This window comes from Cibotium barometz, chromosome 17 (genome assembly GCF_041138505.1).
Source record: "Cibotium barometz isolate CiBa-2024 chromosome 17, ASM4113850v1, whole genome shotgun sequence".
In the NCBI taxonomy this organism is placed as follows: Eukaryota; Viridiplantae; Streptophyta; class Polypodiopsida; order Cyatheales; family Cibotiaceae; genus Cibotium; species Cibotium barometz.
The window spans coordinates 35,518,519-35,590,607 of record NC_141062.1 but is presented as its reverse complement, the minus strand read 5'-3'; the positions used below and the strand labels follow the sequence as shown (position 1 = coordinate 35,590,607).

General features: G+C 43.0%; 1 protein-coding gene and 1 pseudogene across 1 annotated transcript; one reads left to right on the top strand and one right to left on the bottom strand.

Moving 5' to 3' along the window:
* Positions 1–5,678: 5,678 nt before the first annotated feature.
* On the bottom strand, positions 5,679–7,312 carry LOC147629931 (adenosylhomocysteinase 1 pseudogene; annotated as a pseudogene).
* A 10,097-nt stretch (positions 7,313–17,409) lies between these two features.
* LOC147629930 (protein ANTAGONIST OF LIKE HETEROCHROMATIN PROTEIN 1-like) lies at positions 17,410–65,172 on the top strand. The gene is made up of 2 exons (XM_086811462.1): positions 17,410–17,767; positions 63,719–65,172. The coding sequence occupies exons 1-2, from the start codon at positions 17,605–17,607 to the stop codon at positions 64,765–64,767; spliced, it is 1,212 nt and encodes a 403-aa protein (XP_086667588.1). The 5' UTR covers positions 17,410–17,604; the 3' UTR covers positions 64,768–65,172.
* Positions 65,173–72,089: the final 6,917 nt, after the last annotated feature.

The following is a 72,089-nucleotide window of genomic DNA, read 5'->3' as shown; positions in this document are numbered from 1 at the left end:
GAGATAATAATTATTTTATGACAAATACCCAAATCATAAATGATCTAGATTCCTATTATGAGTAATGATTATTCATTAAATTTGTAAAGCCTTTAATTCTCTTCAATAACTCTTATTTTTTTGGCAAACATCCGTTAGTCAAAGATTCAAGTCTAATAATCTAGAATCTCAAAATTTTATTTTTTGCTAGTTATCTATAGAACCACAAAATGCAATTCAAGTATGAGGAGGAAAATGATAGTATTGACTTGGACCAAGGCATCCAAAAAGTTAAATAGGTCGAGATTCATGATACCATTATCTTGATAATTAAACTATAGATGTGCGACCACGGACATTTTGACACTAATTCTCTGTCATGTACTTTGGTCAGATGGGAGCTATGGTCATGTTCTATTGTGATGGTTACCGAGACGACGTGACGTTTTGTTTTAGTGTCTTGTTGTCGCCCACTACATTGGGAACAGGATGCATCAGTGTTCCTACAATTGTTTCTTTGACCAATTTTCTTGTAGGTATTGGATTGGAGATGCAATAGAAGTGGTGATCATGTTCTTCTCAATGAGCTTTGCAATGCTAGGAAGCCAAGGTGCTTTCCCTCTTGGAATGCATGCTTCTTAGTGCTTTGCAAGAGTGCATTTGCAACATTGGCCATCACTGTGCTACATCTTACAAGGTTAATGTGCACTTGAATCTTTTGCCAACTAGTCAGCTAGCATGCTTTGACTTCACTAGGGTGGTTCAAGGCAAGAAATCCAAGGATTTCTCATCAAACCTCTTACAGGAAAAAAAAGTACTTTAATGTATTGATTATTGAATGCCACTAAACGGTTTAAAAATTGAAAGTTGCTTACTCCAACTAGGTGATGCCTCCAATCAGAAAATTTTACATTCCGCCAACTCAACCAGCAATCCATGGGTATCAATATTTCCATCAACAACCTTACCATTACCTCGTCGTGCTCTTGTATAGCTGTATTATGCTAGTGCATTATCCTCAGTTGTTGCATGATGCCATCGTCTACATACAATCTTGTTACATGATGCCATCTTCTACATAGAATCTTGTGCTAATCTTAAAAATCATTGACATAATATTGCTTGTGTGCATGTGTAGGCTCTGCTCCCAATGAAAGAGACATAACTATACAGTTTGGACTACCCTCCTCCACTTAGCACCCACCTCATCAACCACCATGAATTTGGCACTAGAAATCATGTTCGAGATGGAAGACGTTGCATGGGAGCAAGATGTTGGTGGATGCCCGGCACACATCAAGGTATAGGAGTGGGTGTTAACCCATTTTAAGGCTTAACAAGAGCTACTACCATTATTCTACATAGGGGAGTTATTAAGGTAGACACACCAAAAGGTCATACATTTACGATATGAAGTAATGGTGTCCAAATCTTCAACTTGGACGGGTGCCGTAATGGTCCAACGGAATACTTATGGTGATTTAGGATGAAGTCCCAAGTGATGTACTTTATGGATATATTATGAGAGTAGTCATTGTAATATAGCATTAGGCCTCTTATGAGCCTAAGGTGCATGACCGGCCATAGTTTAAGTGAGAGTGAACACTTATGGCCATGTATATAAGTGAAAATATCTCATAATACAAAGGACTCTCCCATTGTGCAATAGAATCTTGCTCTTGCTAATCTCTCTCTAATACATGCTAGTCTGTGTGTGAGTGAAGTGAGGTGAGAGGAGGGACGAGTACACGTAGTGCAATGCGATGGTGTGACAATGCTTGCAGGAGGGAGGCGCAGTGGAATTGCTTCTCAAGGAGTTGTGGAGCTTGGAGACCTCAAGGGTTACAAGCTCGGCCAATGGAAAGATCCCCCCACGACAGTTGCGGTTCACCAGGTAATCTTCTTGTTGGATATGTTGTTTCAATGGGGGTTTGGGTGAGCATGGCACTGCTACAGGGAAGCCATCCCTTGGCTTTTTCCACTATTGGCTCTCTAATCTACACAAACCCATTGCCCATTGTCTTGATTAGTGGTTTCCTATGAAAAAGATGTGGTTAATATGGAGATTTGTGTGCGATTTTGTGAGAAATAGCTCTCTTTTTTGTTTTTTGAAAGAATGATTTTTTTGGGCTTTTTGTTAGTTTTAATATAGTTTTTAGTGTTTGTTAAGTGTGCACATAGAGTTTGTTACGTTCACTTTACATCCATTGCATCATCAAACAATGCAAGGGATTGCAATTTTGTGATTTTTAGCTCACTTTAGAGTCAAACCAAGAGCTAGAATCATTTATTTTTATTTGATTTGTGTGTTTTTTGTATGATTTGTATGCATTAGAGTATTAGAAAGTATTAGGGGTAGCTTAATCTCTCAAAATATTTCTTAAAACATTAAAAAACTCTTGGAATTGACTAATCTTCATTCACTAATGGACTAGTTTCCAAGAGGGAAAAAACTCTTAAATATGTTGTTTGGAATCCATTTCGATCATGTAAGAGGTCTAAATTAGTGTTCTTGAGTGTTTTGAGAGCAGCTAGATACATCAAAACATCTAATTGCATCAACTTCTTCACCAATTAGAGAATTTTTACTCTTTGGCCTAATTTGCATAAAGAGAAGAGGCTAAAATTAAGAGTTTAATTAATATCTAATTATGGATTTATTTACGCATTAGTTGATGCACATAGCTTAGCAATTTCATGCTCTATCCATTGATGTGCTCGATGGTATGAATTAAGTAGTGATTAGTTCTTCCATAACTCATTAAGGCTAATGAGCATTGAATGAAAGATGCCCCTTAGTTGGCAAATGGCCGCTTTTGGGAGTCATACCTTTTTGGAAAATCCCTATATCTCCTCAATTTAAAATAAAAAATATATTCCTTCTACACAAAGAAACTTGAATTCCCCCCTAGACTAAAAAAAAAACCTATGAAATACCTGTTTCATGACGAAGACTCCCTAACTTTCACGGCATGAAAAGGTCTGAATGGCTGACAAATTTATGAGTATGGGTGAAAATACATCTTGTGGCAAAAGACTCATTGATTTGGCTCACACAACTATGCAAGCGATGGGTATTGACTCTTCTAAGATGTAGTGTGGCAAAAGAGGTCAACAAAGTGTGTACCAAAAGCATCCACTATGTGCGGATCCAAGCGAGATCTTGGATGAAGATAGTCATTGGCTAGAGTATGTGACTGTGATAATAGACCGTCCCACAGGGTAGAACGTGAAATGCAAAGAGTGTGGAGACAAGTACATGTGTGGAGACTAAAATGCCCAAAACAATGTGGTCAATTCGCACAACTACTCCTGGTAGCAAAGTAACTTGTTTCAGGCGATTGCCAAGACGGAATGGCAAATGTGGCTCTCAAATTATTGATGTGGGGTTGGACAGAAAAAATGGAGTTTCGGCTCCATGTTTTGGGGTCATAGAAAGTGTCTTGGTGGAGTTGTTGGAGGGTATGTGTGGTTCTGTAATTTATCTTCGACACACTCTTGGGATATTGACGAGGACCATGTGATAGGCGCACTAGAACTGGTGCCCAGGGTCTGGCCTCCTGTGGAAGAAGGTACCAATTTGGATTGTCTCATGAGGTGCTTGAAAGAAATGGATTCATTTTGCAAAAAATGATTGTTGTTCCGCAAAGCACATAGAATAATACGATTGCAAATGGTACAGTGGCTAGTGCTTTTCGTCCACGGTTTCGTGAGGATGGAAAAATTGTGAGATGGAGGACAAGGTTAACAAAATAATTTAATGAGTACGTTGATAAGGGTCGAAACTTGGACGGACAGGTAATCCCAGAGGCCATTGTTGTATGCAATGAGTCTCATATCTTTTACGTAAGCACTGATGGATCTAGAGCGTTGGGAGTGAACTACTCCATGACGATCAACAACTTTCCAAGATGCACATGTGTAGATTTTCAAAAAAGAGAGAGTAAGCGCTCTATATACATTCCATGCAAGCATATGTACTTTGTTACTTTGCAGGTCCTTGGTTTGGATGTGACTGCTCATGAGTTTATTTACCAAGCCACTCTAACAAAAATTGAGTTGTTTCAAGCACTTGGAGGCACGCAATCAAATGTCGCACACCTTGAAAGAGCACGGTTGAATGTGGTTTTTTTTCATTGGATGTTTATGCCTTTTTGGGGTCTGCAGAACATGGGATTGTTATAATGTTTTGTGTAGTTACAATGTTTTCTCTACCTTTACTTGTGTATTCGTGGTTTAGGCAATTTTGGGATCTTCGAGTTGATTTGTGGTTATGTAAGAATGGTCACTTATATATGCACTCTAATATAGACAGGTTTTGTGTATTGGTAGTTCATGCAATTTTGCTATCTTTCGATTGGCTTATGGTGAGGCGTGAATGGAAAATTATGTTAGTGCATATGTCTTACACTCATTGGATTGGCAAAAAATAATGCACTATTTTCTAATTACATTTGTGTTTTAAAATTTTATCTAGAAAATTTTAAAATTTTTGGGGTTTATTGCCAAGTTTGGCTCTAATTTTCACCTCACTCAGAGAAGGTTGCTCAGAGAATGGGATTGCCCAAGAGGTTTACCCTTGGGCTTGTACATCAATGTGGGATTATTTCCTTTGCTGATGTGGCTTCATGTTGGACTTTGCTCTTGCTTGGCTACTCATTCTCACTCCCTACAGTTTCCTTTGCTTAATGGCACCACATTTCTCAACACCCCTCCTTGTGCCATTTTCTTAGGCTACTACAAGGTGGTCAGATGCGAGTTTTTACAAGATATTTTCATCCCCCCTTATTTTTTTAACTTGGTTGGGTGACTCAGAGACTCTTTGGCTTGGTTACTCTCTAGCTCAGAGGTTATTTTAGAGAAGGTCAAGTTATGTTCACTCCCCTAGGGTACTACTTTGGCTACTCTTTGGTGGTCGAGTGTTTTACATTTTCATCAGTCCCCTAGGGTACTACTTTGGCTACTCTTTGGTGGTCGAGTGTTTTACATTTTCATCACTTCCCCTAGGTGCTCTTTGGCTACTCTTATGTGGTCAAATATACTAAAAACATGTATATCAATTTGCCTACTCATTTGGTGGCTTTTACAACATTTGATTTAGGTTAGGGTAGTGGTTGGTAGCTCCTTTGTTGCTCAGTGTTACTGCTTGCTTGAGATCTCTTTGCTTTTGCTTGATAAAAATCCCTTATTTCTTCCTTCATTCTTCATGTCAATATCGTGTCCTTCTTTACATTGTTGAATGCTTTCGGGCTCTTGGTCTTTGCTCTTTGGCTTAACTCTTGGCTCTTTGCCAGAGTGACCCTCTATGGGGAGTTCTCTACCCACTTAGAGGGGAGCCAAAGTAAACAGTGAAGGCAGGGTGAAGTGGTTACCTATACACACCGGTTTGTTGGGAGGAGACACGGAGGTGAGCATTGCGTTGATTGTTACTTCCCAATAGTAGGCGGGAATGGGGCAGCTAGTTTAGGTCTTCTTCATGCTAGTGGCTTCATGTTGACGGCGGTGTTACTATGTTGCCGACATGTGCCAGATGGTGCCTTGCAGTTGTACAGGCTTCCAGGTTCGTGTGCTGGATGGTGCCTTATAGTTACATTCCTCCAAGTTGGCGCATGGTGGGTGTAATGATGCCTTAAAGTTTCCATGAGAATTACTTGCATTTGGGCCATTTTTTGGGTTGATGGGCCGGCCTCTTAGTCTCTTTATTGGGCTTGGAGATTTACTAACAACTTTGTAAGAAATTTGCTTGGTGAGATTGTCAATCGTGCCGATAGGAGCATGACGACAAGGATGGCAGGTGGTGGTGTTAAAGAAGAGGTGGTGGTCGCCGGTGATGACTCATGTTGCAATAAACCGGCGACCACCACCTCTTCTTCAACACCACCTGCCATCCACTTGCTTGGGAAGAACATACACTTGTTTGGCATACTTGTTGTTGCGAGACTTTCTTTCCTTCCACACCCCAATTTCCAATAGGTAATGGCATTGTTTTTCATCTTTTTCATGTGGATAAGGTTCTTTGACCAGTAATCATGACAAAGATGTCAGTAGTCTTGACAACATCATTGCTCGAGAATCAAGACAAAAAGTCCTTCCATTACTAAGCACATTTGGGATCCATCTTAGTAACAACCACGTGCCCCTACAACTTTCATAGTAGTAGCACAACTCTTGCCAGCATCACCATAGCCACAAACAATAACCACTATACCAGCCATCATGACGTAAGTAGCCCTCATGATTCCATCAGGAAAAGAGTGACGACGTCTATAGAGGTTATCAAACTTACTCTTGGTCACATGAGGCATGCACATTAATGGCAGGACAGATCCATTAGCCTGCATTTGGTAGAGGTAGTACACCGCATCAGACTCATCAACAAGTCTATTCTTCACCTTGCAATACTTCTTGGGATCTTGCTTAATGTCCTCTAGGATGATGGAAAAGAACAATTTGAAACTCCGAGTTGTCAAGTGAAGCAAGATTTGGTAGGGTACCAACTTTGGCAAAAGCTTCTTTTGCCTTTGTACCCTTATGGATGAGGAGAGTGGCTTCACCACCATCACCAACATATAAAATTTGGGCCACCATCTAATCCTATTCAACGGCTCTCTTAGTGCACCACGAGTATTCTTGTAAGGTTTCTCCCTTCAAGGTAGAGATAGAAACACTACCACGAGCAATGGTGGCAGTAGAATGGTCCTAGGTAGAGAAGATGGCAAGATCACCACTAGTAGGTAGAGTAGAATGGCAATAGAATATTCATAGGTAGAGAATATGGCAAGATCACCACTAGGGAACCTCAACACCAAGCGCAGTTAGGGTTTCAATTAGAACAACAACAGTTTAAAATGTCAGGTGCAGAGATCTAGTGATACGGGCTCCCTTTAAAGGATGAGAGAGACCAAACTCAACATAGTGAGACATGAGACCAAGCCCCGAGAGAGAGACAAGCTACAGGATCAAAAGGTGAAAGGGCTGCCCAATCTAAGGGTTGAAGCCAATGAGGAGAGGATTGGTAGAGCATGGGTGATTGTCGAGAAGGTGATGGTGGCAAATTATTGAACTAGGTAGTGCGGGGCCAAGCAGGGCAGTGCACAAGGGATGGGGCTATAGACAATGTAGGAGGTAAGGGCGCCTACGTGGCACAAGAGGGGGATTTTTTTATTTTTATTTATGTTCTCTCTCTCTCTCTCTTTCTCTCTCTCTCTCACACACACACACACCATATAGGTGATCCTCTCTCTACACACAAATGTTGCACCTCTTTAATCGTCTCATTGATCTTACTTCCAGGATCACGATCTAACCTCACTGATCTCATATCTTCAATCATCGATTCTTGGATCGTGGGCGATGTGACTCTTGGACAATTCCATTTTTCAAATGATTCAAAATCTTTAATCCGATTCTTGGATAGTGGGCGATCCAACTCCAGTGATCTCACATGGTGAATTGTTGATCCTACTTCTCAAATAGCAATTCAACCTAGTTGGTTGCACATCTATCAATCCTACTTCTTAAATTGTGATTCAACTTTACAAATCACTAGACCCCTTAAATCATCTTGTGACCTACCAGTCGAGCAGGGACGAAAGTAAGCCTTAGTGATCCGACGGTGCTAAGTGGAAGGGCCGTCGCTCAACGGATAAAAGTTACTCTAGGGATAACAGGCTGATCTTCCCCAAGAGTTCACATAAAATTATCAATACTATGTTTTATCCGTGGTGTACTAATTGGATTAAAAAAAACGGGTATTCCAAAATAGTTCTCTAGTGAAATATTTCAATCTAAGTCTCAACCTGAACAGAAAAAACTTACAGATTATTTTTTGAACATCTTATCAGTCGTTCATTCCTTATGGAGTACTAATCATTACCATCTTTGTATCCATCCCTTTAAATGATTCAAATGGAGTAGGTGGTAGCTACACGATCCTTTGCCCCTCCCCCACCCCACTCCTGCGAATAATCGAAAAAGGGAGGGGTGACTTTAGAACAACAATGGAGCAAGTGAACTTTAGAGTTTTTTTTTAAAAAAATATTATAATAAACATGTTTTTGTATTTTTTATGTTTTTTTATCATTCTTAGTGAAGGAGTGAATGTACACTTGAGAGAGGAGGGTTACGTTACATATGTACATATGAGTAAGGGTGGTACATGTGTTGAGTGGCCAAGGGCAAATAATCTTAGATGCCATTGTGGCTAGATTCACTAGCATACTTGATTGAGTTGTGTCATTCCAATCCCAGCTTGCGAGTTGGTGTGGCATGGCATACCAACACATAGATGTTGTGGGGTTGTGGTAATTCTTTTGAGCCCTGGGGCTGCTCAACAGTGGCACAAAAGTGTGTGCATGGTTCTCTTTTAGCGCTTGTAACAAGATATTGGATGGTGAAGATGAGGACCAAGAATATGAACCTCTCCCAGCCAACATCACGGACTAGATTCACATTCTTCCAACCATGGATACTTTTCACACAAGCTTGGGACAAGGTTTGCACTATTGGATGGTGCAAAAATCACATCCATGTTCATGCTCGAGCATGAGCATTGAGACAAAATCACCAATAGAACCAACTCGCCTTGAGTTAGAGTTTCCCCAAAAATGCCAATTGCTTGGTCCACCTTAGTTAATATTGGGGCTAGCAATAACATGTTGTCTTAGGAGACATGGATCTCATTAGGCCACCCACCCCTCGCACCATCTATTAGCAACCATTACCGCAGTAAATAATTCCCAATCTATGACTATCGATTGTTTTAAAGCAGAGTTTCTAATGGGAAGAGAGCATCATGGATCATGACAGCCACAGATTACATCGTCAACAATTGGCAAGAGAACCGCAACGCTTAAACTCCCCTTTAGGATGGTTATTGTCCTTGAAGGATGAGGGCACCCCAAAATTTTCAACATCCCAAGCCTTATACCACCACCTCAAGTAACCTCTAACACTAAACAACCCTCTCGCCTCACCGTGTTGGCAGCCATCCCTTCACACCATTATGGAGATCTAGAACCTTATCGAAGGAAGACGAAGACCACCTCCCAACCCTTCAGGGAGGCAACCAAGAATACAAGAAGACATGGTACCCGAGTACCCAATCTGGCCAAGGAAGCTACCACGCCCATGCAAGGACCTATTGGTAGCCACCATTTGGCCCAAATCTAACCGTGGAGAGCAGAGATCTGCTAAGTGGATGCCTCAACAAGCAACAAAGTTTTACCCAAACCTCAAGCCCCATTGCATCCTTGTTTCAAGCTTGAACGTCAAATCCAAGTGGGTGTGAACACCCAAAACCATATCTCTAATGCCGACTCCAAAGCTTAGGAATGGGGAGTAGTGGCTTCCACCTCAACTCGTGTGCAAACACCACCTTCAAAAAAGTCAAAAGAGCTAGTGGACCCCCCGAGTAGCAAGAGGAAACACTTTGCTTATGTATAATGGCCCTACCCATCCTTATTCCCATTGAAGAAGATATCAATCAACACGGTGTGAGCTTCTGTGTGTTACATGCTTTGCAAATATTGACTAAAGGTCGAGTGGTTGTGTCTAACTTGTTGGCAAGAATGCCTCACTCCATGGGATGAGTCTTCCCTATTTTTAAGCTTATTTTTAAGGTTTGGTTACCCTTGTATATATGAATGTGATTGGTTTTCCAATTGTGAAATGGCCTTATGTCTCTCATATATGGCCTTGGTTTCCCAATCGTGAAATGGCCTTATGTCTCTCATATATAAATGTGATTGGTTACCCTTGCATATATAAATGTGATTGGTTTCCCAATTGTGAAATGGCCTTATGTCTCTCATATATGACCTTCCAAGGATCATGATGTATGACCCTCTTCTCTGAAAATCTATCACCACAAATATGTGGTTTCCCAATCCTGAAACAGCCTTACGTCTCTCATATAAGGCCTTCCGAGGAGGTTGTGTGTTGGAATGAAGTCATCACTTATCACATTGGATAAAATATTCTAGTGATTGTGATGACCCATGGAAGGCCAAATTTCATCTCCCTGACATTAAGTCTTCCTTTATTTCCCCTAGCAATGTAGACTCTAGTCAGATTGGTATGGACCATAGTTGATAGATTTAGCAAGCAAGCATACTTTGTACCTTGCAAGAAGACCTTGTCTCCCCCTCAAGCTGCTAAGCTATTCATTAAGACTATCTTTCCTCACCATGGCTTTCCCAAAGTCATTCTCTCTGACCGAGATGGCCGCTTTTGCAATTATTTTTGGGTTACTCTATTCAAGAACTTAGGTCAATGGTTGCCCGCCCATAGTTTTATTTAATTAAATTGCTATAATTTGAATGTAAATAGTCAAGCTTGGAGACCAAGTTACTTTTTGATATTAATAACCCAAAGTGGAATGTATCAAGCTATCTTGAGCACTTGCTTTTTGCTAATATATAAATACATGCATGGAAAGCATGCTCACTCATGCATGGGGGAGATGTAACCCATTCTTTTGCTGTGCATATCTTGCTCTTTATGCTCTTTTTGTTTATTTGCCAAGTTTATGCTATGGTTATGGAGGTTAATTCACAACAGCTCTCATTAAGCAATCGACCACTATATGAGGGCCTTAGCATCTAAAGTAGGCTAAGAGAGCTCGCCTTGGTGCATTTGATATCTCTCTGATGCCGTTTACATTAAGGTGGTCAATTAGCATCAAATGTCTAGGATGAACCATGTAGTGTTCATCTCTTGTTGGTGGGCTTCGAACCGGTCTAGATACTTGACATAGAAGCTAGGTGTATTTGGAGGTTCATCAATGACTAGCTTGGTCTTGACTAGCCTCATCATAGTGGTTCGTGGTGGGGCACGTTGAGGAGGTAATAGTGGAGGTGGAATCTCTATGCCCCTATAAGGATTCCTAAATAACAATTGGGTTCCTTCTTGGGTAAGGTGTTTCTACACTGGGAGGTGGCGTTGGCAAAGTTAATGGTTGCGGGGGTGCTAGGAATGCCAGCAGAGTCAGTCTCATCATTCATTAGTGGGCGTGGTAGTAGTTGGTGGATTCATGATTTTCATATCTTTTGTAATTCCCACACCATTTATGTGGTCTTGCTCCGAGGACTAGGCATTTATGGGCTCTGTCATTGCTTCTTACAAAGTGTGGGATTGTTGATCATTTGATCATTGATGACTGCCCTCTCGATCTAGCAAATGTGAATCCTTTAATGAGTACATCGTAGTCAGTGTGTCATCCCTGACGTCTTCTTCGAATGATGAGAAACAAGTCTCATTGAAGATTGCGAGACAAGGGCCCAAGCCAAGCAATTGCAAGATCAAGCAACCCTATCCATAACTTCTTCTACATCAGAAACCCCTAAAAACAAAAAAGAGAAAAGAAAGAGTAGGGAAGACAGAAGCAGTGCCAAATGAGCCTACAATAGAACCACTCGAATCCATAACTTTTCAAAGTTCTGAGGTGGTAAAAATAAGACCAAAGAGAAAGACCCTAGGGACCTACCAGGTTATTTTGAGATTGAGGATATTCCATATATTTTCACTTAAATTACCTTAGAAGAAAAGCAGGGAGTGGGAAACCCCAATGAACCAATTCTCATCGACAAAATAAAAGGGCTCAGGAAAAAATCCCAAGCACCACTCTATTGTTTAACATGGTTTCACCCTCCTCGGCCTACTATCGTAAGGTGCTTTACCATCTTACCCATGTGAACGACACTTATCTATTATAAGACGATGTTGGAAGATATAAAGTGGCCTTACCAAGTGCTTATTGTCAAATAGGGAAAGTCTACAAAATTAATGTACATAGTTGCTTAAGACTAGTAGAGTAGAGGCCGGAATATTTTTAAGTTTGGCCAGCCTAGTTTGAAAAACTAGTCACTTGTATATAATTCATTTTTTAAAATAAACAAGACACAATCATTCCCTTACTTGTGAGATCTTCTTCTTCCGTCTTCTCGCTTGTTGTATGCTTTGAATTCATGCTTGCTTAATGGTTTCATACTTGAGTAGGTTTGATTATAGACTTCCCTCTATGATTAGCTTTTTCTTCCCATGCTTTTTATGAGAGAGAACTGTCGTGAAGGATCATCTCTTCTTGTCTCCATCTAGGCATTGAGAGCTTTTCCTTCACCCCTTTGGAAGGAGTATTCCGATGTGACAATGAAGGATGTGATGGATGAGCTAGTGCACCCACATGAGAAGTTGCATTTACGGCTTAAAGGCAAGACCCAATGACGTATGCTTTGGTAAGGTGAGGTAAGCTCTTGACTTGACTATATTTGGCACCATTGTCAAGGACTAGCCTAGGGTTTTGTTTTTCATCCATTCCAAGCTATTCGGATCATCCAATATTGCTTGATGTTAATTAGAAGGTTTAAGATTTTAAAAATATAATTTTAGAGACTTAGATGTATTTGTTTGTTGATTTTGATTTTGATTTAAAGTTTATTTTGTATTAGGGCATTCTATGTTCATCTATTATAGGACAGTACCTTGATTTTTTAGTGATTTACATAAATTTAGAGCTCAAAAGGTGTAGATTTCATTGCTTTGATCCAAGAATTACCTTAGCAATTGCGATTAGGAGTGGAATCCACTCTAAAAACATGAGAATTGAGCTCCATTAGGTTAAATTAGAGTGAAGTTGCCAATTTTTATTCATGCATTATATATTTTTTCATAATTTATTTATGCATTGTTGAATTGATAGAGTAGAAGCATGCAAAATCATTAAAAAAATACTTAATTAATTGTATCACAATCCTTAATGGCATCATGCTCTATGTGGTGCGGGAAGCTTCGTTACACACAATTCCGTGCACATAATTGTATCTTATGGACAAGAGTGCACCCAACACTCATGGATGCATCCCATTAATTGTATACCATATTTATGTAACTAGCCATGCCTCTCAAAATATAGGGAGTCTTGACCCACACGATTCCACCTTTAACAACAAACATTGAGTTTGCATGGGTTGCGTGGATAGAAAGGGTCGAGACACTATAATGGGAATGCAAGCGTGTATCGTGTACAAGAAGGAGAAGAACCAAGAAATAATGGGCATCCAAGTGTGTAATGTGTACAAAAATGTATACAGGATTAAGGGAGAGTGGCCCTCCCTCCACGTGGGCAAAGGAGGGGGCCCTATTTCAAAATGGCCACTCCTCCTTCAAGCGTGAGGAGGAGCCAAATCTCACATCTTCCAAAGCAATTTTGAATTTGAATCTAAGAAGATCTCATCTCACATCTTTCAATGAAATCTTTGTATACATGCTTACATACCTATAGATACACACACTTATATATATTATGTATGTATGTGTATCTATAGGTATGTAAGCATGTATATATAAATAGTGTACATGTGTGTGTGTGTGTGTGCGTGAGAGAGAGAGAGAGAGAGAGAGAGAGAGAGAGAGAGAGAGAGAGATATTACATGAAAGATGCATTTATTTGAGAGTGAGTACACCTCACCACTCATCCCTACCATTAAAATTTAATCTAAAATTTAATTAATTAAAATTATATATATGTGTAAATCTATTTAAGTGTGTGTGTGTGTGTGTGAGAGAGAGAGAGAGAGAGAGAGAGAGAGAGAGAGAGAGAGAGAGAGAGAGAGTTTCTATGTGAGAGAGTGTGCCTGAAGAGAGAGAGTGTATGTGTGTGTGTGTGCATGAGAGAGAGAGAGAGAGTGCGTGAAGAGAGAGAGAGTGTGTGTGTGTACATGAGAGTTTCTATGTGAGAGAGTGTGCGTGAAGAGAGAGAGAGAGTGTGTGTGTGTGTGTGAGAGAGAGAGAGAGAGAGAGGCTGAGAATTTCTATGTAAGAGATAGTTTGTGTGGGAGGAGATAGTGTGTGTTTTCATTAGTGTATGTGCGGTGTGTACATGTGTGTGTGTGTGTGTGTGTGAGAGAGAGAGAGAGAGAGAGAGAGAGAGAGACGACAGATAATTTCTACGTAGGAGATAGTTTGTGTGGGAGGAAGAGTGTGCGTTTAGATTAGTGTATGTGCGGTGTGTACATGTGTGTGTGTGTGTGTGTGTGTGTGAGAGAGAGAGAGAGAGAGAGAGAGAGAGAGAGTATATGCATGCATGTGTGTACATCTGCATCTATGTGTAGAATGTGCTTGAGAGAGAGTGTGAGATGGGGCAGACCTAGAGAGAGAGAGAGAGAGAGATGTAATGAGGGAGGGTGAAAAGAGAGAGAAAGAGAATAAAAAGTATCTTTTAATAAAATATAAATTAAATAGAAAATATATATGTATATGTGTGTGTGTTTTTATTTACATTTATATATACATACATACATATGTATGTATATATATATACATATATATGTTTGTGTGTGTGTGTGTGTGTGTGTGTTTAGATGTGTGTATGATATATCTATCTATATATTTAAAAGTGACCACAACTTATCACCCATCTCCGCACATTAAAATTTATTCAAAATTAATTAAATTATGTCGATGTTTGTATTTATATTTTTAAATACATGTATATATGTACAAGTATATGTGTCTATATATAGGTTTATGTATCTAAAACATAATATTGTAGGGAAAAATAGTATTTTTAGAGATAAAATGCGCGTGCTTTTGAGAAAAAAACAAAATATTTGATCATTTAAAAATTTTCCTAGAAAATGAAACGCTGTTTTTCTTTTAACAATTATGCCTCAACAGGATCGAAAATAGTTAATTACGACGAAAGACTCTCTTTTTTTTAAGGCATTTAAAGAAAAAACATGTATATATAAATAGTGTGCATGTGCATGTGCATGTGCATATAGGCAGTAGTAGCCATTAGGGTTTTTGAGTGTTCAAATTTATAGGCAAGCATTAGGCCATTAGGGTTTTATATCTTAACCATGGACATTAGGTATGAAAACCCTAATATAATGATTAGCTAAATGAATTTTTATTTATTTCTACACCTATATGTTTTATACATTTTCACCTATAAGTATTGGCCATATGACTTTTTGATTTATGTCTTTACCTATATGGTTATGCATGTAAAAAGACTTATTAAAAAGAGTTGTCTAACGATAAAAATCTCATAACATCAACTATTTACATGAGATAATTAACAAAATGGACATTGAGTCATATGTTTATGGTTGTAGTCAGTCACCCACCCTAACCTAATCACAAGGGATAAAAAATAGTTGTTTGATGGATGGCATCATGGGGCTAAGAAGGATCATCCTTGGTGCACACCATTTACGAGAGACAATGTCCAAGTGTACAAATGTTAAAGTCTTTGATGGTAGTCGTTTGTGAGGACCATAGCTGTGAGTCGTTTTGGTAGTCAGTTTGGAAGAGCACAAAATAAAAAAGGTTGCACTAGCCGTTGAATGGTTTGCTACTCCACAATGGTGGAGTATAGATAACTTTATGGTCTATTACGATTATAGGTGGATGTATGAGTTGAGTTGACAAGATAATTGTATGGTCTATTACGATTATAGGTGGTCTTTTATGATTATAGGTGGATGTATGAATTGAGTGTGTGTGTGTGTGTGTGAGAGAGAGAGAGAGAGAGAGAGAGAGAGAGAGAGAGAGAGAGAGATTACATGAAAGATGCATTTATTTGAGAGTGAGCACACCTCACCACTCATCCCTACCATTAAAATTTAATCTAAAATTTAATTAATTAAAATTATATATATGTGTGTAAATCTATTTAAGTGTGTGTGTGTGTGTGTGTGAGAGAGAGAGAGAGAGAGAGAGAGAGAGAGAGAGAGAGAGAGTTTCTATGTGAGAGAGTGTGCGTGAAGAGAGAGAGAGAGAGAGTGTGTGTGTGTGTGCATGAGAGAGAGAGAGAGAGAGAGAGAGAGGCTGAGAATTTCTATGTAGGAGAGAGTGTGTGTGGGAGGAGATAGTGTGTGTTTTCATTAGTGTATGTGCGGTGTGTACATGTGTGTGTGTGTGTGTGTGTGTGTGAGAGAGAGAGAGAGAGAGAGAGAGAGAGAGAGAGACGACAGATAATTTCTATGTAGGAGATAGTTTGTGTGGGAGGAGAGAGTGTGCGTTTAGATTAGTGTATGTGCAGTGTGTACATGTGTGTGTGTGTGTGTGAGAGAGAGAGAGAGAGAGAGAGAGTGGGAGGAGAGAGTGTGCGTTTAGATTAGTGTATGTGCGGTGTGTATGTGTGTGTGTGTGTGTGTGTGTGAGAGAGAGAGAGAGAGAGAGAGAGAGAGTATATGCATGCATGTGCGTACATCTGCATCTGTGTAGAATGTGCTTGAGAGAGAGAGAGAGAGAGAGAGAGAGAGATAATGAGGGAGGGTGAAAAGAGAGAGAAAGAGAATAAAAAGTATCTTTTAATAAAATATAAATTAAATAGAAAACATATATGTATATGTGTGTATACATGTGTGTGTGTGTTTTTATTTACATTTATATATACATACATACATATGTACACTTATCACCCATCTCCGTACATTAAAATTTAATCAAAATTAATTAAATTATGTCGATGTTTGTATTTATATTTTTAAATACATGTATATATGTATAAGTATATGTGTCTATGTATAGGTTTATGTATCTCAAACATAATATTGTATATACTATATATTTACATATGTGTATGTGTGCGTGAGAAAGAGAGAGAGAGAGAGAGATTGAAAGAGAGAGAGAGAGAGAGAGAGAGAGAGAGAGAGAGAGAGTGCTTCTATGTGTGGGAGAGTGTAAGAAGAGAGAGGGAGTGTGTGCATGTGTGTGTGTGTGTGTGTGAGAGAGAGAGAGAGAGAGAGAGAGAGAGAGCAGGTGTGTATATGTGTGTGCATGTGAGAGAGAGAGAGAGAGAGAGTTTCAACATTTGAGAGTGTGTGTACGTGACAGAGAGAGGGAGAGGGCATGTGTGTGTGTGAGAGGGAGAGAGAGAGAGAGAGAGAGAGAGAGATGGTTGTAGAGAGGGAATAGTTCTTTTCTGGAACCTTGGTCGGCCGCAGCAACGCGCGGGTGCAATACTAGTTTTGTTAAAGAAGGAGAAGAACCAAGAAATCTTAGGGCCTTTACACAATAGAGCCAGGTAGTTTGCGGGAACTTTTTAAGAATGTAATGATGATTGTAAGTGATGCGCAATGCTGTGTTTACACATTGGTCATGCCTAATCTTTGGAACTACTTTAATGTGATTGGCTCAAGAAGGCTATAATTGCTTATGTGACTCTCCAATATAAATATTCTTTTAACACATCTCCCTTGCCCACTTTTGAAGAAACCATTTGATGTGCCTGCTCAATTTGTTACCATCGAACTTGTGTAAACACTTGAAGAAGATTGGTTGGAGAACTTTGGGCGGGGAGAAATGTGTAAACACTTGTAGACAAGAACTAGAGGGTGCCCAAAATATTTTTTCTTAAATTTTTGAAAATTTAATCTAGGCTGAAACTCTATTTTAAGGTCCTAAACCTACTTCTCAGGAAAAAGCAAAAATATTTTCTGTCAAAATTTCAGGGAAATTTAACTAGAGAGAAAAAGAGCTGTCAACGACTCTGTTACCTCATCAGAAACACAGGCCGATCTTACAAGAATAGAATGACCCACGTTTCTGCTCGAGAAGATAGCAAAAACCCACATTTTGCTTAGGGGCTGTGCTGCTTCAATTGATGAGTTTCAGGCTATGGCTCCATCGAAGGTGGGACTCGAGAGGAAAAGGAAGAGGGGCCAGCATGAGAGGATAGAGGGCTCTTTCGATCCCCCAGAGGTTCCTTCCCAGCGACTGATTGAATCAGAGTGGTGGCACGACCTGGTGCAGAGGCTCTCTCCCACACTCAAGGATTCAGGTTAGTGTCTCTTCTGCACACACATGCTTTTCTTCCAAAGTCTTACCTTGTATTCTAATGATAATGCAGGTTAGTGTACCTCTTTATTATCCACGTCACAGCATGCTTTTCTTTTTGTTTCCTGAGAGTTCGGGTTAGGGTACACTGGCATATATCTTGCATTTAACTATGTGAGCTCTCTCACAGCTTCATTACTAGCCTGTTTAGATAGATGCAGGGGACCCGTTCCTGCGTGTTGGCAGCCTGTCACCTATTGGCCGGTGGGCTCTAGTATTAGACCCCCTACTCCTCTAATCAAATCTTCTTACCATGGTCTGCTGGATTCAATCAAAGCAACATGAATATTTGCTTTGTCACCAAGGTATCAGCCCAAGAGATTCAGCTGTTGACATGTTGGGTGGCTTGCCTTGTGCACGAAGAAGTGTACAATGAGGCCTCGCACTTTCTTTTGATTGTGGTGGGTGGATGGTTTTGTGTGTGTGTGTGAGAGAGAGAGAGAGAGAGAGAGAGAGAGAGAGAGAGAGAGAGAGAGATCAACGCCTACTAGAGACCCAATGGGTCTATGAGACCGAGTGTTACAAAAGTTCCATGTGTAAATTTAAGATCATAAAAATGGAGATAAAAAAACTGCCAAAGAAAATAGATGTGGGTCCTACATGTACAATGAGAAGGTCGATATGACCATTGGTGCTTATCCTATGTCATCCTCCTCTATGATGGTGTACATGCGGCAATGTCCACTACTCAAGGCGAGCCGCTTTGTTGCTGGCAGATTTGGAGCTGGTGGAAAGAGGGCCCAGATCTCGGAGGATGGGGACGCTTGGCTCTTGGGAGTGTCTTTGCCCAATCCTAGACAACTTGGAGGATGGGGATGTTTGGCTCTTAGGAGTGTCTTCGTCCAATCCCATACAACTTATGTGTGCAAGGTGCGAGTGGGTCTCGGGTCTGGGGGCGGCGGGTGATGTCTTGACAATGGTCTCCCAATCCCCTCGAGCGTTGGCGGGATTTAGGATCTGTCACGTGCACTTGATTAGGTCCAAAGAAGTCAGTGATGGATGGCCGAGTCATATTCTATTGAACCCGACGCCTTGTCCGTGATAAACTTGCAAAATGCGGAAGCAAAACATAGGAGAAAGTGTGAGCAAAGGGGGGAGAGAGAGAGAGAGAGAGAGAGAGAGAGAGAGAGAGAGAGAGAGAGAGACACTAGACAATGAACATCATGTTATGTAGCAAGAGGCTTTTACAATGGCAATATCAGCCAATAGATGATGTAGAACTAGTGCCTGTGAATGATTGGATTGTTGGATACAAGTGATGAGAGGAAGAGGACGTTATATAGGGACGCAGGAGGCCATGAAGCTTGGCCGACTGCCCTAAAGCTGGCCGACAGTAGTCCCACAACCTGCATAAATCCTCACGATTGGTTCAAACATGGGAAAATATGAATATGCCAATAAAAGTTCGAGAACCCACAACACTTGAGATGCACAAATTCTAATACCCCCTCTGCAGCTCATAGTGTGCAAAAAATCGGAAGAAGAAAACTGATGAAGAAGATGCGACCATGGACACCCTAGCAAGGTGGAAAGGTACATAAGGTATGGTACGAATTAGGTACGTAAGGTATGCATTCAAGTACGGCTTGAGATTTTGAGGTACGTTAAATACGTAAGGTACGTAAAAACGTAAAAAAATATACTATATAGTGTATATATATACAGAAAAAAGAACGAAAAACTGCGAACTTTAAATTTGAAAAACAATTCATTTCTGAACAACAACACAATTACCAAAATGAGAGCTATCAATAAACAAAAGCATAAACAGGTTTCACGAAATGGAATCACTTAAATGTTCAGTACCCATGATGTAACACGCGGAAGCTCTGGGGGTCTTCTTTCAGCCCTAAACACCACTGAGAACATGCTGATGCAAAAACGCAGACAGAAGGGAGAGAAGAGAGAGAGAGATGGCTGAAAATTCAGTATATTTCATATAGTACAAAAAGGTACTTTTCTACAGCCCTAGGCTGCCTTCATACAAAAGGTGAACCTCACCAAAATCTGTTCCTAACTTGGACCCAACTCCTAAAGAGTTGAATGAATTACACAATGAGCAAACTATGCCTTCTATAGGCTTCTTGAACTTAGAAGAGTTGGCCGATTGCTATTGGACCAGCCGACTGGGCTTGGACTCCATAAATGTTGGTCGGGCTACGCCTCTCCATGAATTGAAGCGCTTGCTGCTGCAGCCGACCTCTTCTGGTACAGCCGACTCCACTTTCTTGCAGCCGACTGAGCCTTCCAAATCCTCCAAGCCTTGCTCCAAGTCCACATTGCACCTTGTGCTCCAAATCCTAGCTTTAATGGTCTTTTTCTTGGCTGCCCCTTTTGGATTAGCTCTGAGAATGTCCATGGCATTTCATGCACATGACACATGACTCAAATGCCACGGGTTACATACTATAAGCAATCAATCAAAATTTAAAAGTTAAATGGCAGTTTACTACCTAGAGAAGCAAAAAAATAATAGTTCTAGTCACTACTGTCGCTATCACTGTAAACGGAAGGGCAAGTGTAACACGAAAATCTTATCAATCATGAAAATTTAGAAATAGACATAAGCATGCCAGATAAAAGAAGATGACAACTTTGCATAGTACACCACAGTAGGGGCCAGTAGATGGGCTAACCCCCCCCCCCCCCCCCCCCCCTTTATAGTTAGATTACCAAAAAGGAGTCTGCTTCCAAATACAACTTCACGGGTGCCTAGGGATTCTCCATTGGCTAGCACCTATCTCTTCCAGTACACTATGAAAGCAAAACAAAAACATATGCAGAATTCGTTGACGATCCTCAGCACAAGAGGGCACTTCCGGCATCAAGCACATGCATGACAACTATGGACAGCCCATAGCACTCCCACATCAGCCCGGAACAACCCTGCATCTTCACCTTCCTCCTGTATGGCTCACAGAACAAGTCGACCAGCCTTGAGAGGCTGTTTACAGCAGTCAACCAGCCCTCAGTAGGCACAAAAGGAAGTGACCAGCAGCTGCTGTACACAAGCCTGTAAGTCTCTGGTCAGTAGAGAACCCGTCGTGATGAAAACGACCAGCTCTTCTCCCTTGTTTTTGGACCTAACCAGCCACTTTTCAGGACCAGCCACTTTTCAGGGCTGTAAACCAGTTGACCAGCAGTAGGGAAGCCTCCAGAAGGAGCCGGAAAGCATCTCCCATACACTTGGTGGGTGTTTTGTTGGTGTTGGACTCACATACTCACACACACAAACCTGCACATTAGGGTTAGGTGCAGGATGGAGAAGCTCACACACAGAAAATGAGAGAGCCAAAAGTGTGGTAGCCACAAAATGCAAGCCTACCCTTGCATGTGTCCCACATCCATATAATATAGAAGTACAAAATATTATATGTAGAGTGTCCTTTCACACTTGATATCCAAAGGGAAAAACCACATGGGAAAAAGTGCCCTTGGTTAAGCCCTGTTCACACATAACACTACCATAAGTGAGCATATGCCTACAAATCCCCCCTGTAGTGGAAGTGTGAACCTGTACAAGGTAGCAGATCACTCTCTGTATGAGAGTAAGCCCAAAGCTTTGCCGAAAGCTTCAAACTTTTCTCGAGATAAAGCCTTTGTGAATAGATCTGCAACATTATCCTGTGTAGGGCAGTAAGATAAACTGATCTCCCCTGCATGTAGCCTCTCTTTGACATAGTGATAATGAATCTCAATGTGCTTGGTAGTTCAAATCAGCTTTGAAATCTGAAATTTGTGCTTTGCTAGTACCTGTAATGAGCATGTCATCTACATACAAGATGACTATGAGAATATCGGCATCGGTTTTTTTTACATACAATGTGCTTTCAGCTGGACTATTCACATAACCTTGGCTGGTTAGATCAGCATGTATCTTATCATACCAAGCTCTTGGAGCTTGCTTTAACCCATACAATGCTTTGTGTAACCTGCATACTTTATGTTCCTCACCAGGAACTACAAAACCCCTACAAAACCAATGGACTGAGTTACATATACTTCCTCCTGTAAATCCCCATTAAAGAATGCAGTTTTGATGTCCAATTGATGCACTTTCCATCCTTTATGTGCAGCCAATGCAATCACTAATCTTATTGCGGTCATTCTCGAAGTAGGAGCAAAAGTCTCTTTATAATCTATTCCCTTTTTCTGGGAGTAGCCTTTAGCCACAAGTCTTGCTTTGTACCTGTCAATAGTACCATCAGACTTTCTTTTGACTTTGTACACCCACTTTGTTCCAATGACATGCTTGCCTTTAGGCAATTCCACAAGATCCCAAGTATTGTTCTTCATGATAGAAGAGATTTCAGCTTGCATAGCTTGCACCCAATGCTCATTCTCATGTGCTTCTTCATAAGACGAAGGCTCTTCTGAATCAAAGAGACCACCCATGGCTAATGCAGACTCCCCACGATGTATATTCAATGCATGGCTGTAACTAGCCCTTGTTCTACCTGTGAGTGGAGCTACAAGTTTGCTTTCTTGCAAAGTTTTCAGCAACCATCTTGGCACTGACTTGGCTGTGTCTATGGCTGTTTGCTCTTCCTTGACAAGATCTTCCACTTCTTCCATAGAAGGGGGCTGAATGGCTGGCTGTTCCACATGTTCTACATGAGGATTTTCTTGTGTAGGGACTGGCTGATCTGAATCCCCCCTTATTGCAATGGGTAATAGTCCATCAAACATGTCCTGTATGCCTGTATCATTACTTTTATACAAGCTGTGCATGGGTTGTTCTGAATTTTCAGCAAATACAACATCTCTACTGACAAAAATCCTTCGTGTTGTTGGATTATAAAGACGGTATCCTTTGCTCTCATTGCTATAGCCCACAAAAATGCATTTCATTGCTTTGTCATCTAGCTTTGTTCGGAGTTGTTCTGGCACATGTGCATATGCCAAACATCCAAATGTACGCATATAATCCACTGTTGGCTTTCGGCTATACCAAGCCTCAAATGGTGTTATGGTTTTCAAAGCTTTTGTTGGAAACCTGTTCAACACATGAGTTGCACACATTATAGCTTCCATCCAAAATTTGTGAGGCAACTTTTGTGCTTTCACCATGCATTTTGCCATCTCCATGAGAGATCTATTTTCCTTTCAGCTACACCATTCTGCTGCGGTGTATAAGGCACAGTACATTGGTGTTTGATGCCCTTTTGAAGCATATAATCCTTGAATGCATTTGACATGTATTCTCCACCTCTATCTGAGCGGATTGTTTGGACTTTACATCCACACATATTTTCAGCCATTGCTACAAAGTGTTGAAAGCATGGAAACACCTCTGCTTTCGCTTTCAAAGGGAAACCCAAGCAAACCTGGAGTAGTCATCAATGAATGTGACAAAGTAAAGATGCCCCCCTATGTGTGGTGTCCGCATTGGACCACATACATACTATGTATGAGCTGTAATTTACTTTCAGCTCTAACAGCTCCATCTTTGGGGAATGGTTTTCGTTGCATCTTTCCCAAAATACACCCCTCACATACATGTCTTGTTGGAGACTCAAGAGGCGGCATATTATCAACCATATGATGCTTCTGCATAAGCATCAAACTCCAAAAATTTACATGCCCAAAACGAGCATGCCATAGCTCTGCATCATGCATAGCAGGAGTGTGGGCAGCCACTGTATTTGCATCATAAGTACGCTTGTCATAGCTGTCCAGCTTATACAAGCCTTTGTATCGTGTTCCAGAAGTGACTATTTCATAACCCTTTGATGGGTCTTTTACCAAACACTTCCTATCTTCAAATTCAACCCTTAAACCTTGGTCGTTTATGGCTGAGACAGAGAGCAGATTTTTCTTTATCCCTGGAACATACAATACATTTTTCATACATATATTGGCACCATTGGCTGCAATAAGTATGTCAAGTGATGTGGCTTGAAGCACCACTATCAAAATACCATGATACATCCTGTCTGTCAGATGCAGAGAGCAGATTTTTCTTTATCCCTGGAACATACAATACATTTTTCATACATATATTGGCACCATTGGCTGCAATAAGTATGACATTGCCAATTCCCTTTACTGGATATGTGGTATGATCTGCACATGATACAGTGCGGCCATTTGAAGCATAAACCAAGTACTGAAATACATCTTTGCATGAAGTGATGTGGCTCGAAGTACCACTATCAAAATACCATGATACATCCTGTCTGTCAGATGCAATGCAAGACATATCATTGTCTGAAGCACTTGGTGTGCCACTAGTGCATGTGACCAAAAAAGTGTACTCTTCCTGGATTACATTAGCTGATTGCTGTGCTTTGTCATCAGAAGAGTCTGCTACTGCATTGCCTGCGTTTTTCCTTTTTTCTTTTGCAATGCGCTTCCTACATTCACTGATGTAGTGTCCAGGCTTATGGTAGTAGTGACATTTGCCCTTCTTTTTGGGCTTGTTTGCATCCCCTTTGTCAGACTTTTCACCACCAGAAGAGGGCGTGGTGGAGAGCTGGCCAGTAACGAAGCCAGCCGGGCTTGGCGGCGGCGGCGAAAAGCTCGCTACGGACGTAATTTGCGTTTTCGACGGAAATCCATAGTCAGCTGTAGGCCCTGGACTGAAGCTCTGATACCAATTGTTGGTGTTGGACTCACACACTCACACACACAAACCTGCACATTAGGGTTAGGTGCAGGATGGAGAAGCTCACACACAGAAAATGAGAGAGAGAGCCAAAAGTGTGGTAGCCACAAAATGCAAGTCTACCCTTGCATGTGTGCCACATCCATATAATATAGAAGTACAAAATATTATATGTAGAGTGTCCTTTCACACTTGATATCCAAAGGGAAAAACCACATGGGAAAAAGTGCCCTTGGTTAAGTCCTGTTCACACATAACACTACCATAAGTGAGCATATGCCTACATGTTTGTCGCGGTAGATGGTTGTAAACAGCCTGTAGAATCAAGCGACCAGCTCCCATGCACCTAGAAAAGCAGACGCCTACCACAAGTTTGAAGTTTTTCTCAATAATAGAGTTCCTCCGCCAATAATAGTTGTAAAGTGTCCTTTTTAGGTCTTGAAGGGGACGCCTAGTTGAAGATGGCCCAAATATTTTCTAGAACCCGTCTTTTGATTGCCACGTGTATTAAATAAGTCCTGCTGCCTAGTGTGTATAGCTTATAGGTTGTCCGGTGACTTATAAGTGTGTGTGAACTTGCACCCATAATTATTAGTGCGTGAAATCATAAAGCTGTAAATTGGGTTTTTGGGGACACTTACCACCTGCAAAACACATGTAGAGCTGTTGGTGTTGGACTCTCACACACACACACACACAAACCTGCACATTAGGGTTAGGTGCAGGATGGAGAAGCTCACATAGAAATGAGAGAGAGAGAGAGCCAAAAGTGTGGTAGCCACAAAATGCAAGTCAACCCTTGCATGTGTGTCACATCCATATAATATAGAAGTACAAAATATTATATGTAGAGTGTCCTTTCACACTTGATATCCAAGGGGAAAAACCACATGGGAAAAAGTGCCCTTGGTTAAGCCCTGTTCACACATAGCACTACCATAAGTGAGCATATGCCTACAAATCTGTTAAAAGTCATCTCCTGTCCAGTTTTATACACCAGGGCCTTTGTTGTGGGTGTGCCCGCCCTTATCAGGTGTTTTATCATTTTTCCTCACTCCCCGCATTTTCCCCCTATTTTTCCCATTTTTCTGTGGCTTAGGAGGCAGTCTAGTAGTGGCAGGTGGACCCTGAGCCTGGCCGACTGCATCTGTGACATGGCCGACTGCACTGTATGAGTCGTGGGACTCCCCTGCTGCTGGCCGACTGCATATGCAGTCGTGGAGCCTTTTTCAGCAAGCTGACTGCACATGTGGGGGCATATAAATAGGCCCCCAGCCCCATACCACTCTTTGTATCATATTCGCGATCTTCTTGTGTATATCAGAGCAGAGTTACACGCCTACATCTCTCTCTCTCTTGTGCTGTTTTTCTGCCTGCGTTTTGTGCTCCTGTGTTCCCAGATCTGGTCATCATCTCCGCTGAGTATTCTGACATGGTATCAGAGCCCTAGGCTCTAGATAGTTCTTGGGATTTGTGTGAGCAAGAGGGGGATTGTTTTGTGGCTGATTGGTGGATTGTTTTGGACTGTTTGGAAAGAGGAGAAGCAAGAGGAAGGCGGGCTGATTTGCTGGACAGCCACTTGCAGGTGTTAGTTCTTCTTTGTTCCCACCCACCCACCCTTTTCAGAGTACATCCCCGCAATGGCAGATCTGTTTGAGATGGCCGAGAGACATGTGAAGATCCCGACACTCCCCACGTTCCCGGTGGACCGTCAGTTGGACGGGAGCAACTACGGCATATGGAAGGTGATGATGGAATCTGTTCTGGAGTCTTACGACCTCGCCGATTTTGTCGTTGTTGGTGTTCCACGGCCGGAAGTAGAGGAAGGGGAGTTACCGTCGATCCGAAAGGACCGGGAGGCTCAGACACAGATGTGGGATCGTGTCAACGCCAGGGTTCGTTCGTTTATTTTCCTCAACTGCACACCACAGGTAATCAATCATGTAAAGCATATGACGCTGGCCAGAGGTATATGGCAGCATTTGGCCTCACTTTACAACAGGGTATCGCCCATGAAGAGGATTTCCTTGGAAGTACAGATGCGGGTTATGAGCCCTGCAAAGTCATCGACGATACGGGAGCATATTAACAAGCTGCTTGCTCTTCAGCAAGAAGTTCTTCGGGCTGGGAAGGAGATATCGTCAGAGGACATGGCCATCACGTTGCTGTCACATTTGCCCTCTTCGTACTCAGCATTTTACTCCTCTTTGATTACTAGTGGCAGGCTCAGCACCATCACGTGGGAGGAGCTTGTGCCCATGGTCCTGGACCAGGAGGAACGATTCACGAACCCTCCTCAGGGTGGAGGTTCGGAGGCCTTTATTGGCCAACGGTCGAAAGGTCGTAACTCGGGCAAAGGGAAGGCTTCATCGGAGAAGTCTTCTGGGAAGAAGTCCGATGCTGACCGCGAGAAACTGAAGGCAGAAAGGACCTGTAATGATTGTGGCGAGAAAGGCCACTATTGGAGGCAGTGTCCCAAGCGGAACACCGAGAAGGGTGAAGACTCCTCAGCAGCAATCATGAAGACTCCGGCTTTTGTGCACCTGGAGGTGATGGACACCGATGCTTCATTTTCTTCAGGCAGGGAGGAGATTAGAGGACTCTCTGCAACGGATACTCGGGAGTGGATTCTCGATAGTGGTTCTTCCAGGCACATGACTCCTTCCCGTTCCGGTTTACAGGATCTCTGCAGGCTTTCTGGTCATATTCTTACTGGGGATACGTTCACTATCCCAGTTCAGAGTGAGGGCAGGATGGAGATAGTTCCCGATGGCAGAGGGGGGAAGCATTCCTCCCAGGTGTTGTATGTTCCGGCACTTGGTTTTTATTTGTTGTCAGTGCATCAGGTTTGCAAGACTGGCGTACGGGTGGGGTTTGATGAGCATTTTGTTGCTCTCTGGGACAACGCAACAGGCCAAGTGGTTTGGGAAGGCGGAGTGGAGAATGGAGTTTACAAGCTTTCAGCACTCTCTCTCCCAGGTCCTCAGGTTTGTGATGAGTGGCAGTCTGGTAATGGCCACTTAAGTGTGGATACGCTGCAGGTGCGGGCTTTCCGAGACCAGGTGGTGGATAGCTTGCCAGTAGATGGCAGCAATTGGCAGGAACTTTCCAGTACTGATGTTGGTAGTTCTTGTGTTCGTGAGTCAGAGGAAGCTGAACAGGTCACTTATGCTCTGATGTCTCGTAGTATTCGGGACATAGAACTTCCAGTAGTTGAGGATGTTCTTTCCACGAGGACCTTTCGGAAAGCGAGGCAGGTGGCAGGTGCTTACTTGTAGAAGGAGGTGGTTTCTCCAGGCTTTGTGGTTCCGGATTCAGAGGGGGTGGTTGACAGGTTTCATCAGGTTTCCAGGACTTGTTTGTGCACCGTAACAGGTGTTGATCCTTGTGAGCAGTGTGATGTCTCTGTGACTCAGAAGCTGTATGGTTCATTGATTTGGTTGATGGACACCAGATTGGACGGGAGCTTCCTGATGAGGCGGTTGAGCTCATGGTTGCGGATGACTCTTTGGGAGGCAGGATTGCGTTTCCTGTGGTTTCTGCGGCATGCGAAGGATCAGGGACTCTTGTACACAGGAGGGGGATTGTTGGATGGAGTCCGACTCCACGGTTGGAGTGACTCGGTTTGGGGAGGAGATCCGGACACGAGGAGATCTACTTATGGCCCAGGAGCAGTTTTACGGAGCAGGAGGAGGTTACATTGCAAGTTTGGGCTTCCACTGGAGGAACCCATGGTCATCCAGAGGCACTTTGTTCGTGAACAGATCGTTGCTGATGACATCCTGCTAGAGTTCTGTTCGTCGACGGAGGACAGTACGGTGGACCTCTTCACGAAGTCGCTCTCTCAGGATTTGCTCAGGCGGCACCCCAGCTCCTAGTGGTTGGTTACACAGCCAGGAGCTGAGAGGGGGTGTTAGAAGTCATCTCCTGTCCAGTTTTATACACCAGGGCCTTTGTTGTGGGTGTGCCCGCCCTTATGAGGTGTTTTATCATTTTTCCTCACTCCCCGCATTTTCCCCCTATTTTTTCCATTTTTCTGTGGCTTGGGAGGCAGTCTAGTAGTGGCAGGTGGACCCAGAGCCTGGCCGACTGCATCTGTGACATGGCTGACTGCACTGTATGAGTCGTGGGACTCGCCTGCTGCTGCTGGCCGACTGCATATGCAGTCGTGGAGCCTTTTTCAGCAGGCCGACTGCACATGTGGGGGCATGTAAATAGGCCCCCAGCCCCATACCACTCTTTGTATCATATTCGGGATCTTCTTGTGTATATCAGAGCAGAGTTACACGCCTACATCTCTCTCTCGCTTGTGCTGTTTTTCTGCCTGCGTTTTTTGCTCGTGTTCCCTGTAGTGGAAGTGTGAAATTGTACAAGCTAGCAGATCAGTCTCTGTATGAGAGTAAGCCCAAAGCTTTGGGGAAAGCTTCAAACTTTTCTCGAGGTAAAGCCTTTGTGAATAGATTTGCAACAATATCCTGTGTAGGGCAGTAAGATAAACTGATCTCCCCTGCATGTAACCTCTCTCTGACATAGTGATAATGAATCTCAATGTGCTTGGTACGTGCATAAAATACTGGATTTCGTGCCACGGCCATAGCACTCTGGCTATCAGTGAGAATGGTGGTGGGTGTCTGCTGACACTCACGAAGAGCAGCCAATAATCTCCTCAACCATACACAATCTACTGTGGCTGTGAAGACTGCCTTGTACTCAGCCTCACAAGTAGATGTGGCAATAGTGGGTTGCTTTTTACTCAACCAAGATATGCAGGAACTGCCAAGAAAAAAACAATTCCCACTGGTAGATTGCCTGGTATCATAATCACCAGCCCAATCTGAATCACTGTATGCATAAAGTTGCAAGCTGCTTCCCATGGGATAGAACAAACCAAGATCCAGGGTACCCTGAAGATAACGAAAAATGCGTTTGACTGCTTGCCGATGCTTTGTGCCTGGGCTGTGCATGAATTTGCTCAACAAATGACACATCCCACTGCCTGGCTGTAAATGCCGGCCTCAAAAGGCTCTCCAATATCATGCATAGTAAGCCGTACACCTGGTTCTATTGGAGTAGAAATGGGCTTACATTCATCCATGTGAAACCTTTTTAGCAAACTTTTTATGTACTTAGTTTGCTGCATAACAATGCTATCATCTGTATGCATAAACTGTATGCCGAGATAGTAGTGTAAAGGCCCCAAATCTGACATATCAAATTCAGCTTTCACATCAGCTTTGAAATCTGAAATTTGTGCTTTGCTAGTACCTGTAATGAGCATGTCATCTACATACAAGATGACTATGAGAATATCGGCACCGGTTTTCTTCACATACAATTGGCTGGTTAGATCAGCATGTATTTTATCATACCAAGCTCTTGGAGCTTGCTTTAACCCATACAATGCTTTGTGTAACCTGCATACTTTATGTTCCTCACCAGGAACTACAAAACCAATGGGCTGATTTACATATACTTCCTCCTGTAAATCCCCATTTAAGAATGCAGTTTTGACGTCCAATTGATGCACTTTCCATCCTTTATGTGCAGCCAATGCAATCACTCATCTTATTGCGGTCATTCTCGAAGTAGGAGCAAAAGTCTCTTCATAATCTATTCCCTTTTTCTGGGAGTAGTCTTTAGCCACAAGTCTTGCTTTGTACCTGTCAATAGTACCATCAGACTTTCTTTTGACTTTGTACACCCACTTTGTTCCAATGACATGCTTGCCTTTAGGCAATTCCACAAGATCCCAAGTATTGTTCTTCATGATAGAAGAGATTTCAGCTTGCATAGCTTGCACCCAATGCTCATTCTCATGTGCTTCTTCATAAGAAGAAGGCTCTTTTGAATCAAAGAGACCACCCATGGCTAATGCAGACTCCCCACGAATTATATTCAATGCATGGCTGGAACTAGCCCTTGTTCTACCTGTGAGTGGAGCTGCAAGTTTGCTTTCTTGCAAAGTTTTCAGCAACCATCTTGGCGCTGACTTGGCTGTGTCTATGGCTGTTTGCTCTTCCTTGACAAGATCTTCCACTTCTTCCAGAGAAGGGGGCTGAATGGCTGGCTGTTCTACATGAGGATTTTCTTGTGTAGGGGCTGGCTGATCTGAATCTCCCCTAATTCCTGTATGCCTGTATCATTACTTTTATACGAGCTGTACATGGGCTGTTCTGAATTTTCAGCAAATACCACATCTCTACTGACAAAAATCCTTCGTGTTGTTGGATTATAAAGACGGTATCCTTTGCTCTCATTGCTGTAGCCCACAAAAATGCATTTCATTGCTTTGTCATCTAGCTTTGTTCGGAGTTGTTCTGGCACATGTGCATATGCCAAACACCCAAATGTACGCATATAATCCACTGTTGGCTTTCGGCTATACCAAGCCTCAAATGGTGTTATGGTTTTCAAAGCTTTTGTTGGACACCTGTTCAACACATGAGTTGCATACATTATAGCTTCCATCCAAAATTGTGAGGCAACTTTTATGCTTTCACCATGCATCTTGCCATCTCCATGAGAGATCTATTTTTCCTTTCAGCTACACCAATTCTGCTGCGGTGTATAAGGCACAGTACAGTGGTGTTTGATGCCCTTTTGAAGCATATAATCCTTGAATGCATTTGACATGTATTCTCCACCTCTATCTGAGCGGAGTGTTTGGACTTTACATCCACACATATTTTCAGCCATTGCTACAAAGTCTCGAAAGCATGCAAACACCTCTGCTTTCGCTTTCAAAGGGTAAACCCAAGCAACTAGAGTAGTCATCAATGAGTGTGACGAAGTTAAGATGCCCCCCTATGGATGGTGTCCGCATTGGACCACATACATCACTATGTATGAGCAACTTTCAGCTCTAACAGCTCCATCTTTGGGGAATGGTTTTCGTTGCATCTTTCCCAAAATACACCCCTCACATACATGTCTTGTTGGAGACTCGAGAGGCGGCATATTATCAACCATATGATGCTTCTGCATAAGCATCAAACTCCGAAAATTTACATGTCCAAAACGAGCATGCCATAGCTCTGCATCATGCATAGCAGGAGTGTGGGCAGCCACTGTATTTGCATCATAAGTACGCTTGTCATAGCTGTCCAGCTTATACAAGCCTTTGTATCGTGTTCCAGAAGTGACTATTTCATAACCCTTTGATGGGTCTTTTACCAAACACTTCCCATCTTTAAATTCAACCTTTAAACCTTGGTCGTTTAATGCTGAGACGGAGAGCAGATTTTTCTTTATCCCTGGAACATACAATACATTTTTCATACATATATTGGCACCATTGGCTGCAATAAGTATGACATTGCCAATTCCCTTTACTGGATATGTGGTATGATCTGCACATGATACAGTGCGGCCATTTGAAGCATAAACCAAGTGCTGAAATACATCTTTGCATGAAGTGATGTGGCTCGAAGCACCACTATCAAAATACCATGATACATCCTGTCTGTCAGATGCAATGCAAGACATATCATTGTCTGAAGCACTTGGTGTGCCACTAGTGCATGTGACCAAAAAAGTGTACTCTTCCTGGATTACATTAGCTGATTGCTGTGCTTTGTCATCAGAAGAGTTTGCTACTGCATTGCCTGCTTCTTTCCTTTTCTCTTTTGCAATGCGCTTCCTACATTCACTGATGTAGTGTCTAGGCTTATGGTAGTAGTGACATTTGTCCTTCTTTTTGGGCTTGTTTGCATCCCCTTTGTCAGACTTTTCACCACCAGAAGAGGGCTGTCCATGACTAGTCTTGCTAGACTTCCCATGCTTAAAGCTCTTTGCTTTTGCTTGCGTACCTGATACATTGCTTCCAATGTGTCTCATGCAAGCTTCGATGTCTTGCAAGAACGAATGTGCTGAATAATAGTCCTTTTCACTGAAAGGGCTATCAATGACATGGCGTGTGCACCCCTAGAGTCCCATCTCTTCTGCACTTGTGTGGGAGCAGGTTCTTCATCAAGAGCTCTTTGAGCACCTCCCCTTTGAGGCGTGGCTGGCTGTATAAATTTAATTTTAATGAGAATAACTCTTTTGAAATAAAATTAAATTTCTTTATGCATCATTCTATGCATAAAATCAAAACTGATGAGAATAACTCTTTTGAAATAAAAGTAAATTTCTTTATGCACCTTTCTATGCATAAAATCAAAATTGATGAGAATAACTCTTTTGAAATAAAAATAAATTTCTTTATGCACCTTTCTATGCATAAAATCAAATTTGATAAGAATAACTCTTTTGAAATAAAAATAAATTTCTTTATGCATCTTTCAATGCATAAAATCATATTTGATGAGAATAACTCTTTTGGAATAAAAATAAATTCTTTATGCACCTTTCTATACATAAAATCAAAATTGAAGGACTACCCTTATAGCACCAATGGTAGCACTTCTACATCTAACCATGCTACCATTAGGACTATAAGTGTGCAGCGTATATTGAGGAGGGCAGATTATATGGCAGGAGGATTTATTGTTGCTTTGTGGATTTCCGCAAAGCTTTTGACACAGTACCGAGAGCCAGACTAATGCGCAGACTACAGGAGATGGGAGTGCCCACAGAGCTGATTTGGGGAATCATGGCTTTATACAGGACAGTTGTGGGGCAGGTACGTACTACTCAGGATATATCTGAGATGGTTCACTCCACTGTTGGGGTGAAATAGGGCTGCCCCCTTTCTCCCACCTTATTTGGGATGTATGTGGATGAGGTTTCGGACTATGTAGAGCGGGAGGGTGACAGAGGAGCACAGCTAGCAGGGACATGGATTCCGCTGTTATTGTATGCTGATGATATTGTGCTAATCTCAGATTCTCCAGAGGGGATGCAGCGTCATTTGGATGCATTGCACTCGTTTGCACAGGACAGTGGATTGTCTGTTAACCTTGGTAAATCCAAGGTGATGGTGTTTAACACCACAGCACAGTGGGTTAGGAGGTCAGTACCCACCTTTACATATGGTCAGGAGACAGTGGAGTATACAGATGCATATACTTACCTTGGTGTGGTTTTTAGTGACCCACTATTTTCCTTGAGGAGAGCAGCGGAGACCAGATTGACCAGAGCTTATGCAGCATTGGGGAGACTAGAGAGGATGTGTTTGTAGGTTCAGTTTCAGGAACCTCGAACAAAGCTCTGGCTCTTTGACACTTTGGTCACTTCAGCCATGCTGCATGGAGTGGAGATATGGGGACCCTCAGTGGATCACCACAGCCGAGTTGGTAGCACTGATGGATGGAGATGTATGGAGAGGCCCTTGGTTTCTATGATTTCCCGGATGATTAGGGCCAAGGCCTCCGTACCACATGATATTATCCGTGCAGAGATGGCTGTCCCCCCATTGGTAGTAGAGGCACTCACTCGATCAGTCTCCTTTATACATAGCACTTGGGCTCTCCCTAGAGACAGATATGCTCGCTTAGCCCTGGAGTCTTCACGACAGTTGGCATCACAAGGAGACGGATCATGTTGGTATGCACAGATGACAGCTTGGTTCCAACTGCATGGCTTTAGTATGGACAGGCTACCTCCATTTCAGTACTCCCTGGATGCACCCTCCCTCTCTCTCACACGGGCAGAGATTACCAGACTTATCAGGCAGGACTTGACTCAGCTGGACACTAGGAGGACATGGATACAGCCGACACACGAGCTTGGTACGAAGATGGCTTTCTATAGAGATCATCTTCTCCAGCTCATGGAGGATGGGTTTGTGATTAGACCCAGCTACATGGATACTCATCTTTCTCATGGGGTACGGTGTGATATTGGTCAGATGCGCACATCCTCACACCAGCTAGAGATTGAGACTGGCAGATTCAGAGGAGTACCTACTGAGGCCAGGATTTGTCAGCTGTGCCAGATGGAGCCAGAGACAGAATTAAATAACATATGTCACTGTCCAGTATATTATGAGATACGAGGCCGTTTTCACTGCCTATTCAGAGAGGGTTTCGGACCACTTTCGAGAGTCATGAGATACCAGGATCACCTACAGAGGCAAATGACAGACTTCTTTCGACCAGAGATTGAGCAGTCAGGCCTGCAGGCATTGCAGCTAGCCCTAGAGTATAGCCGCACCAGAGGTACAGTGATTGATCGGGCTATAGAGCTGGGGCGGTCCAGGCACCCCAAGATGAGAGGCCCATCTCGACACCGGCGGAGACTACAACAGAGGATCAGGACCATACTAGCACGGCATGGGAGACGTCCAGTCAGAGTACTCACCATGGAGGACATTGAGGATATCCGCCATCGACCGATGAGAGACATCTTTGGATAGTGATGTATATGATGCTTACTTTTGTTGCTGGAGTTTTCCTCCCAGATGTTATCCATTAGGAGCTCCTAGTACCTTACTTTTCCTCATAGTTGTTTCAGTTTTAGTTAGTTGTTTAGTTGTTTTTAGCTTTTCTTACACAGACATTGTATCAGATCCACCAATTGTTGTAACCTTTTTGGTCTCATAGGTCATTTTGGCCTTCTGAAGACGTTAATATATCATTTCATTTCATTTCATTTTTTTCATTAGTAGTATACCATGTATCATGATTGTACATCTATAGCATGCTAGACAGTGACTGCATAGTGAGCTGCATATGACTAGGATTAGCTTTTCATTTTAGTTTTTCTTTCCATGATACTCAAGACATGGACTTGTTGTATATAGATTTGTCTCATAGGCCAATCTGGCCTTCTATAGACGTTAATATGTCTTTTCTTTCTTTCTTTCTTTCTTTCTTTCTCTCTTCTTGTCTCTCTTGTGTCTTAATCATGTTTAATCAATATCTTGTTCTTAATCAGGCTTAGGGCTATGGATCAGTACAGAAAGGCTTCCGTGCATGCAGCACTACATGCAGACATTGATGACGCGGACCCGCATTGATCCCATCCCATTGTATCACTGCATCATTGACATTCACATGGATGTTTTTCCTTCAAGTCTAGTTGGTTTTCTTCTTTATGTTTTTTCCATGATCTAGTCACTTCATGGATATACATTGTAACATCATAGACCCTCTGGTCTTTTGTAGTCAATAGATGTGTGTGTGTGTGTGTCTCGCTATGAGATATTGCAATAGAAGGAGAGCAACTGAGAACATCTCTAGACCTCACATAGAAGAAGGACTGAAACTTACAATTGCCTAATGCTAAAGAATCCACTATTACCTATCTCTATACTCATGAAATTCAGTCTATCATGAGTAAGAGAATCTATATGCACATTGCTATGTTCCACATCATCACATACAAAAACCAAGTATGAAGAAAGACTCTTTTTCATTGCTTTACTGATTTGTACATGAGATACAATGGGGACTGTGTCTCCCGAGGTGCCTGCATCTATAAGATGTTCAGTCTGTATACATAAAAGAGATCTTATTTGTTTTGTAGCTATTGCCGGGATCAAGGCGTGCATGATTTCTCAAGCAATACATCCTTGGAGAGGTGAAAATTCTCATGGTCAAGGTAGCTTTGGATAGCTTTCCAACGAGAGGAGTGACCTTCAGATCCTTCTCAGCAAAGGCAGTGCATGCATGTATTTCCGATGAGAGGAGTGACCTTTGGATCCTTCTCGGCAAAGGCAGTGCATGCATGTATTTCCGATTCCATGTCTCTTACTGCTATCCCCAAGGCGGCAAACCTTTTGAGTGGAGATAAAGTTGTTAGTGGAGCAATCCTCAAAGAGGAATAAAGTTGGCTTATCTTTGAGCTACCCCCCATGCTTAACATATCTTTTTATATTTACTTGCATGACCATATTGCCCTGCACATCGGGCACCATGTTTACATTCATTTTGGTCTCCTCTTCCTTCTTGCCCTTACTAGTAAATTGATGAGACATGTGGTCTTTGCTTCCACATCTGAATTTATGAGCTGTTGGAGAGTTTGGTTTGGGTGAATTTCAAGCCCATGTTGGAAGATGAGTTGAAGTCTCGACTCAAACTTCCTCTTCTTCGTCTCCTCATCATTCTCATGAAGGGAGTCACCTCAAGAAAAACCTTACAAAACTTTGCTACTACATGAGAAGAGATAGTTGTGAAAAGTGCGCAGCGGAAAGCGTGAGACATAGGCACAGAAAGAAAGAAAACGAATCTGCATAATGATGAAGAAGCAATGATACAAACAGCCCTGTGCAAGGGGTGGTCCGTGTAAGTGAGGGCATGATGAGCTACTCCCCTGAGGGAGGATCCGGGCCTAGAAGCCCATGTCAAGGTATCTACAAATGAGTAAGAGCCTGGCCTTATATAGCCCCTACTGGAGCTGGCTGACTTGCTTTGTAAAAGACACACGATTAGAAAATAATAAACATGTGAATAAGGGTGGCCAACCCTACAACCAAGGGCCCTGAACAGAGGGAAAAATATGGTGCTGCCCGGGATAGATTTGGGCACCCCTGGTACTCAACTTGGGCACACTACCAGGAGATGAATAATGCTAACACCCCCTCTCAGATCCTGGGAGAGAAACCGGTCCAAGGAGCTGGAAAAGGAAACCTCCAAAGCAAGTCGAGAAGTCGATCTGCTCCCGCCTCTGCCACTTACTCCAAGAAACTGCTCCCGATCCAGGAGTCCAACAAAATCCAAAAATGAACTGCCAGATGTCCATATCTCCAACCCAATCTGTATGACACAAGTCCACACAATGTGCTCCCTCTTCAGCCCAAGAAAGGATGTCGTCTTACTCTCTACCTCCAAGAAAAAATCTGCTCCTTAGAGAACACCGCCAAACTGTCTCCCTGTTGGCATCCCCTCTAGACACCCTAGAGGCCCACAATGTCTACATCAGCCTTGGTACTCAAGCCTCCAACTCTGAGCTTGTTGAGCACCAATCTCCTTATACAAGGTTTCCGGATCTCCATGTATCCCTCGGTCCAAGAATGCCTCTTTGTCCTACTAACACTCCAAGTGGAAGAAACATACATCCAGCAATGTAGCTGACAATCCTGCCGGCACCTGACCTTTAAAACCTGTATCCATAACTCGCCGTCGCGTGATGGGACTACTACTCACACACCCCTATGAGTCACCCAATCACGTGGCAACACCCCATGAGCTCTTTGGTGTTAACTATGGCACTGAGCTCAAGAAAACTCTCCTGACAAAACCCGACACCCCCAACTGCCAAGCTCCCAAGCAATTAGTCACATGTCCATGTGGAACCAACCATCCACAACTCATCATCCCAAAGCACAATCTGATGTCAATCATTTGCTCCAAACTGCTGCTCCATTGGTACCTACCTGTACCCAATGAACTTGTACACCTGCCATCCATCCTGTTCCCATCGTGCAACTGAGCAAGTACCTGTGAACCTCGACAACAGCTCTCGTCACCAGGAGACCTGCCTGCCTCTACATGAATGCCGATATCAACCTGTACACCAAGCTCCCAAATCAATGCTCATCCTAGGGATGAAGACTTCTGTGCTTGTACCCTGTAATCCAGAAGGCCATCTGCCTGGGGAATAGGAGTGGCTCACCTTGCCAAGTAACCACATCCCCCTCTCAAGGTGAACACCCTGAGAACCTAAAGGAAACACCTGTACACGCAAAACTATGTTGAACTAGCACAAGCTCATAGACCCCCTCTGCTATCGAGAAAGGATTAATTGTCTTCCACACACACCTCGAGGATGTGAATCCAAGTGTGCACCCATGAATCTGAAAACTCTGACAAAGCAAAGATTGGCTGAGCAATGGCTCAAGGCCATGTGGGAAGGCACCAGTCTTGGAAAAGAACACCTGCCTCCAAAAACGCAGATGAGATAATGCAAAAAATGCTGCTGTAACCAACCGGCAGCACGTGTAGCAAGAAGAAGACAGGGAAGAGGAAAACACAGCACCTTCAGCACCTCCTTTGGAGAAAAATGCAGCCATTGGTGGCTGCCCTTCACGTGTGCACAAGGGCAGAAAACGCAACCAATAGGGTACCTCCTCTGGCCGCGCCAGACCGGCAGAAAACGCAGCCAGTAGGGGCTTCCCTGTACCTCCTCCAGCCGCCCCAGACAAGACCAAAACGCTCCCTCCTCCTCTGCAACCAGCAGTATAAAAAAAAACGCAGAAATACTTCTCTCAGAGAAAAAACATATCACTTTGGTCTCATAGGCCCATTGGGTCTTTAGTAGACATGGACAGCACCAGAGAGCCTACTACCGCCGAAGATGCTGTATTACAGAGACCACTTTATGAGCATCTCAGGGGATGGGTTTATACAATGACCGCGGTATGTGGATGTATACATGCCACACAGCTCTCGCGTTGCTATTCGACAGCTACGAGTCTCATCACATCAGTTAGAGATAGAGGCTGGGAGAGCGGCACGGGTTCCCAGAGCCGAGCGGATATGCAGATTGTGCCGTGAGGAGGTGGAGACTGAGGATCACTTTGTATGTAGATGTAGAGCCCACCAGGGGGTCAGAGATAGTTATGCAGGATTGTTTGAGGTGAAGTAGCTATGGAAGCTCAGCTGTAGAGAGTTAGGGTTTCATGTGGGAGACACACACAGAGAAGGGAGAGAGAGAGAGAGAGAGAGAGAGAGAGAGAGAGAGAGACATATGGGGATAAGTCAACTCACAGTATGAGTGTGTGACTCCCCTATCACACATGTATATTTGCTCTAGTACACATAGTGCACTTAGTACATTAAAAGTACTAAGTGTACTATGTACTATAAAACTTATGGGCTAGTACACACTGTAAGGGTGGGCATAATGCCTTTACCCCAACAACCTCCCACTTAAAGGCAAAGTGCCCTTAAATGAAGGAAAAGAAAAAATCAGCATGTACATGATAATATACAAGGCCATATCAAGGCTGAAACTGGCCTCATCCAATGCCCATCAAGTGTCTGCAATGAGCAAACCGCACTGGAGGCAAACTCTTTGTCAACAGATCAGCCGGGTTGTCATCCGTATGAATCTTGACAAGCTGAATCAGCTTGTTCTCTATCACCTCTCTGATGAAGTGATACTTCACATCCACATGCTTCGTCTTTGCATGAAAGACAGGGTTCTTTGCCAACTGGATGGCACTCTGACTGTCACAATGCAACAATGGAATATCCCCTGTATAACCCAAATCAACCACTAATCGAGATAGCCATAATGCCTCCTTGCAAGCCTCTGTGGTTGCAATATACTCGGCCTCTGTAGTAGATAAGGCAGTGCACTTCTGCATCCTGGATATCCATGACACAGCACCTCCTCTGAATGTAAACACATAACCGGTAGTAGACTTCCGGTTATCTGGATGACCGGCATAATGCGAATCCGTGTAACCATGCACTAATGCATCCTGTTTGCCAAAGCAGATGCACATATCCTGTGTGCCCTTCAGGTATCTCGTGACACCTTTCACTGCTTCCCAGTGCTTCTTGCCAGGGTTGGCCATGTATCTAGTAACCACTCCCATTGCAAATGCAATGTCCGGCTTGGTAGCAACCATGGCATACATGAGACTGCCACAAGCTGTAGCATACGGAATCTTGGCCATATCAGCCTTGTCACTATCCGACTGTGGGCTGTTCATAGCACTGAGTTTCACATATGGAGGCAAAGGAGTACTAGTCTTCTTCCCCCTTTCCATATTGAACCTCTGCAAAACTTTGCCAATGTATTCCTTCTGAAACAAATACAACACATGCTGATTTCTGTCCCGAAGTATCCGCATACCCAAAATGTGATTTGCATCACCCAAATCCTTCATATCAAAGGTCTGATGCAGCCTCTTCTTCAAGGCATCCATCTCTTTACGAGATTTCCCGGCAATCAACATATCATCAACATACAAGATGAGGATCAATAGACTGCCATCCAAAGCTTTCTTGGTGTATAAGCAGTGATCTATGTCACTCCTCCTGAAATGCTGGGATTTCATGAATGTATCAAATTTATGATACCATTCCCTTGGTGCCTGTTTGAGCCCATAAAGACTCTTTTTCAGCTTGCATACAAGCTTCTCCTTTCCATTCACTGCATAACCCTCTGGCTGTTGCATATATATCTCCTCATGGAGATCACCGTGAAGAAAAGCAGTCTTCACATCCATCTGAATCAAATCCAGATCATCATGAGCAACCAAAGCTAATACAGCTGTAAGCGTGGTCATTTTGACCACTGGAGAGAAGATCTCATCAAAGTCCACACCATATTCCTGCTTGAAGCCCTTAGCCACTAACCTGGCTTTGTATCTTGGCTTTGCATCAGGTGCAACTTTGAGCTTGTAAACCCACTTGCATGGCAAAACCTTCTTGCCTGTAGGCAAATGCACCAACTTCCATGTTCCATTTTTGTGCAAAGAATCCATCTCTGACTTCATAGCACGCTCCCAAAGAGCCTTGTCTGCCCTCTGTAAAGCCTCCTTATAACATGAGGGCTCCCCACAGTCAGTGAGCATCAAGTAGTCAACCTCTGGAACAAACCTGTCAGGGGGTCTGGAGGGTCTTGTGGACCTCCGTACCCAATGACCATCATTTGCAGGTTGCTGTCCAGCCTGCATATCACCTATTGGTGGCTTCTGTTCCATGCCATAAGGTTGAAAGATCATGCCCGGTATCTCCTCTAACTGTGGGATATCCATAGGGATATCTTCTGCCATCTCTGGCTGTCCATTTGGACCATTTTTAGCACCATTTAAGGGCTGGTTTTGTTGCTGTAATGGCTGATTTACAGCCCTCGGTTGTTGTCCATGATGTCCATCATCATCAAAGATGACTCTGCCAGGCTCTTGTTGCCTTGCAGGCTCCTTATACATGCATGTTTCATCAAAAATGACATCATTGCTGCGTATAATCTTTCTATTCACTGGATCCCAAAGTCTATACCCCATTTCACCTCTGTCACCATATCCTAGGAATATGCATTTGTGAGACTTAGGATCAAGTTTGGTGCGTATTTCCCTGCGTATGTGCACGCATCAATAGAGGACACAAAATATTTTGCCCCTCCCAAAGAAACTGAGGCATCTCACATACATCTGTATGCACAAGCTCTAACTAAGCATCTTTCTGTCCAAGAGCTTTCTTGTGGGGGCACTGGAGTTGCCTGCCATATATACAATGTTCACAAAACTGAAAACTTGAGAACTTTAGAGAAGGCAAGTAACCAAAAGGAGACAATTGCTCCATTCCTTTGACACTCATGTGTCCCAACCGGCTATGCCACATAGAGATTTCCGGCAGCTCGGTTGCATTTACATTAGCATGGTGACAAACATTAGCATGCATGAAGTAAAGAGTGTCCACCTTAGAGCCTCTGGCAACAACCAGTGAGCCCTTACTAAGCTTCCACTTTCCACGACCAAATGTGGTAACATAATCAGCATCATCAAGCTGTCCAGTAGAAAGCAGGTTCTTCTTGATCTCAGGCACATGCCTGACATCATGGAGCATAAGCTGTGAGCCGGATGGAGGCCTCGGACCAGCGACAGCTTGGCAGACTACTACTAGAGCTTCATAGTTCTCGAGAGAGACTCCTCCAGACACCCGCTCCCACTAGGGGTGGGAGACAGTCCTAGCTCACATATTTCTTTTAGAGAGCTATGCCAGTGCCAGCTGATGTACCACGTGGGGTGACCGCACATAGAGCAGAGGAATTGAGAGCCAGGAGGAGACCTAGACAGACTGGACACAGAGCACCCCGACTCCGTCACGGAGAGATAGCAGCTATCCGGATGAGACACCAGATGGAGACACAGGAGAGGCTAGCTCACTTTCATTCAGACTCAGGGTACATGTTCATGCCACTCACAGCCTCAGCATCGGCGATGTATGATATCTTATATCCCTCTTATGGCACTGGATGGAGTTAGACATAGATGTGCATAGCATGCTTGTACTACCCCTTCAGCATATAGAGATGCATCTTGCCTTAGCACTCCATCCACATCCCCACCCCCCTTTATATTGTTTGTATATGGGCTCCACCGATCCATGATGATTCACAGTTGTATCCAGACACATGCACACTTTTTCTTTTCTTTCTTTTCCTTTTCTTCCGATGACCGGAAGAACACAGTTTTATTATTTTGTGTCATAGGCCGACTTTGGCCTCTCGTCGCAGACGTTAATATATCTTTCTTTCTTTCTTTCTCTCTCTCTATTGTGCACATATGGGTTTGCTTAAGCCAACAATGGTATCAAAGCCCAAGGTTTAGTCTGCATAGCAGCTCGATTTTTTCCCGTGCACACCTGTGAGCTTGTACCGATTGGTACATCCTTGTGCAACATCCATACAGTTGCCTTACTTGTTGTTTGTAAAGTTCATACCGTCCACACTGCGACATGAGCACTTGTGTACTTGCACCTATACGTTTTGTGGTGCGTGTACTTGCCCGTAGTTGCTGCGTGTGTACCTATTTTACATGCATACTTCGGTAATTTGCAAAATCGACAAAATCATCAAATTGGTAACAATTATCTCTATACTTGACTCCATTTTGTTATTTTTAAGGGGATTCGCAGGTATTTAGCATTGTAGTGTGCTACAAGCCAAGTGGTTGGCTTTCGGTTAGCGTACACACACACTTTGCATTTGTGAATTTAGGCTTGCGGTGAACTTTGCATTTGGGCATTCGAAATGGCACATAATGTAGGAGATGTATTTGGTGTTTTGGCTGAGGAGGATAAGCCCGACGGGAGTAACTACTCCGTGTGGAGCTTTATGATAAAAAGTCGTCCTCAAATAGATGGGGAAACTGAGAGAGAAAAACCGAGTGTTACGAGGATATTCTTAGAATGAATGTCAATGAAAACTGCATGTGGCCAAGGGCTTGTGGAGCTTTGTCAATGGTGATGACACCCACCCTGTAGATATTGTGCAGATATTGCGCCCAACACACCTCAAAGAGGTGAAGGCAGAGGTGCAGCAAGCGTAGGCACAATTGCACACCTTTCTAATGTATTGTATGTTCCAGGTATAAAAAAGAATCTACTTTCTGTGTCCATGAACTTTGTAGATGACAAATGCATTGTGAGGGACCATGAGAAGGACAATGTGATTGTTGCTTCTGGGAGTTTGTATCATGGCCTACAGCAGCTTAATATGTATGAGAGATAGATGCATGGTGCAGACATCGTGGCTACTAGCACTTTTGCTTTGAAAGATGCATACGCCTCATGGGGAAAGGCCACCCAACCATGTGTGTGAGGGATGCATTTTGGGCAAGATGCACAAGAATGCCTTTCCAAAGGACGGATCTATCAGAGCTGTCCAAAATTACAGCTAATACATTGTGATGCATGTGGTCGTATGCAGGCACTGTCCATGGGAGGACAGTTGTACTTTGTCACATTCATTGATGACTTCTCGAGATTTACTTCATTAAGGCAAAGTCTGAGGTGTATATGTGTTTCCAACATTATGTGGCAATGGCTGAAAATGCAGCAGATAGCAATTATAAGTGCAGACCCTCCATTCTCACCCGTGGGAAGGGGGAGGGGGAGGGGGGAGGGGGGGGTTTGTTTGTGATGCATTCAAAGCCTATTTGTTGCAAAAGGGCATCAAGCATCGGTGTACAACAAACACCATACTCACTGCAACAAAATGGTGTTGTAGAGAGGAAGAACATCTCTCTCATAGAGATGGCACGGTGCATGATGAAAGGCCAAGGATTGCTTCATAAATTTTGGAAAACAATCAGTGCATTGTTCCGCACACAATTTCAACCTAGTTGGGTTATTGTTTGTACAAGTGTCCAAGCATCTTATTAGGCCAAGAGCTGGGCACCAGGCATTGTTGAGAACAAGTCTAGGATCAACAAGACACAGGCCAGGCAGAATTGCAAGTTCCGGGATGTTTGGGCACATGTAGGAAGGCTCGACAACAAGGACCAGATGCAGGACAGGATGGACAGTCCATAGGGCAAAGGGGCAGCAAGCAACGCAGAAGAAACAATGTGGACAGCAGCCACAGGCTATTGGGCTGCTTGCATGTCTGTTGTGCAGCCTGTTCTGGGCTGCCAAGGTGCCCTGGGTGCCCACATGTGGTGAAGGGAACATCTTTATATGTACAACCCACGATTAATTCAATGCCTGCCATTTTGCTTTACGACCAGCTTTTTTCTGCACGACTTCTTCCACAACCTGCAAATCATGGGAAAATCAGCCTGTAAAAACAGCCCTCCACATCCTCATTCCTCATCTCTCATATATTGGAATACAAGTATCAGCAGCCTTCCACAGAAGCAGAGATAACCAACAGGAGTGCCCATAATGGTAGAACCTCGAAGCATCCAAGTCTTTTACAGCCGAGCGGGTAGCCCGCCTTGGCACAAAAACTACCCGGGTAAGCACAGCCACGGTCGAGTCGGCCTGGAACTATGCTTAGTTCACTGTGGTTAGTTCACACTTCATAGGACCATTCTCGGTTATAGTCATTAGAACTTGGGAATACAATCAAATATAGGGGACTTTAAGTGGGTTGGTTGGTGTTGAGATACCAAGCTCAACTAGTGCTGCGGACATTGATGACCCGCTTGGGTGATAGCTTCTGCACGGTTGGTGAGATTATGGTTGATATGCCGCGAGTGGATGACAGGTTGTGTGACAAGTAGATTCGGATTACAGAAGTATAGCATAGTTATAGTGCGAGCTCATATAGTTGGGTTCACACTATGGACGTACCTTGTATTTTTAGTAGGAGAGTACTTTCCCTTATAGTATGTACTCTTATTTTTATGATATACTAGATTGAGAGAAGAAGAAGATAGAAGAAAATTCAGCCATCCATCTCTCTCTTGTGTTTTGCTCTCTTGTGTGTGTGTGTGTGTGTGTTTGCTTGTAAGGAACTCAAGCTCTCTCTCTCTCTCTCTCTCTCTCCCCCACATTCTCTTTATGGTTTAGAGCTTCGGTTCGTGAGAGCGGAGAAGACAAGCAAGAGGCAAGAACAAGGCAAGCAAGGAAGCGGTACATGGGTAAGGGTATTTCCATCTCTTTACCTCTTTGATTTTTGAGCAACACCTTTAGAGCTACAGGCAAACAAGGAAGTCAGTGTCTCAAACTGAGGTATCATCTTGGATGAAGGAAGAAGACCCTGTTGTGTGAAGTTTACTTTGTTAGTTGATTTTTTCGCATTTCGAGGTGATTCGGGCGTGTTTCGGGGTCCATTTTGGCTCTGCAAGTTTTCCACAGACACTTTGAGAAACTGTTGATTTTGATTGTGTATGCTCAATTTTTGGTTGGAGCAAAGTTGCAATAGAAATTTGGTTGCAGGATAGTCTGTGCAGAGATTTTGAGATTAGTAGGTGGTTGGTGGATATATGTTTGTGTGACTGTTTGATATACAGTTGTAGTAGTATAACAGGTTTACGGTATTGCTTTGTTGGAGATTGCAAGTAAGTTGTAAGTGTAGAAGTTTTTGCAAGATTTGTGTGGTAAGTTACTGCAGATAAAGATGTTTGAGAGCTTGTCCTCACAGATTGTGAGCGATAAGCTGCACAAGAATAACTTTTAAGCATGGAAGTTCAAGATGATCCATTTCCTTATGGGAAAAGGATATTGGGAGTTCATGATAGGTGTGATAGAAAGGAGCTAGAGATTGCTAAAGAAAATCCAACCCTACAGCAAGTGCATGCATATTAAGCATGGCATGAAAGAGTGTGAAAGGTGTTGTATTGGTTGTTTGTCAGTGTGATAGATTGTATGATTGTACATTTACAAGATGCGCGAATGCCTAAGGAGGCTTGGGACACTGTAACTCGCGGCGGGTGCCCAGGGGACTAGGGCCTGTGACACACTTGTTGATACCATCAATGCATATTAAACCACTTAAACAAACATAAAAGCTGGACAAAACATCCACAAATGCTGAAAATGGAGCTTGCACACGTGACACCGCATAGAGGCCGGAATGGGCCGACCCTCCCCTTGGAGTATTTTATTTCCCAAGGAGAATAATATCATGTACAAGCTTTGAGGGCCTTACTCTCCCCACGGGAGATGCCGGATTATCCATATACAAATGCCACGAGGCAACCAAGCCGGAACATAGGCTGTAGAAATGCCGAGCTAACAATATAACCCATATACCTCCGTGTGGGTACTGATTCTTCCCCAAAAACCACGGGTCTTCATGCAATAGAAAGGGTACAGCAAGTACAACTCTCCATTCAGTCGGTACAGTAGGTACAATGGTTGGTACAGTAGGTACAGTGGTTGGTATAGTCGGTACGGTGGTTGGTACAGCAAGTACAGCAAGTACAAAAGCTGGTACAGTCAGTTTAAGGGCTGGTACAGTCAGTTTAAGGGCTGGTACAGCAGGTACAGTGGCTGGTACAGCGGGTACAGTGGTTGGTACAGCAAGTATAGCAAGTACAGAAGTTGGTACAGTCGGTACAATGGGTGGTACAGCAAGTACAGAAGTTGGTACAACCAGTACAAGGGCTGGTACAGCAAGTACAAATGCTGGTACAACAAGTACAATGGCTAGAAATCATAATAAATGATTAAATACCCTTGCCTTCAGTATTTCTTCACGATGGAAGCCTCCAAAACAGTCCCCAACAGCCGGTATTCTTCATGGGCAGCCTTCAAGAGAGAGAGAAAGAGAGTAGCCATCAATAGGGCAGCCTATAACGGTAGTAGAGGCTAGTGTGCAGCAAACAAGAGAGCCTCCCTGAATGAAGAGAGAGGGCTCCAATTTATAGATTTGGGCCTCCCATGAGCTAAAATGGCAAGAGAAGGCTACAATGACAAGTGGAGAGCCACACAATAGCTGAAGTGACAAGTGTGAGGCCACTTGTCTCACTTTGATCCACTTTCTAACAAATGTCAGGCCACTTGTCTCACTTTGGTCCACCTCCTTGCCACATGTCCCAATCTAAGAGATGGGTCCTTCCATAAGCTTTATCTCTAAAACTATCCCAACTGGTAGACATTCTGTCATAGGCACTTTGCCAACTCTTGGTATCTGCTCAATTCCAGATGTAATGACGCGAACAGAATTTCCATCGGAGTCGGGCCAAAAATAGCAACTCTCCTAAATTTTAGGAGTGTGGTCCTTTGTATTCTAGGATAATCCCCCATTTCCAAAGCTTGTACTTTCCAAATATTTAAACATCCTGGAGTCCACCAGACTCCTTTCAGACTGTGAAATATCCAGGCTGGTGACATCCTCCCTAGCTTCTTAAAAGTTGTCCGCAACTTTAAGCTTCAAGCCATATATTCAAGATATAATCATGTCCCATCGATTGGGTGAGACGAGACAGTCTCAAAAATCCAATATAACTGAAGAATCCATGTTCCAAAGAAATGGGCGAGACTAAATAAGTCTCCATAATACCAATATCAAAATCATGTCCCAAGATAAATGGGTGAGACAAAAACAGTCCCATAAGTCCAGATATCATAATCCATGTCCCAAGTAAATGGGCGAGACAAAACAGTCCCATAAGTCCAGATATCATAATCCATGTCCCAAGTAAATGGGCGAGGCAAAGTAAGTCTCCTGCCAACAAGACATCGGTCCACATGACCCTTGGCATAGACATAAGTCCCGTCATGTCCACTTTACCACTTGCACTCCGTGTTGGTACTCTGACCACACACCTTGGATGAGAGGTGGGCTCAAGTCACGCAGGCATAGATAACCTGGTGTTCCATAAGCATTTCTGCTACACATAGTTTATAGGCATTTCGGCCACCAATAGTTTGTAGGCATTTCAGCCACCAACTCACACTACCCTCTCAAGTGCCCATGTTCCCTTCCATCTGCTCTCTATTGTTCCACCCACACATGGTAGAGGCAATCTTCAAGAGAGCACGTAGGACAAGAGAACACTACATAGGGTATGTTGTGCTTGTCACTACCCTTTGAAGTGCCTATGTTCCCTTCCATCTCCTCTCTATTGTTCCACCCTCACATGGTAGAAACAATCTTCAAGAGAGCACGTAGGACAAGAGAACACTACGCAAGGTATGTTGTGCTTGTCACTATCCTTTGAAGTGCCCATGTTCCCTTCCATCTGCTCTCTATTGTTCCACCCTCACATGGTAGAAACTATCTTCAAGAGGGCACGTAGGACAAGAGAACACTACACATGGTATGTGAATCATGAGTTTCATAAGTCCAATGCATCCCAAATAAAGGGAGCCAAAAAGAATAATCCATCCCAGTAAAAGGGAGCCATAAACATAATCCATAAACCTGAGGATGGATCCAAATTCCTAGAAAAGAAGTCAAAGAATCCATAGATCTGTATACCATAACTCTTACCACATACTCTGTGCTAACCACACACCTTGGAGTAGAGGTGGACTTTATCCATAAAAGCATCATATCCATGAGATATCCAAAGATTTCTTCTCTATAAACTCGGACAGATTCGTCCATAGAAATTACTTGTGAAGCCCAATATCTATATAAATCTCGTCCAAGAAAGAAATCTCCATAGATATAATCCATCCCAATAAAGGGAGCCATAAACAATGTTTCCCTGAAACCATCTCAAAGCAAACAACAACACCTTTCTCCTTGCATAGCTATACAAGGGTTAGTGAACATCAATAACGCTTCATAGTAAATAGCAAAAGCAACAACTTTGCAAACTCAAAGTATACTTAGCTTTTCTTTGCCAGGTTGGTCATGAAGCCAAAAGAAATATCTCGTCACCATATCCTTAAGATATCCTGAGATATATCTCCATATAGCTTGCCTGTAAGCTTGATAATATAATCCACAATATCCATATGGAAAGAGTGCTAAACGTGTGCACATAAAGCCAACTTCACCCTTCCACGATAAAATTCTGTGAATTCATAAATCCTTAGATCAACAAGCTGTCTACTGCTCATGCTCTTGCTTCATAAGCTATGAAGCGGCTGGCCATGCTTAACAGCAATGATGGTAAGGGTGGTCCCCACTTGAGATCTTTTCTCTTCCTTATTGATAGAAGGAAGCCTCCGCTTCCAAGAAAGCCTATGCTTTGATACCAATGTAACTCACGGCGGGTGCCCAGGGGACTAGGGCCTTTGACACACTTGTTGATACCATCAATGCATATTAAACCACTTAAACAAACATAAAAGCTGGACAAAACATCCACAAATGCTGAAAATGGAGCTTGCACACGTGACACCGCATAGAGGCCGGAATGGGCCGACCCCCCCCTTGGAGTATTTTATTACCCAAGGAGAATAATATCATGTACAAGCTTTGAGGGCCTTACTCTCCCCACGGGAGATGCCGGATTATCCATATACAAATGCCATAACACAGCCCAACACGAGGCAACCAAGCCGGAACATAGGCTGTAGAAATGCCGAGCCAACAATATAACCCATATACCTCCGTGTGGGTACTGATTCTTCCCCAAAAACCACGGGTCTTCATGCAATAGAAAGGGTACAGCAAGTACAACTCTCCATTCAGCCGGTACAGCAGGTACAATGGTTGGTACAGCCGGTACAGTGGTTGGTACAGTAGGTACAGTGGTTGGTACAGCCGGTACGGTGGCTGGTACAGCAAGTACAGCAAGTACAAAAGCTGGTACAGCCAGTACAAGGGCTGGTACAGTAGGTACAGTGGCTGGTACAGCCGGTACAGTGGTTGGTACAGCAGGTACAGCAAGTATGGAAGCTGGTACAATGGGTGGTACAGCAAGTACAAAAGCTGGTACAGCCAGTACAAGGGCTGGTACAGCAAGTACAAATGTTGGTACAACAAGTACAACAAGTACAGCAAGTACAAATGCTGGTACAACAAGTACAATGGCTAGAAATCATAATAAATGATTAAATATCCTTGCCTTCAGTATTTCTTCACGATGGAAGCCTCCAAAACAGTCCCCAACAGCCGGTACTCTTCACGGGCAGCCTTCAAGAGAGAGAGAAAGAGAGTAGCCATCATTAGGGCAGCCTGTAATGGTGGTAGAGGCTAGTGTGCAGCAAGAGAGCCTCCCTGAATGAAGAGAGAGGGCTCCAATTTGTAGATTTGGGCCTCCCATGAGCTAAAATGGCAAGAGAAGGCTACAATGACAAGTGGAGAGCCACACAATAGCTGAAGTGACAAGTGTGAGGCCACTTGTCTCACTTTGATCCACTTTCTAACAAATGTCAGGCCACTTGTCTCACTTTGGTCCACCTCCTTGCGACATGTCCCAATCTAAGAGATGGGTCCTTCCATAAGCTTTATCTCTAAAACTATCCCAACTGGTAGACATTCTGTCATAGGCACTTTGCCAACTCTTGGTATCTGCTCAATTCCAGATGTAATACGCGAACAGAATTTCCATCGGAGTCGGGCCAAAAATAGCAACTCCCCTAAATTTTAGGAGTGTGGTCCTTTGTATTCTAGGATAATTCCCCATTCCCAAAGCTTGTACTTTCCAAATATTTAAACATCGTGGAGTCCACCAGATCCCTTTCAGACTGTGAACTGTCCAGGCTGGTGACAGACACCTTGGTGAAGATGTATAGTATAAACACCCAAGCTCGGGAGTTGCGGCTAAAGCAAGGATTGCATAATGTGACCAGAGGGAAGCGGAGTATAAATGATTACTCGATGAAGGTTAAAGGGTTTGCAGTTGCCCTTGCTTTTATTTGATCACCAGTAGATGATGATGATATGGTGTTTGTGACCTTGAATGGTCTTGGTGAAGAATATAATCAGTTTCAGATCTCCATTGGTGTTTGAGAGAACTTTTTTGATTTTCAGGAACTGATTGCTCTCTTTATCCATGAGGAGATGAATATTGGGGGAGGTTCATCCTTTGGAAATACACATGAACATGTCTTCTACTTGGATACAGGTAGAGGTAGAGGCATGTTGTCATCTAGAGGACGAGGTGGTGGTCGGTTTAGAAATCAAAACCAGTAGCAGTAACAACAAGAAGAAAATCAATCTCATACAGATTGAAGAGGCCACTCTAGAGGTAGGGGGAGCCAGAGGGGCTGAGGTGGCTATCAAAGATATCAGAGTGCAAATAGCATGGAGTGCTATTATTGTGGCAAACCAGGACTGGTATAAAAAGCAGAATGATATAAAAAATGGTAAGTTGCAGCAAGGCAACTATGCATCATCAAGTAAAGAGGATGATGATAGAGATGAGTAGCTGTTTGTGATGTAGCACATGCTCCATTCCGCAACAAGACTGCTATAAAATGCAGAACGATTTTAAAAATGGTAAGTTGTATCTAGGCAACTATGCATCATCAAGTAAACAGGGTGATGACAGAGGTAAACAACTGTTTGAGATGTAGCATATGCTCAGTTTCGCGACAGGAGATGTGCCGGATGAGATATTTGGTATGTGGATTTTGATGTTTCTAACCATATGACATGTCATGGTGAGTGGTTTGGAGATATGCAGAAAATGGAAAAGCCAGGTTATACAGAAACTGGTGATGATACTGTGCACCCCTTGTCTATGTTGATAAAGTGCCATTGTCTATGGAGAATGACAAAATGAAGTACTTGGCAGATGAACTTGGTCACATGCACACCCATGCCATGGCATAAATCTCAGCATATTCCCTAGTTTAGACATCATTTAGGGCATTAGCAAGGTTATTATTACAGGGTCTTATGAGGAGTCGGCAGCAACATGGGTAGGGTTGGCAGCATGAACAGCATCAAGGGCCACACGTGTTATAACTATTTGGCTCTCCTAGCTCTTTTTCGCGTAATGGAACTCATGCCCCGACACATGGATAGATTAATGAAAGCATGGAAACAGGGTTCAAGAAGACATTGGTCGAAGAAAAGGCGTAGAGATGTTGCCAGATGAGCAGATGACCACTTATATGGGGAAAGACTAGATGCACAAGCTCACAGGACAGGACTAGTACTCGAAAATATTTGAAACATATGGATGTACTTGATGTACTTGGAACACATGGATATACATGGAACATATGGATGTGCTTGGAACACTTGCAGTCCGCAGTTGAGGGCAGTTGCGATATAAGAGGGAGGGATGTAACTATTTGGCTCTCCTAGCTCTTTTTCACATAATGGGACTCATGCCCGAACACATGGACAGATTGATGAAAGCATCATGAAGTTGGTACAGGAAAAAGTACTAGTTTTGGTCAAAAGCAAGGAAAAGGAGAAAAGTCAAATTGAGTTGACTACGAGCAAGGACACCATTGGAAAGAGGGGATTGAGCCGGATCAAAAAGCTAAAAGCTGCGTTTTCAAAAAGCAGCTCCAAGGCCGAAAAGCAAGGTCCTGAAGCTAGATAGGCAATAAATCAAGAACTTTGGCAAAGATGAGCAATATTTTATTATTACTAAAATATCAAAGCAAAAAGAGAAAAGCAAAGCAAAGTATTGCTTTTGGCAAAAAGCAAGGCCCTCCCTAAGTATAAAAGAAGCTAGAGCCCTCTTGTTTTGGGCATCAAGATTGGAAGACCCTCATCTTCATCTACTCGTTGCGCCGCCAGCTCCGCCACCTTGAGCCACCGTTGCCCAGCTCAGCCGCCGCGAGCTGCCGCCTCCTAGCTCAACCGGCCTAGAGCCGCCGGCCGCCGTCGCCCATCTTTGACATTTGGGATTTGGAACTTGGATTTGGATTGGACTTGGAACTTGGATTTGGACTTGGAACTTGGACTTGGATTTGGATTTGGATTTGGACTTGAGATTTGGATTTGGAACTTGGACTTGACTTGGAACTTGGACTTAGATTTGGATTTGGAACTTGGACTTGGATTTGGATTTAGACTTGGATTTGGATTTGGATCTTGGACTTGGATTTGGATTTGGACTTGAGATTTGGATTTGGAACTTGGACTTGGATTTGGATTTGGATTTGGACTTGGATTTGGATTTGGATTTGGACTTGGAACTTAGACTTGGATTTGGATTTGGACTTGGAACTTGGACTTGGATTTGGATTTGGATTTGACTTGGATATTGGATCTGGTACTAGCTCGGTGAGAGATACTTGTGGGTCATCCAAGTGGTGAGCTCGGCATCAGAGATTTCGTGCCTCGACATTGACCTCGACTTGGATATCCTACATCGGCATATCTGTTTTTGTATTCATTCATTGTATTGATCGTGGCCAACGTGCCAATGGATTGTTCCAAAATAAATTCTTGAAAGGTGTTTTAATCGTGGGTATATAAATAGGTCGACAACCTTTTTGCTGGCTGACTTCTCCCCCTAGGCATATATAAGCATTAAACATCATTTGCACGTATCTCTTTTGGGCTTAGGTTATCATTTAGTCAGTAGAAGTGTATTAGCCACCTTTTGGGCAGGTCAAAGGTCTCATTATGAAGTTGTAAAGTCATACATCTTTTTGTAACATAGTAAAATACTAAATACCTATAACCATCTCTCTCTCCCATTCTTCTCTGTCTAATCGTTTCATTAAGCATCTACAGGTGTTTTATTAATTAGGCTTAGGACTGGATCACAGTAGAAGGCTTCCGTGCATGCAACATTGGTATCAAAGCTTCATGCTGATTCTTAGATATTGTTGCTGTCCATGTCTCACCCACCCTTCCTGTATCGCGCATGGATGGGTGGGACATGGACAACAACACTATCTCAAAATCAGCCTGAAGCTCTGATACCAATGTTGCATGCGCGGAAGCCTTCTTCTGTGATCCAGTCCTAAGCCTGATTATGGAACACCTGTAGATGCTTAATGAAACGATTATACAGAGAAGAGAGAGAGAGAGAGAGAGAGCGAGAGAGATGGCTGTAGGTATTCAATATATTGCTATGTTACAAAAAGATATATGACACTACAACTTCATGAGGCCTTTGGTCTGGCCCAAAAGGCGGCTAAGGCACTTCTACTTACTAAATGATAACCTAAGCCCGAAAGAGGGACTAGATGATATGTGCAAATGATGTCTAGTACTTATATATGTCTAGGGGGAGCAGGTAGGCCAATAGAAAGGCTGTCGGCTTGTTTATGTATCCATGACTGAGGAAAAACACATTAAATGTTGGTGCTTGTTGACATGTGTGGTCCTTGATGTTGTTCATGCTGCTGACTATGTCCATACTACTGACGATTGTTCATAAGGCCCTGTAGTAACCTTTCTAATGTCCTAAATGCTATCTAAACCAAGGAAGATTTATGCCATGGCATGGGTGTCCCCGTGACATACTTTATGCTTCAAATATTATGAAGAATTTGGTTTCTGTTGGATAGATGGTTGAGCAGGTCTGCAAGTGAGATTTAATCTTCAAGGATGTTTTGTGAAAGACTTTAAAAATCATTACGGCTTAGTTGCAACGGGTAACAGAAATGACATGATGTTTACTTTGGATGTTAACATGCTTGAGGTTAAAGCAGTCATGTTTGTGCATATAGAACAGATGTCATTGGAGATATTGATATATGGCACAAGTACATTGGTCATGTGAATATACAATGGCTGAAGTCTATGCAGACTCAAAATATTGTTGTAAGGTTGTCGAAGTTCAAGGTTCATAAAGTATGTGAAGCATGCTAGCTTGGTAAGCAGGTCAAACATGCTTTCTTGCATGAAAAGCACATCAGTGCAAAGCTATTGTATGTTATACATTCGGATGTATGAGGATGGACGAAAGCTGCAACAATTGTAAGTTGTAGGGATTATGTTACATTCATTGATGATCACACTAGAATAGTGTGAGTTTATTTAATAAAGGAGAAAAGTGAGGTGTTTGCTTACTTTTAGAGATTTAAATCCTTGGTCAAGAAGGAAAAAGGTATGCAAATAAAATGCTCGAGATCATATGGTGGGGGAGAGTATTTTTCCAATGAGTTTTGTGATTTTTTGAGAAAGCAGAAAATCAAGAGACAGTTTACATGTAGGTATATCCCGTAACAGAATGGTGTTGCAGAAAGAAAAAATAGGTACATTGCAGAAGTGGCACGTGTCTTGATGTTTGAAAAGAATATGTGAGATTATTTTTGGATTGAAGCAGTAGCACTGTTGTTTTCATAATAAGCACGACTCTCACTGTAGCTTTTTATGGCATGCCATCTCAACAGAAGTTTATAGGCATAAAACTAGATGTGTCTCACTTGAAAGTGTTTGGATATATTGCATGTGCATGTTCTTGATGAAGTGAGAACAAAGTTGGATCCAAAGGTAGAGAAATATATCTTCATTGGTTATGCTTTGGAGCAGAAAGGTTACATATGTTATAACCCTACCAGTCGTGAGATGCGAGCAAGTAGATATATTGTCTTTTATGAGATGACAGCTAGTATGCACCAACGAAGGCAACTAAAGATGCAGATGTAAGAAGTAATGATGCTATCCCACATGTAGAGCAGCAATCACAGGTGCGTAGTGAACCTGAAGAGTCTTCTAGTAGTGGATCTAGTATTAGTTCATGGTCAGGCGGGCCGCAGGTTGAAGAAAGATGTAGATACACATGTATCAGGCAAAGGGAAGAAAAAGGTAGATCAATCTTTTATGCTTGATATGTCAGTAGGTCACTTATATGTGGATGGTGACTGTAGTGGCTCCAAGAAGAGCCTTGATAAGGAGCTTGGTATTCCGTCAGTGGTTTTTCCTGGTGCAAGGAGAATCAGGACTGTTTTGAGGATACCTGGCAGTGATCCAGGTGTATGTAGGTCTACGAGGGTTAGATACCCTATTGACAGGTTGAGATATGATGGATATACAGCTCATCATTATGTTTACGTGGTTAAAGAAATACAGGAGTTGGAGCCTACTCTTTTTAAATAGGTACTTGGATATGAAAAATGGAAAGATGCCATGGATGAGGAGATGGTAGCATTGGATGCAAATGCAACATGGGAGTTAGCGTCTTTGTGTAATGAAAAGAAGGCAATTGGATGTAAGTGGGTGTATAAGACCAAAGCATAACTTGGATCTTTCATAGGAGATTGAGACACAAGGCCAAGGTTATGTTTTGGCTTTCCCTAGTATGGGATGTCCCAATAATATGAGTAAACCAGCATGGAATGAAACCACCAATTAGCTCCGGAGTAGTTTTTGTAACAAACCAACACATTCAAGTGGTCGACAGGCTCATCTCCCAATCAAGCTCCATCCAGAGCACCCTTGGTGTTGAGGCTATACCTACACCGAGCAACAGGTAGAAGGTAAGATTGGTTGCCAAGGGTTATTTGCAGACCTATGACACTGACTATGAGGAGACACTCAGCCCGATTGTGAGAATGGCAACAAACATGAGAGCTGTCATTGCTATGGCTACAGCGAAGGGTTGGTCTTTACTTCAGATGGATGTAAAGAATGCTTTCTTGCATGGTAATTTGAAAAAAAAGTATACATGATGCGGCCACCGAATTATGAGGGTCATGCTGTCAAATCCCCACGGATCCCCTCGTGATCGATCTTGGTTCGAAACTCGAATCCTGCAAACAAACAAACAAACAAACAACAAGGGGGTGCAGGCCTGACTCACCTCCCAACCATGACAGTCGTGGGCGAGCCCACAGTCTTGGCTGTTCCCACCGAGCCACGAGCTGAGCTAGCTAGGTTGACGTACCGACCAATCTCCTCCTCGCGACTTCCCATACCGCCACGAAGCTGCCCTCGCGGGCCTCGAGACTGCTGTCGGCCTTGGCTGCACAAAGCAGGTACACGTCTGCACTAGATCCAGGCTCCAAGACCATAGAGCTCTCACAAACTCACGAGACTCTCTATAATACAATAACTAACCTTGGCCACCCTTTTATAGGCTCTTGGCCGGTCATCGGGCGTCCACACTTGGCGGTCCGCCCGTCCACACTTGGGTGCCCGCCCGTTAGTATATCCCTAACTCAGCTCGTCAATCAGCCTGCCTAGTTCCAAGCTTCCCCAAGCCTCGAAACTAGTCTTGCGTGCGTGTAGCACACGGTAGATACACACTGTGCACATGACATACTCCCCTTCCTCTAAGAGCTCACTCCTGAGCTCACTACAAAGCCAGGGTAATCTCTTTGAAGAGTAGTGAATGTCTCCCATGTAGCGTCCTCCTCAACACGATCCTTCCACTTGATCTTGTATTCCGTGATAAGCGTATTATGCAATCTTCGTTCACGAAATCCAAGAATCTTTTCAGGTTCGTGCGGAACAAATGTCATGTCCTCAACATCTATAATTTCTTGAGGAGTAACTAACTGATCTGCTCCACCCAGTACTTCCTTAAGTCTACTGACATGAAATACAGGATGAACTTTCACATGAGAAGGTAAATCCAATTCATATGCAACTGAACCAATCCGTCGTGTAACACGAAATGGTCCACAGTATCTAGGGGATAATTTCGGAGATCTACCTGTCCGTAAAGTCTCGGAATCTTTCGGAACTCGCAAATACACTATCGTTCCATCAGAGAACTCTCTAGGTGAACGATGTCTATTAGAATAAAACCTGTCTCGGTCTTGAGCACTTCTAATAGATTCCTTCGCAACTTGTAACATTTCTTGCATATCTTGCAAAAAATTACGTGCTGCATCATGCTGAAGTCCTGAGAATCCTACTGTAACAGGTGATCTAGGTTGAAAACAATACATAAGCATGAAAGGACTAAAACCTGTACTCGTATGCTTAGTACTGTTATATGCAAATTCTAACATAGGAAGATAATCCTCCCATGAACTCTGTCTTTTGGATACATATGCTCGAAGCATATCCTCCAAAATCTGATTCACTCTTTTAGTCTGGCCATCAGATTGAGGATGATCAGAGGAACTCAAATTCAAAGTTGTTTCCAACTTCTCAAAAACAAGTTTCCAAAAATCACTCGTAAACTTAGAGTCCCTATCACTGACTATGTCCTACGGTAATCCGTACAGTCTAAACAATTGCTTGATAAACTGCCGTGCTAATTGCGTTTCCGAGAAAAGAACGAAGTTGTTTCACTGTTCGTGGTATAGGCCAGTCCAAAACCTTCTGAACTCGGTCATAGTCAATGCTCAATCCATCTCTAGTGATCTTGTGTCCCAAGTAAATGATGTCGGCCATAAAGAACTCACATTTACTTAACTTAGCATATAGTCGATTTTGTCTTAAAATAGCTAAGACAATCGTGAGGTGTCTGACATGATCCTCAAGAGTACGACTATAAATCAAAATATCATCTAGGAACACCACCACAAATTTTTCCAAATGTTCACGAAAAAGATCGTTCATCATTTGCTGGAAAGTGGCTGGAGCATTGGTTAACCCAAAAGGTAATACGAGAAACTCGTAATGGCCATACCTAGTCCGAAAGGTGGTTCTTTCGACATGCCTTTCATGAATACGTATCTGGTGATAGCCAGTATGTAAATCTATCTTCGTGAAATATTTCGCTGCTCCTAACTGGTCAATCAGGTCATCTGATCTAGGGAGAGGATACCGGTTCTTAATGGTCAGCTTGTTCAATCTCTTGTAATCTATACACATTCTCCAGGTATTGTCCTTCTTTCTCCTAAGCAACACAGGTGCACCCTAAGGTGATTTACTTGGACGGATCTGGCCCATCCTTAAATAATCTTCGAGTTGTTTAGCCAACTCATCTTCGTCGGCTTGGCTCATCTTATAAGGTGGAATACTCACAGGATGAGCACCACGGATCAAGTCAATACGATGATCTACTGCCCGTTCAGGTGGTAAACCCGATGGCAGTTCCTTAGGAAATACATCTTGAAACGAATCAAGTATCTTCTGTAACTCTTTGCTTTGAAATACACTTAATTCATTTACATCCATGGAAGGGATGAGAAAAGAAGAAAGTGAAATCAATACACAATGGAAAGCGGTATACAAAGAAGAATCCATTATATTTCCAAAATCAATTGTATTTACAGGAGGTCCCTGAGAGGCATGACTACAATCACCTAAAATACTATACTTGGTGTCCCTATGCTGAAAAGAAAAAATATGACTAGACCAATCTATCTGGACGTCAAGAGTCTTAAACCACTCAATCCCTAATAACAAGTCTACATTCTCCAGATGCATAACATAGCATTCCAGAGTATCTTTGTAGTCCTGAATCTGGATTGGAAGCATCTCCACCTTGCGATCCCAAACTTGCCTTCCCGCAGGTAGGCGTACCTCATAGGTATGGTCGCTAAGTGTCGTATTAAGACTCAATTTTTGCACAAGTTTGTAGTTAACAAAGTTATGCGAACTGCCAGGGTCAAAGAGAATGTGAATCTTATGGCCATTCACTTCTCCATAAACTCGGAGAAGATCATGCAAGCTAAATACCTTAGAATTGAACAGACAATCAGAACAAGTACTAGGGCGAGAAAGTACAGTAATTGACTTACCTGTCAAAGACAACTGGTTAGCTGCCTTTGGCTTGGGTCCTACGTTTGACTTGGTACCCTTTTGCTTCAGGCACTCATTACGCATGTGTTCTTTTTCTTCGCAGATAAAACAACGTCCTTCCTTCTTGAGCTTCAAAGCCCTAAGGAGTCGTTTCTTCTTCGCTGGTGTCGAACTTGAATTCTTCGAAGGTTGGTTCGAAGACTTGCCTTCAGTCGTGTTAGCCATAGGTGCGGAGAACTTTCTTCTATGCTTGTTCCCCTACTCGGTAACGGGTTTGGACTTGGAAGAGACCATCGTATCATCATAGATACGAGCTGAATGAATGGCCTCGTCCAAAGTTTTACATTTGTTATTTTTAACCTGTAATCGGTACAAGTCGGGTAAACCAGCTACGAAAAACCCCAAAAGAGTAGTGGGATCCATCTTTGTAGCTTTCATCTGCAAGTCACGAAACTTCTGTGGAGGTAGACCTCATAAGTGAGGTGCTGCGAGGTCATGGTCAAAGCTGCAACAACATCGTAATCATCCTCTTTCTTGAGGAATTCTTTCTTGAAAACGTCTTCAAATTGTGCCCAAGTCGTTGGCTTAGGGTTGAGTTCCTTCCACCAAAGCAAAGCTTTGCCGGACAGGAAACCTGTTGCTAACTGGATCTTCTTTCCGTCATCATATGGATGAAACTGAAAGTGAACTTGCCACTTATGTAGCCAAGTGTCCACGATCTCCTTGGTGCGCTGCTTTTGCTCGCCCCCGAACGGTTCCGGAGTAATATTGGGGCCTAAAGCTGAAGCCAAGGTATCCATACCCGAGAAAGTAGAGAGGGTAGTGGTCAATAGAGCGATGGAGTTCTGCAAAGCTTGCATCTGGGCTGCGATTTGTGCTTGACGTTCTGACGAAGAAGCTTCAAGAGCTACTTTGAACTCTTGGAAATCTGATTTTGACACAAAATCGTCAAAAGATCGGCATCGGTACCTTCCGTAGCCGGCAAGCCTTCGCGTTCCACAAGGGACTCCAACTCTGATTCTTGGGTCGACATCGTGAAGAGGGTACGTGGAGAGAAAATTCGATCTTTGCACAACAAAAGTGCGAGCGAACTTGAGAGCTTGAGAACTTGAGAACTTGAGAGATGTGTGGCAAGAAGCCCACTTGAGGGGGTTTATAAAGGTTTCCCATAAAAACTAAAAGCCCCCAAAAGCTATGCTTGGCTTTTCTTTGCTTTTGTGTTTTTTTTCTTGAATATATATATATATATGGATATATATATTCTAAGGTCTTAAAAAAAAATAAACACTTGTAAACCTTGGAGAGGAGATGACTTTATTTTTATAAAGAAAAATTTAAAGTAAAAAAAACGAAAGCCCAAAAATAACGAGTGCTTTCCTTGTTTTTTTTTTTTCCGCTTCCCTCCTGGATTGGCCGCCGCCGGTTGGCTGTTTGCAGACGTCACCATGGCCACCTGAACTGCCAGATCTGCCAGCGTCAGCCTCAGTGTGCGTGGCCTAGGCGCCGGCTTGCTGTGCCTGGCCTGGGTATCAGCCTGCCTGGCCTGGCCTGGCCTGGGCACCAGCCCGCTTGGCCTAGGCGTTGCCTGGGCTGGCTGCGCTAGCCTGGCCACAAGGCCACGTGGCCTAGCGCCCGCCATGCCTAGCCTTGGCGCCTTCAGCCCGCCGGTAGCCACCTCCTGCAAACGTGCCAGCGTACAAAGCCGTCAACGCCTCCTTCTCACACGTGCTCTCTCGCTCGTGCGTTCAACGAAAAGCAACATGCTTTTTTTCCTTTTTTCTGTTTTCTCCCACTACAGTACATGCGACTGCACAACGAAACATGCCTCTTCTTTGCAAAGCAATTAACCCTACTTAACTACCATCTCCCCCATCAACATGGGTTTCTTTGATGAAGGAAAACACATACTATTCTGAAATCTGCAGTATGCACAGAAAAAACAGCAAGCTTTTTAACACATACCGTTCTTCGACCTCTTCTTCTCTACCTACTGACTTGCTCGTTCACGAGGTATGCTCTGATACCACTGTCAAATCCCCACGGATCCCCTCGTGATCGATCTTGGTTTGAAACTCGAATCCTGCAAACAAACGAACAAATAAACAACAAGGGGGTGCAGGCCTGACTCACCTCCCAACCATGACAGCCGTGGGCGAGCCCACAGTCTTGGCTGTTCCCACCGAGCCACGAGCTGAGCTAACTAGGTTGACGTACCGACCAATCTCCTCCTCGCGACGTCCCATACCGCCACGAAGCTGCCCTCGCGGGCCTCGAGACTGCTGTCGGCCTCGGCTGCACAAAGCAGGTGCACGTCTGCACTAGATCCAGGCTCTAAGACCATAGAGCTCTGACAAACTCGCGAGACTCTCTATAATACAATAACTAACCTTGGCCACCCTTTTATAGGCTCTTGGCCGGTCATCGGGCGTCCACATTTGGCCGTCCGCCCGTCCATACTAGGGTGCCCGCCCATTAGTATATCCCTAACTTAGCTCGTCAATCAGCTTGCCTAGTTCCAAGCTTCCCCAAGCCTCGAAACTAGTCTTGCGTGCGTGTAGCACACGGTAGATACACACTGTGCACATGACACATGCGCACCGAGATTTTGTGTGCATGTTACGCAAAGCCTTGTATGGCTTGAACTAGGCACCCAAAGCATAAGCATGGTCAAACAAGATCGGGAAGTATCTTGTAACCATTGGATTTCAGATATCCAATGCAGATTTTTCACTCTTATGTAAAAAAGACAGATAGAGGGATCATACTATTAGTCATTTCTGTGGATAACTCGATTATCACTGGTGATAGTGATGCTGACGTGAGATGAAGGATTTGGATGAATTGCGGTGTTTCTTGGGTATAGAGGTGGTGAGATCACCTCATGGCATTTTGTTGTTACAGAGGCAGTATGGCTTGGACATGTTGTCCAAGTATGGTATGAGAGGCTGTAAGCCTATTTCAGTGCCATTGAAGCAGAACACAAAGCTTTCCGTAGATATAGGTGAGCTTTTGGAGAACCCCGCTATGTACAGGTTGGTAGTGGGTACTTTGATGTACATGACAATTACTGGGTGAGACTTTGAGCTATGTTGTTGGACTTATAAATCAGTTTATGCAGGCCTCCAAGAGGCCACACTTGGATGTGGCTAGACGGATTCTCAGGTACATAAAGTCCACAGTTGATTATGGACTTTTCTATGACATTGGCACATAGACATAACTATATGAGTGAGCCAACGATAGGGCTATTGTCATTTATTGTGACAACATGAGTATCATACAATTGGTGGATAACTGAGTATACCATGCTAGGACGAAGCTCATTGAGGTGCATTATCACTTTGTGAGGGAGAAGGTTATAATAGGTGATGTGGATTTGGTATATGTTAGCACAGAGGATCAGGCGGTTGACATCTTCACGAAGGCATTGGGTACAGAGAAGCTCCGCAGGTTTAGAAGCTTACTTGAAGTGCAGTGTGTGGAGTTGAGCTTGAGGGGGAGTGTTGAGATATCGAGCTCAACCAGGCTGTGTGACAACTAGATTTGGATTACTAGAGTATGGCATAGTTGTAGCGCCAGCTCATATAGTCGGGTTCACACTATGAGCCGACCTTGTATGTTTTAGTAAGAGAGTGCTTTCCTTCATAAGTTATAGTATGTATTCTTATCTTTATGATATACTAGATTGAGAGAAGAAGAGGATAGAAGAAAATTCAGTGTGTGCGCACTTGCAAGGAACTCAAGCTCTCCCTTTCCCCCACATTCCCTTTAGTTGGGACCCAATCGGTGTCTTGTGTCTTTCAATTTAAGTGAATTTGGCCCAAACTACCAAATTAAGCAGCCTGAAATAGCACGTTTCACGTTGTGAATGAGTTACTTCATAATAATGGAAAAGGTATTTGCAAGTAATGTCTGTGAGAATGCCAACCCCACCTGTCCAAAGAGGCTCAACTTTAGAAGAAAAGATGACTTTGAGGAGGGCTGTTCTGTTCTTTATGTTGCTTGTATATGTAATTGTATCAACATTCAAATAGAGGAGAAAAATGCCTTAACGAGGGTGTGGTTTTTTTTTTTTGAATGGTTGCTTGACAGGTCTTTCCGGACATGATACTGATTATTTCAGAAGTTTCTTTCGAGTCTCTAGAAAGACGTTTGACTACATATGCTCTCTAGTAAGGCAGGACCTTGTGTCGAGACCTCCATCCGGTCTAATCAACATCGAGGGAAGATTGCTCACTGTTGAAAAGCAAGTGGCCATTGCATTGCGAAGGCTTGCATCAGGTGATCCGCAGGTCTCCGTAGGAGAACAAGTAGGGGTGGGGCAGTCTACGGTTTCTCAGGTGACGTGGAGGTTTGTGGAGTCCATGGAGGAACGTGGTCGGCATCATTTGAAGTGGCCGGATGCGCAGGAGCTCGAGAAAATCAAAGCAGGGTTTGAACAGCTCGGGATACCGAATTGCTGTGGAGCTGTTGATGTCACTCACATGATCATGACGCTGCCGTCTGTGGAGTCCTCAGCTGACTGGTATGATAAGGAGCAAAACTACAGCATGGCTTTGCAGGCCATCGTGGACCAGGACATGAGGTTCCGTGATATCTTAACAGGGTGGCCAGGAAGTATGAACGAGTCACGATTGCTTCGCAACTCAGGGTTCTTTCGGCTTTGTGAAAGTGGGCAGCGGCTGCATGGGCCGCCTAAGCGGCTTTCTGAGGGGAAACAAGTTTGTGAATTTATTGTTGGGGATACCGGGTACCCACTTCTGCCATGGCTTTTGACACCCTTCCAGGAGAAGGACCTGACTGATGCGAGCATGGGTTATAATAAAAAGCATGCTTTTACTGCTGCCATTGCAGAAAAGGCCCTGGCACGCCTCAAAGGAACATGGAGAATACTGCATAGGGTGATGTGGCGCCCAGACAAACACAAGCTTCCACGCATAATCTTGGTTTGCTGTTTACTGCATAATATCATCATAGATCAAGGGGATGAATTGCTACCTGGCGTTGCTCTTCCAGATCATCATGATAAGGGGTACAAGCAGCTTGTCTGCCAATATGCTGATCCTCAAGGAAAGGCGGTTAGAGACACACTAGCTGGGTTTCTACATGAGCATCAATCCCTAGGCAAATTTTCCACATAACTACTAGCCTCGAAATTTCTCAAAGGTATTGCGAATTATTCTTGGGTTGAACAACAGGTATTGTTTTATGAAGCTTGGAAGGTTCTTGGATTTTTCAAATGAAATTTTCGAAGTGGAGTCGTGTAGATGAATTCTTAGGCAACAAGCATTTGGTGTCATTGTTTGGACTAACCTTCATTGACATGGTCCCTAGGCCATCGAGTGGGACCATTAAAGAGCAGGATCTAGGACCTCAAGGATAGTGCTATGACATGTGTCCCCTTTATTGATATTTGTGTTGAATTTTCATGATAGGATGTGCCAAGTTGGTGACATAGTGATTTATGGGAGGTTTTTTGCATTTGTAGGAATGTGTTTGTCTCTTTGAAGTGTTTGTAATGCAAGCTCCTTCAAGTTCATGATCAAGGTCTTTGTTTATGTTGTCAGGCCACACAAATTGAGTTAATCAAGAAATTTGAAATTTGTGAAAGTGGAAAAACATAGGGAAGGTGTAAAGTAGTTGGTAAATGCAATTATGGTCTTGTTAATCAACCAACTTTTTAGCTTAACCTATTTTGTGCTGCTTGAAATTATGCAATAGTTTTTCTATTCGCTCCAAATTTGCCACCTCCTCAATGCTCAACATTTTCCTTTTTGCACATCCTCTTATGCTTCTCATGCCTTGGCATTTTGCTTCAAATTTTGATGTATGGTGCATGACTTATTGATCCAAAAAGGCAAAGCCAACAGTAGTGTTGGGAGACATGTGAAAAGGTGTGTTGTGTATCTTATGTTGTGCTATGAATTGATGTCATGTTATTTAAAACTGCTTACATTGTGTACATTTTTAAAGCTCTCAAGTATAATATGCTTTGCTAATAGTTTTTTGAGCCTTTTTTTTTTTTGGACCATAGAAGGTGCAAGCTTTGTTAGAAGTAAGTCCATGTGTAATTTGTCATCTATGATATGTGATGGTGTAGGATGAGGAATAAATACAAGAAGTTAAATAGTACACAATCTTTTTGAAGGTAAAATTTTAAAAGGTTTTATGGTGATAGAAAGGTTCTTAGTATTGCTCATTGTTTGATATAATGGAGTCAGACATCACCATTAGATATAATTGTCTCCCATGCCAAAATTGAGATCTAAGATCCTTAATGCAATGAGAGCATATTGCTTAGCAAGGTTATAAATTTCTTATTGATGCACTCTGCTCATAAATATTTTACAACTTTGGAAAAATCGGCCTTCAGATAGTACTTTTCATAGCCCATCCAATCGCCTCTTGGGTAAGTGCTAGTGGTCTTTTAAGGCTCCTTCTTCCTTAAAAAAAAGAAAAGTCAACAACTTTTTACACCTGTTGACTGATGATGTTCGTAGAAAATATTTTTTAGCTAAAGGGGATAATCTCCAACAATTTCAAAAGAAATTATGCTAGAAATTTTGTCAAGGGATTTTTCTTAAGTAGTCACCAAAAACATGGTTTTTTTTCCAGCATTCAAATAGTTTTTAGAGAATATATTCTTGCCTCCCTTTTGGTTGAATCCTAGGATTTGATCAAAATGAGTAAACAGAATTGATCCTTTACTCTTATTCTATTTATTAAACTATAGTGAGATTTTGTGGAAGATAAATCCTAAGCCTTAGGAAATCACTCACTTGAGTGATTGTCACTGACATAAAAAGTTGTGGGTGTACGATATTGGAATTTGAACCCGAGTGAAGGCTCTGAGGAACATGGGTTCTACCACTTTGCACTACACCACGTTTGTGAACTTGCATGTGAAAATTACTGATATATTTGTACAATAATAGATGCACTATTTTTAGAAGCAAACATGTACCTTATTCAGATGTGCTTTTTTAGAGAAGTGAGTGTCGAATTGTATCAAGAAAATTATTGTTACTCTCTTTCCCTCTTTCTCTTGCTTCTCTTGGTTTGATTCGTGCACAGTGTAGATGGAAGTTAGTGTTACCCATTGGCTCCCGGAAGTTTTGGTGTGAACACGCACTTACACATGGGCGCTTTTTATCGAGTATTGACTTGGGTTTTTTCGCCGTGTGAACACTCGTGCGTTGGGACACTTATCCCTAAGCGTATAGTACTTGTACTTACACTCATTATCATCATTGATAGTACTTCCTAGGGATATGGTTCTCTCTCTCAGGCCATGATCCACCCGAGTTCAAGTCCCACCATTAGTCGTATATGCCCTCGTGTTGCATTCTACCGACGTTAATACCCCCCTCTCTCTCTCTCTCTACTTGCTTGTTTGTGTGGGCGATAAGCTCCTTGCCATAATCTCCACGCTACCCTGTTAGTGTCACTCAAATCTTTGGCACCGCCCTTCACCTTCTGCCCTACGCAGCTTTGCAGCCGATGCCATAACAGCCCCGCAATCGCTCTGTGGCCGACATCAGCAGCCTACAGAGTAGCCGCCGCATCTTTTTTAGCTACTGTAAAGTGTGTATGGCTCTCACATCTATTGATCGATCTTGGTATTAGATAGCCATCTCCTACCACCCTCTACAATGACAGTAGCTAGAGTGCTTTGGCAGTTGCATAGAATCCAATTTTTCATGCACGTACGAAGCACGTAGAGGTGCATTATCATTATGTCAAGGAGAGGCTCCATGCTATAGAGAGATTAACTTGACCTATGTGCTTACATAGGCCAATGTGGTAGACGGCTTTACGAAGCCTCTTTTGAGAGAGAAGTTTGAAGATTTTCACAAAGATTTACACTTACTGCCTCTTCTAGGGTAGTTGCTACATCCTGTACATGTTCACATCATTCACTTTAGGGGGGTTTATTAGAGCCATTGTCTCCTGCAAGTTCTGGTGTGAACACACACTTACACATGGGAACTTTTTACCAAGCTTGGTTTTTTCTTTATGTGAACACACCCTTGGTGTGTTGGGACACTTATTCCTAGGTGTATAGTCCTTTGTACTTACACTCATTATCATCATTGATAATACTTCCCAGTGATATGGTACTCTCTCTCTCTCTCTCTCTCTCTCTCTCTCTACTTGCTTGACTGTGTGTGTGTGTCCTTCTATTGCCTCAGCTTGCACCCAATAATTAGCATATTTGGGAGTGATTTGATTAGGACTTCCATAGCAAGAATAATTTTTTTCCATCTGCACTTTTGTGATTTGGAGCCCAGTGGAGATGATTTTTTTCTTGTTTTCATCATTCTCTCCAAACCAATTTTTAGCAACGATGTGATGATGAAAAGATGGCACGGAACAAAGCTAGCATATCCACAAGCAGAAGTTGCATTTGCGTCTCCATGACAAGTGTATTCACAAGTAAGATACCTAAGTGAACAACATGCAGCCTTTTTGGACCCAGTAACTCGGAGACTTCCTTAGTTTGACTAGACTACATCACTGTAGATATGGAGTTTGTTGCCTTTGCAGCCCATATATGGTGACCTGACATCCTTTCCCTATGGATATGTTCCATTTCCTCGCACTTCTACCAATAGCTCCTCTACTGAGATTCCTCTTCGTAGGTCCTCCTTTGTCTCTCCATGAACAGACTTGCTAGAGTGTTTTAGAACCACATGAGCGCTGTTCTGTCACCAAGCTTAAAGAGATTCTTGGATTCTTCATTTACAAGGAAAGAAAGAAAATTATATTAATGTCTTCAAAAGACCACTTGGGTCTATGAGACAAAAAATATGTTACAAATTATCCATGGGTTACAAATAACATAAATGAAAAAGAACTTAAAACTAACAACATTTGCTGCATACAAGTAAGTAGTGGCTAACTAAGGTTGGACTTGTACAACTAGAGAGACTGAGGCTCATGGGGTGGTGGCATCTTGGAGAATGGAGACCCAACCTCCTTAACAACTATGTAGACCTCCTCAATATTCATCTCTTGTGGGAAAGTACTGCGGTGTCTTTGGAGTATCTCTTGGATTAGAGACTGATGAGGGGAGTGTGTTCTCTATCTCACCTATCTCTATCATCTGGCCCTTTGCATTTGGAATGCTCTCTCAATGGATACTCATGGGAAATTAAGTGTGGTCAGTTGGGCTCCTACTCATGGGAACTTGATTGTGGAATGCTCTCTCAATGGATACTCATGGGAACTTGAGTCTGGGCAGTTGCTCCTGCTTGACCTGTTTGGTGGGAACTTGAGTCTGGGAAGTTGGGCTCCTGCTTTGACCTGTTTGAGGCCCCCTCTGTGGTCTCCCTTTGTCATTGAAGACTACTATCATGAGGGAGCCAAGAAGCTCATGATAGAGGTATGGAAGGTAGAGGTTTGAGGGGAATTGTGTCCATGTCTCCGTGATGCATGCATCAAGCTGTTTCTCTGCGCGGCAGCGAAGCTCCATGAGGTAGACCGAGACATCTTTGATTAGGGTAATCCAATTGGGGTGGCTGATCTATGTTCTAGGAGCTTCTTCCATGCCTCTTTACTATTTTTTCTCAAGTTGGCATGGCAAACGTTATCTTGTTTTTTAAGGATGAACTCCCTTTTCTTTATCACATGTGGGCATATATGATGAATGGTGCAAAGGACTTGTAGGGGTTATATGTATCTAGTGTTACGTTAAGACTTGTTGGTCTCACATTTCTAGCTAGCACATCAGGGGGATCCACTATTGGAATGAGTGATTCTGGTTCCAGTGGAAGTGCACCGCCTACACATGTCCCTTCTACACAAGAACAACTCAGATGGGATGCTAAAGATGCGCAGGCTCATGCCTTGATTGCTCTCTCATGTAAACGGCAAGTCACTGATCATATTTGTTCATATACTTCTTCTAAGGGCTCATAGGATATACGTGCCTCTTTGTATCAGATCTGCAATGAAGCTCATGTAGCTTATCTTCAAAAAAATCTTAAAATAGAGCATTTGATTGAGGGTGATTCTATGGAAGGATTTCTCACCTGTGTTAAGGATTTGTGAGAGAAGTTGATCAATATTGATAAGGTGATACCTGATAGTTCACTTCTTTCTATGGTTCTCAATGGTTTTCTTGAATCCTATAAAAAATTTGCTATCATTCTACAGCTCTTGACAAAGAGAAATTCAGATTTGTATACATTTGATGATTTGGTAGCTCTCTCATTTACAGTAGGAAGAGCAATCCCGGTCCAACCGAAACAACATGATTGTTATAGATTAGGCTTTTGATGCCTCTTATCATGGCAAAGGAAAATCTAGGGATGGTTCTAATGCTAAGCCTAAGGGCAACGCACAAGCCCATTCAGATCCTGCTAGTGTATACATTTGATGATTTGGTAGCTCTCTCATTTACAGTAGGAAGAGCAATCCCGGTCTAACCGAAACAACATGATTGTTATAGATTAGGCTTTTGATGCCTAATCTATCATGGCAAAGGAAAATCTAGGGATGGTTCTAGTGCTAAGCCTAAGGGCAATGCACAAGCCCATTCAGATCCTCCTAAGTCTAAAGAGGAGAAGATTGAGAAGAAGAGATGCAACTATTATCGGAAAGTTGGTCATGTAATTGAGGATTGCAAGAAGTGTAAAGAGAGTGAGAAGAGGAAGGTCTTGCTGCAACTACACCAATGAAGAGGAAAACTTCACACATGATGGCTATGCATTGACAATCACATGTATTGCTATTTTTATGCTTGCTTCATGCAGTGCTATTTCTATGCCAGCTTCATGCTTGTCTTATCTGAAGCTTATTGGTACTTCGATAGTGGTGCTACAAATCACTTTACCTCTTTTAAGAAGCTGTTTGCTACCTTGAGAGATGCACTCTCAGGTGATACAATTCTTTTTGCTCTAATGATGCAATTAAAGGCATTGGGGATGTAGAGTTGACAGCATGTAATGGTGATGCATTTATGTTACATGATGCACTATATGTGCCAAGCATACGTAAAACCTTAATCTTTGTGTCTGCTTTAGCCAAACTTGGCTTTAAGGTTCAGTTTATTGATCATTGTTGCGTAGTCTGTGACCGCATCGAGATGTAGACTCTTTAGTCATTTCTAGCACGTTATGTAGTGGATTGTATAAATTGGATGCTTATGACAGGGTCTCTAACTCTCATGATGCTACCACTTCATCTATGTTATGTGTCACCAAGTTGTGGCATGCTCGGTTTGGTCACTTGAAATTTCCTTCTCTACTGCGCTTGTTGTAGAAACATAATATGGTTCATGAGCTGCCGCCATTGTAGCCACTTGTGAAGCATGTATGTGAGGGTTGTGTATTGGGAAAATGCATCGGCACTCTTTTCCCAAGGATGGTACTATGTGAGCTATGCGGCCATTGCAGCTCATTCACAGTGATGTATGCAGTCCCATGAGGGCACCATCCTTTGGTGGTCAATTGTGTTGTGTTAGATTCATTGATGACTTCACCAGGTACATGTGTATAGGAAGCCAGGTCCTCCACACTCCACCAAGAGCCTCCCACTATCACCTCCAAAATCTTTGACCGCTCCGACCGCTGATGCCCTCCGACGACTCTGACCGCCGTCATTACCAGTGCCCTCCGATCGCTCTGACCGCTATCACCGCCGATGCCCTCCAACGGCTCCAACTGCAGTCACCGCTAGTGCCCTCTTCGGCTCCTCCAATTGTTCCTCTAGATTCGATGGTAGCTTCTACATCCGCGTACATAGACAAGCTAGCCAAGCGCAAGAAGGAGCTTGAAGATTTCAAAAGGTCACAACAAGAGGACGCGGTTGTGGCAGCGCTCAGGAAGGAGATTGAGCAGCTCAAGGTCAAAGATTCCAAGATGATTCCACCCTGCCTGCTGGTATGTAGCTCGCAACAAGGACATCTTCCAAATGACTGTCCCACCAAGAAATATTGCTCATTTTGCTCAAAGGTGGGCCATGAGGACAAGGACTGTTACTACCTTAAGGAACTTCGCCTTATGCAACAACAACTTAAGCAAGGTGTCACCCGCTCAATCCCTTCGCCGAAGACTACATGGTGACCCCAACCAGTAGTGCTTCAACTTCTGCCCAGGCCCCTAGCCACCAACCAAACCCAACACCCTTCTTGAACCCTCAATTAGCTGGAGTAGCTACCCCCCAATCCCAAGCTTATATTAACCCTGTCACTCCTGGCCCCTCCTACTTAGCTGCCCTACATACCCTTCCCTCCCCCATGGCTACTTTTGTACAAACCCCTCCACCGCCCCAGGCCATCTCAAGGAGCTCAAGTAGCCACAGTAGCATACACCAATACCCCTCATCCCGGAGAAACTCTAACATACAATCCCCTACCTATGTAAATCCCATATTAAGCATGCACTCTCCCAACCTATCGGCTGCAGCGATCCCACAAACACCCCAAGTCTATCAAAAGCCACCCTCAGTGGTCTATGCG

Excerpts from the sequence above, each read along its gene's own strand:
- LOC147629930 (XM_086811462.1), top strand. The coding sequence starts at position 17,605 with ATGGCTCCATCGAAGGTGGGACTCGAGAGGAAAAGGAAGAGGGGCCAG. Across the intron at positions 17,768-63,718 it reads TCCCACACTCAAGGATTCAG|GTCTTTCCGGACATGATACT; the intron begins GTTAGTGTCTCT and ends GTTGCTTGACAG.